Genomic DNA, 72,089 nt, shown 5'->3' with positions numbered 1-72,089 from the left:
GTAGGCTAGCTGGTCCCTACTGCTTCCAGCCCTTGTGCTAAGCTAGGCTAGTTGCTCCCTACTGCTTCCAGTCCTTGTGCTCAGCTAGGCTAGCTGGTCCCTACTGCTTCCAGCCCTTGTGCTAAGCTAGGCTAGCTGCTCCCTACTGCTTCCAGTCCTTGTGCTAAGCTAGGCTAGTTGCTCCCCACTGCTTCCAGTCCTTGTGCTAAGCTTGGCGAACATTCTAGAACATTTGTGATGTCACAGTATGATGTCATAATGGAACATTCTAGACCATTCGTGATGTCACAGTATGATGTCATAATCAAACATTCTAGAACATTTGTGTATCTATTCAACAATTCTCTCTGAAGAGCTCATTGTGCATCTTGAAACAGTGCTGAGCAGTACTGAACAGATAGACTAAACAACATAGATTGAAGCCTGCATCTCTCAACCAAGGTGCCTTGCCGACCATTTCGCTGTAGAAAGAGCCGGTAAGTTGATTTACGGCTTTCAGGTGAGGAGGAATTTTCATGTGTCGAGTCGGCGGTGATTTTGGAGACGGGGAAAACACAGTTTTCTTACCTTGTAGTGACGTGAATATTTAGGAAAATAGCTTTAGGATCACTTCTGTAAAGAAAGACTTCGCTGTGGAAGAGAAATAAACCATTTGGATAGCTTTGTTTTACACCAGAGCGGCTGTGGACATTATTTTTCTTTATCAACAAAATGTACTACTCACGAGTAAGCAACTTTAACCAGTAGAGTGGAACGTCCGCCCTGATACGTATATTGTGCGTGTGAACGTTGACATGAAAAGAAAAAAGGTTAAAAAAAAGTGCAAACTATTAATTTTTTCTTTCTTTTACGGTATCTCACGTGAATCGATACTCGGTAGTACCGATGTGTTTCGGTAAGTACCTTTAAAAGTACCGAATTCGGTACCCATCCCTAATAAGCAATGACGTTATAGTTTAAAGCTTTAAACTATACGTTTTTCTCTCTTGTTAGAAGAGGGATAACTTCTTCAGTTAGATTTGATTTGATCTTTCTTTATCTCGAACATTTTCAACCATAAACACACATTTCTAATAACAAAAAATATATAAAAATTAAATAAAATACAAATACATTTAAATATAACTTCCTATGGAGGGAATAATCAACATAGCTCAAGACAAATGGTTTTGTTCGAGAAGGGACAGAAAGAAGCAAAGCTTATCTGGTCCTGCCCCTTACAATATCATATTAATATGTAATAAGTTATCTATCAATACATAGTTAACTAACGGAATAGATAGTTAACTAATCAAAGTATCAGAATGTTTATAGAAATTCCTGCTGCCTGCGGGCCATCCTCTGTCACGACTCACAAGAGCACTCGCAAATTATGCTGCATGCATGCATATCATTGTCAAACGGTGCACGTCTCGAGTCGTGCCACTGTCGGTCGCTTGGTTGACAGTGGCACGCACGAGACCACTGCACAAGACCTGCGAAAATATCAGAATGTTTCATAAAAATTCCCGCGGTGGCCATACTCTCAGTGCACGTCTCATGACAGCTGTCGGTGGCTATACCGGTCATCAACACCGTAATGACCAAACTACCAGGATATTCTTCATAGCATTAACACATTTATTGTCCCAGAAAATGTGTAGTTTGACATAGGGGTGGACGGTATAAATGGTATACGGTATAAACGGTATAAATTTGCACTATATGGATTTTGACTATACCTTGTAACCGGTAGAGCAGCTCTAAAATAGCAATGACGTCATGTAACCACAGCCAGGGCGTGACTATTTCACTCGTATTTGCCCCTAAAAATAGATAGAATTAGTCATAATAGATGTGCGAACTGGAAAAAGTTATTTAGGAGCACAGAGGCTTCACGCAGTGAGCGTGTCAACACGCAATTGTCATTTCATAATACACAGAAGCAAACTATAGCTCTTCCACCCTGCGTTTGAAGGCTGTGTGACAACTTCTCTCGCAAGTCGCGCAGTTTTTATGTGTAATGTAAACTGCGACGAGTCCAATGGTCTAACATACTTTGCATCCTCGCCATTCTGGAATGCCCATGTCGCGCTAAAACCTTATGTAATGTTAACTGTCGATGTACTAGCCTCAGCAAGCTAACGTTAGCTGGCTCCACTATAGCAGCCTGTCGATGTACTAGCCTCAGCAAGCTAACGTTAGCTGGCTCCACTAGCAGCCTGTCGATGTACTAGCCTCAGCAAGCTAACGTTAGCTGGCTCCACTAGCAGCCTGTAGATGTACTAGCCTCAGCAAGCTAACGGTAGCTCCACTCTAGCAGCCTCCTCCCTCCCTCTCTCTCTCTCTGGTAACAATCCTGAAGGGGGTTTTAATAGGCAATGATTCAAAATTATGTTACATTTTCGCCTAGAAAAAACTGCCATGCTCATCTTCCAAAAGGTCCCTTGGCTGTTCACATGAATATATCAGAGTGCACATTGGTTTTATAGGTACCCAGAAGCCTCTTCTTTCCAGACATACCCACTTTGTCCAACTTGCATGCTATTTGGGGCAATAATCAAGCAGGTTTGTGCATGTGGTACAAATGTGTCGAACATTCTAACAACTGCCAAAAATTTGAATGTTGGGTTAGGGTTTGTTGTTAGAATGTTTAACATAGAAGATCAATTTGGGTGTCAAACTGTACATTTTCTGGGTCAATAAATGTGTTAATGCTATGAAGAATGTCACCAGATGAATATTTGTACCATTCTAACAACATATTTACATAATCTTTTACTTGTTTAACAGTCAGACATGCATGAATCGAATAGACATTTTATTAGGATCACTCGTTACATTTATTATTATTATCATAACTCTTTAGCCCGTATAGGCATATTTAACTGTTATGGAGATATTTTCGCGGGTCTTGTGCAGTGGTCTCGTGCCCGCGAAAATATCAGAATGTTTCATAAAAAGTCCTGCGGTATACTGGCCAGCTCTCAGTGCGCGTCTCGTGACAGCTGTCGTGGCTTAAGCGCAGCCAGAGGACAGCGTGATAAGGGACATGTTTAAAAAGGCAAAACATAATATAACAGGTAAGTCAAGTGTCATTACTTTAGTTATCAATGGTGGAATCTCTGGACATAAGCATTATAGGGATGGGTACCGTTCACATTTGAACCGATACGGTTTAATCGACCTACCTCAGTCGTAAAAAAGAAATCCAACTTCAAATAACTACACTTTTGACCGTTTTCGGCTTGCCATTGCCCCGACTGCTTTGTTGTTGAATCAAGTCAAATCCTAGGTAAGTGTATTGTAGAGGAGCCAAAGCTATATATTTAGGTTATTGTATTATATGAATGTTTATATGTTTATTTTTATAACCTTACATTGAAACGGCATTAGGAATATTGATTGGATTTAGATAGTCATTGAACCGTATTATTTGTCATAATAGCACCTTCTAGAACATTCGTGATGTCACAGTATGATGTCATAGTCAAACATTCTAGAACATTTGTGATGTCACAGTATGATGTCATAATGGAACATTCTAGACCATTCGTGATGTCACAGTATGATGTCATAATCAAACATTCTAGAACATTTGTGTATCTATATATATATTCAACAATTCAAGAGCTCATTGTGCATCTTGAAACAGTGCTGAGCAGTACTGAACAGATAGACTAAACAACATAGATTGAAGCCTGCATCTCTCAACCAAGGTGCCTTGCCGACCGTTTCGCTGTGGAAAGAGCCGGCAAGTTGATTTACGGCTTTCAGGTGAGGAGGAATTTTCATGTGTCGAGTCGGCTGTGATTTTGGAGACGGGGAAAATACAGTTTTCTTACCTTGTAGTGACGTGAATATTTAGGAAAATAGCTTTAGGATCACTTCTGTAAAGAAAGACTTCGCTATGGAAGAGAAATAAACCATTTGGATAGCTTTGTTTTACACCAGAGCGGCTGTGGACCTTATTTTTCTCTATCAACAAAATGTACTACTCACGAGTAAGCAACTTTAACCAGTAGAGTGGAACGTCGGCCCTGATACGTATATTGTGCGTGTGAACGTTGACATGAAAAGAAAAAAGGTTAAAAAAAAATGCAAACTATTAATTTTTTCTTTCTTTTACGGTATCTCACGTGAATCGATACTCGGTAGTACCTTTAAAAGTACCGAATTCGGTACCCATCCCTAATAAGCAATGACGTTATAGTTTAAAGCTAAACTATACGTTTTTCTCTCTTGTTAGAAGAGGGTTAACTTCTTCAGTTAGATTTGATTTGATCTTTATTTATCTCGAACATTTTCAACCATAAACACACATTTATAATAACATGCAAAATAATTATACAATTTTATGGTATGACAGAGGATTTGGTTGTATTCCTTATATGCAGCTTATATTATTAAATATATTAAATAAAATAATCTACTGTAAGACAATTTATATAAAAACACACATATACACACTACTGTGAGACAATAATAATCACACACAAAGGGATAATGGCTTATAGCAGACTTAATGATTTTATAATATTTCAGATAATGAAATTAAATGTTTATCATCAACTATCCAGTTAGTATTTATATTGTAACGTTTGGCCACTTTAAATCATTGAACGTAGAGAGAGAGAGAGCGAGAGAGAGAGAGCGAGAGAGAGAGAGAGAGAGAGAGCGAGAGAGAGCGAGAGAGAGAGAGTGCAAGAGCGTGTTTGAGCGTTCTGATGCTCCGTAGCTAACCACACCATGATGGCATTTTGTCAACAACACAGTTTGAACGGAGGAAGCGATATAAAGAAACTAATTGCCAATAAATGTGAAGTTATCTTTGAACCTGTTGTCAAGCGTCGTCAATATACCCCCCCCCATTTCCTCACTAATGGAACTGGTGTTGCAAAGTCACGTTAGTTACTTAGATACTGTAGTTTAGCGTTAGCTGAACGGCTAACTGACTAACGTTAGCCAGTGGCTACTAGCGTTAGCCAGTTGATCAATTAAATCCATGTCTCCTCGACTTCCACTGTTTGTTGATAACTGACGCAGCTCTCGCCTTCTGTAGTAGCGAAGCAAAGATAGTATCTGCTGTGTGCTGTGCACTGCTGACAGAAGTGGATGAGAGGAAATTATATAAATGAATCGGTTTTGACCGATGCAACAGATGCTACAACAGATGCATCACGAGTTCAACCTGAATTCTAGCCGATGTGCACTTATTCCACCGGTGCACTCGCATCGTGAAAGTTTATTGCCGGTGCACCAATACGAATCGGTGAATCTTAACATCACTAATTCATACACATGAATTTACATACAGAAACGCCCTGCCAGCTCCTTATAGGGATATAGGGAGAGGCTAAACATTGCATCTGTGTTGTGCTGACCCATGAGGACCGTGTGCACAGGACAGAGTCGACAGGCAACGCAAAAGCAATTTGCGACTGATCAAAATTAGATTACATTAGATTCAAATGTATTGTCATCATACTATGGGGCGCCAGGGTGGCGCACCACGTACAGCGCTGCGGTAAAACGTGGCCGTCCCGGGTTCGACTCGGTAGGTTTGAGATCAGGCGGGCCACTGCGTTCTGAATGAGTTGAAGAGGCTTGGTGGCAGTGGTCGGAAGGCCAGCAAGCAGTGCATTGCAGTAGTCGAGGCGGGAGATGACTGTTGATTGGACGAGGAGTTGTGTGGCTTCTTTTGTCAGGAAGGGGCCGATCCTTCTGACGTTGCTCAGGAGGAATCTGCAGGTTCTGGTTGTCGCTGCGATGTGAGCAGAGAAGTTCAACTGGTCGTCGAGGACAACACCAAGGTTCTTGGCGGTCGGGGACGCGGTCACAGCTGCATTCTCGACTGTGATGGAAAGTTCGGTCAGGGGGGAGGATTTGGCCGGCAGGTGGAGCAATTCTGTTTTGCTTAGGTTCAGTTTGAGGTGGTTGGTCATCATCCAGGCGGAGATGTCGGACAGACAGGCCGAGATCCGCTCAGAGACGTGGATATCTGGGGGAGGGAAGGAGAGGAAGAGTTGAGTATCATCAGCATAACAATGATACGAGAAGCCATGAGACGTGATAATGTTACCCAGTGATTTAGTGTAGAGGGAGAAGAGAAGGGGTCCTAGGACCGAGCCCTGGGGGACACCTGTCCGCAGGGGGCGGGTCGCCGACAGGGTCCCTCTCCATGACACTTGGTAGGAGCGGTCATTGAGGTATGATGTCAGCCATGTCAGCGCAGAGCCAGCCACTCCCCTTCCTGTGAGGGCCGCGAGGAGGATCTGATGGTTGACTGTGTCGAAGGCTGCAGATAGATCTAGGAGAATCAGGACAGAGGAGAGGCCCTTCGCTTTTGTTAAGTGAAGTGCCTCTGTGACTGCAATGAGGGCCGTTTCTGTGGAGTGGCCAGTCCGGAAGCCAGACTGATTAGGGTCTAGGAGGTCATTCTGTATGAGATAAGCAGTAAGTTGGTTGGATACAGCACGTTCAAGTGTTTTAGAAAGGAAGGAGAGAAGAGAGACAGGACGATAGTTGCCTATGACGGTGGGGTTCAGGGTTGGCTTTTTTTATGAGCGGCGTGACTCTGGCTTGTTTTAGGGAGGTGGGGACCACCCCCGAGTTGAGTGAGGAGTTGATGGTTGCAGTTAGAAATGGGAGGATATCGGCGGTCAGGTGGCGTAGCGGAGATTGCGTTCGTCACCAACCCCGGAGACGCCTGTTCGAATCCAGCTCCCAGCTCCGGGGTTGTCACCAGCTTGGCTGGCCGTTCACACTAATACAATTGGCAGTATTAGAGGGTGGGAAAGCTGGCGGGGTGGGTCCGGGTCGTTGTAAACAGCGACTCCTACAGTTCGGTCGGGGCGCCTGCTCAGTGCGGATAGGATCTAAGGGGGGGGGTAGTGTGATCCTTCCACACGTTACACCCTCTCAGTGAGAGTCCGCGCTGCCAGGTGAAAAGAAGCGGTTGATTGGCTAGACGTGTGTCAGAGGAAGCTCTCTCCCAGACCGACTGTGGGGGGTAAGTGCGCAGCGACCAGGAAGGGGATTGGGAATTGGCATAACGACTAACATTGGAATGGGAGAAAATCGGAGGAAAAAGGAGGGGAAAAAGATCAATACAAATTTAAATAAAAAATAAATGGGAGGATATCCGGTGCTATGGTCTGGAGGAGTGGGGAGGGTAGCTGGTCCAGCTGGCATGTAGTTAGACGGTTCGACGTTACCAGTGTCAGGGTCTCGGCTTCTGTAATGGGAGAGAAAGAAAGTTGAAAGGAGTTGAATCGAGTTGATAACATGCAGTGGAAAAGCGGCAACAGTCCCGGTTGGAGTTAGTAAACACAGTTGTATGTTAGCCTTCTTGGATGTTGAATAAACGCCTATCATTGTCTTTCAACACCCCGCCTCTCAGACTTCCATTTTCTCCTTTGCTAGCTAGTAGCTACTAGCTATGGTAACATTTCATTGGCTATATTAGAGCTGGTGGGCTACCATAGTTAAAGTGTATTGTGTTGTACAAACTGTGCTAACGTTATGGCAAGATGTCACATGTGTGTAGGCCTATGTAATGTTAACTTGTTTTTAAAGTCGTAATGAAGATTGATTTATATTGCGCTTGCCATTTCCACAAACTGAGTAGCACCTGCTGCTGCCAGCAGCCGGCGCGTCACCTCTCCCTGCCAAATTAATTATTTTTTGTTTTTTTCGCATCCCCTGAACCGTACAATACACACACGCCCCGAACGGTGTATGGTTCGAATGCATACCGTTCCACCCCTAGTGGGTGATACTGCCACCTAGCAGGATGCGGCCGGTATTGCACTCTCGGAATCTCAGAATGATTTCCTATGGTAACACCCAGGGCACGAAATTAGAGCCCGCCACCCGCCGCTGGCGGGCAGATTTTACGTTTGGCGAGTGAGACTGAGAGGTCTGTCCGCCATGTGGCGGGCGCCGGGCAACCAAATAGTCATGTGAAAACCGATAGAAAAACATGATCCAATTCTTAGCGGAGTTCTCACTCGCTGTCTCAAGCACACAGACATGCAGCGCACTGCTCCTCCTCCTCCTCCTGCCCCTCCCAAACCTGTGTAAACACAAGTGTGCACTAACTTAGGACCTTGTAATATATCATAATGCAAATAAAGATGGAAGTATGGTATATGAAACAATAATGATGTGTGGTGTCATTATTTGATTTGTGTATGGGTATTATGGATGTTAACAATGCATAAGGACAAAATGAAAAGAAAGGGAGTGTAGTGAGGGAGTGTAGTGGTTACCGACATTAGTGCTGATGTGCGGCAAAGTGTGTGGCCGTCACACCAAGCATACGCTCACACAAGGACCAATCAGCATGGGTATGGGCGGGTTAATTTTCCATTGATGGGGATTTGATTGGCTGTTTTTAAATTAAGTGCAGCGGCAGAATTAATAAGTTAATAACGTTAACAATTAAAATGGTTGAACCTGCGAGTTTTGTACTTTGTGGTCTGCATTTTAAATGTAAGGAGTAAAAAGTATGTATTTTTTTCTCTGAAATGTAATTGAGTAAAAGTACAAATATACAAACCTAATAATACTTGAGTAAAGTACAAATCCCCCCAAACAGTATTGTAACGAAGTACAATTACTCAAGTACTTTACACCCCCTTCAAGTACTTTACACCCCTGCATACCAGACATGCCCAGGTCTAGATCAGCACTTCTCCTCCGAGACACGTCATGCCCTAGCTGGTCTGATGGTGCCACATACTGTACAAGACGAGCAATAATAGCATGTGCAGTAGATGAATAAGATCCTATAGAGGGTATGGCTATTTAATGCATTGAATGGCATCATCATCACGATCAACCAAATTAGCCACATAGGACTCCGTAACGGCTGCAATATAATCGTACTAATTTAACCTTTATTTAACCAGGCGATTCCCATTGAGATTACAAGATCTCCTTTTTGAGCTAGCCATGGCTAGGATAGCAGCAATACAGTGTTGCAAACAACATAAAAGCAAACATTAAAAACATATAGGAAATTATGTAGTAACAACTCACAAAATCATACGCCCAAAAAGACAGACAAGGGGAAATGGAATCTGGCTATTGGCTAAAGGAAGCAAATTACGGAAACCTCGTGGTTTAGCGCATGAACTGCAGTTGTCGGCAACAGGAAGTGAGAACTTGCTGCGTCATAGGGGCGCTGTTCAGATGTGGATTTGACTCTTCACGCCACATAAAAGAAGTAGCCTTTGACTAAACGGTTGTCTTACTTTTTACAGCTCAGCCATGGAAGACGAAATCGCCGGACTGGTTCTTGACAATGGATCCGGTATGTGCAAAGCCGGATTCGCCGGAGACGACGCGCCTCGTGCTGTCTTCCCCTCCATTGTCGGCCGCCCCAGACATCAGGTGAGAAAACCCGGGCTGTTACCGATGTTAGCTTAAACAAAAGGTTGTATTGGCACTAGCTACATTTTAAAATCATGGTATTATGCTAATTCTCACATTACTCGACATAATGCTTTCCACCACTGTCGAGCTAATTGTTATTTGGGACATAATGACATACAGTACTGGATTTCACTTTTCAGTGACTTTAAATTATCTCTAATCTTGGCTCAATGGTGGTATACGGCTATATAAACATAAAATCTAACCATATCACTCTTTTCTTTGCCCAGGGAGTGATGGTCGGTATGGGTCAGAAGGACAGCTATGTCGGTGACGAGGCCCAGAGCAAGAGGGGTATCCTCACCCTCAAGTACCCCATTGAGCACGGTATTGTCTCCAACTGGGACGACATGGAGAAGATCTGGCATCACACCTTCTACAACGAGCTGAGAGTCGCCCCCGAGGAGCATCCCGTCCTGCTCACAGAGGCCCCCCTTAACCCCAAAGCCAACAGGGAGAAGATGACCCAGGTATAAACCCACCACACGCATGTTCATTATGGCTGACGTTTAAAGTTTCATACTATCTTTTGTTAGATGTTAGTTCAGAACTATAGGCCATTTCCTTCTTGGTTTTCCTCTTCCTCCTTCTATTCTTCCTTCTCCCCCCTCTTCTCCAGGAGCCCCTCCTATAAGATGATCTATCAGTCTTTCTCTGGAAACTACAGGTCTTCTATTGACTGTGTGCTGCTTTTCTCTGCACTTGTGGCCATAAAGAATGATGCTAGTTCAACCTGTAGACCAGCACCATAGTATTAGAGCTCATTAGCCCCTTTCGGTACTAGGGGTTTGAAATCTTGCTGTTGCTAATAAACATTTTAAATAATTTTAATAAACTTGTCAACTTCAGCTAAAAACTGCTTTCTTTCAAAATGGCTGCCTTCCTCCTTCTGCATTTTTTTGCATTGCTTGGCACACCACTCATGTCACAATGCAGAAAGGCAGCCATTTTGAAAAGCAGTTTTAGCTTAAGTTGACTTTTATTAAAATTATTTAAAATGTTTAGCAAACCCTCGTGCAACTAGCCCCTGTGTTCACCGCCATATTTAATCGATCCCTGGCGGAGTCAGTGGTCCCTGCCTGCTTCAAGATGTCTACCATCATCCCGGTACCAAAGAAACCCTCCCCAACATGTCTCAACGATTACAGACCGGTGGCACTCACCTCTGTGGCCATGAAATGTGTCGAGAGGCTGGTCAAGGATCACATTTGTGCCTCCCTCCCCAGTGATATGGACCCTATGCAATTTGCATACAGGCCAAACAGGTCCACTGACGATGCGGTCTCCCAAGTACTACACAGTACCCCCTCTCACCTTGACCGCCAGAAGGGGGGCTATGTTAGACTGTTGTTCATTGACTACAGCTCAGCGTTCAACACCATAGTCCCCACCAGACTGGTGGACAAGCTGATCGAGCTGGGTCTGAGCTCCGCTCTGAGCGCCTGGATACTGGACTTTCTGAGTGAAAGGCCCCAGGCGGTCAGGGTGGGGGGTCAGACCTCCAACACCATCACCCTGAGCATCGGGTCCCCCCAGGGCTGTGTTCTGAGCCCCCTGCTGTACTCACTATACACACACGACTGTGTGGCCAAGTTCAGCTCCAACTCCATAGTGAAGTTTGCGGACGACACAGTGGTGGTGGTGGGGCTGATCTCGGACAACGACAAGAAGGCCTACCGGGAGGAGGTTGAGGTACTGGAACGCTGGTGCCAGGACAACAGCCTGCTCCTGAACATTGGTAAAACCAAGGAGCTGATTGTGGATTTTAGGAGGAGACAGCAGGAGACACACACACCACTAAGGATAAACGGGGCTACCGTGGACAGGGTGAGCAGCTTCAAGTACCTGGGGGTCCACATCTCAGAGGACCTGACATGGACAACACACACATAGACTCAGTCGTAAAAAAAAGCGAAGCAGCGCCTCTACCACCTGAGACAGTTAAGGAAGTTCAGAGTATCTGGGAAGATACTCCAGTCCTTCTACTCCGGAGCTGTAGAGAGCATCTTGACTGGAAACATCACTGCCTGGTATGGCAACAGCACGGCACAGGACAAGAAGGCCCTACAGAGAGTGGTGCGCTCAGCCGAGCGTACCACGTGTATTGCACTACCAACCCTGCAGGTCCTATACAACAAGAGGTGCAAATCCAGAGCCTGCAGGATAATGAAAGACCCTCACCACCCCAACAACAGCCTGTTCATGGTGCTGCTGTCAGGCAAACGCCTGCAAGCACCAGTAACGAGGACAGAGAGACTTAGGCTCAGCTTCTTCCACCAGGCCATCAGAGCCTTGAACACTGAACTCTCCACGCACAAGCACACATGAGCACACACACAACACACACACTACACTGTACACGCTCACACACTAGCAGCCACTTTAACATGAGCACACTCACTCATGCTGCACACGCTCACACTATGGACACTTTACAGAAGGCACTCATGCTGCACACGCTCACACTATGGACACTTTACAGAAGGAAAGATCACTTTAAGAATAGTATAGCTTGAGATCGTATAATATAGCATTGTATAGCAGTGTACATAAAGACCCAATGCCTCATCCGTAGCTAACAGTGTACTGCACTGCCACAGGACCTAGCATGACCTACCATGCTCTGTAAATAGCTCATGTACAGATACCGATATGCCTACTTTGTTTACTTGTTTATTGCACTATGTCGCTCTATTGGTTGGACTCTTATTATTATTACTTGTACTATTGCACATCGTTGCGGGCGAGACCCCCCGCATTTCACTGTATACCTGTATGCCGTGACAAATAAAACTCTTGTATCTTGTACTGTGAGTACCGTTGAAATGTATCTGCAACACTTGTACGACAAGTTTTGTTGCCGCCCAGAGCGACAGACTTAATTGTGGGATTTTTCAATGATCTTAGAAGGGACTGTAGATTCATGAGAGCTTTAGCTCGTCCAACGATGTTGGCGTGACCTACAGTACCGAAAGGGGCTAGAGAGCTCATGTTACTTGAGAATCTTAACATGCACAACTTATGTGTGAGGAATGTATTGCTGCACCTTTTCTCAAACTAACATCCTAGGATGCATGCACACTACTGCATGTATTGAGTGCAGTGCCCACAGCTAAAGCCTTGCTTATTGCCACACCCAATATTCACTTTTCTCATGTCTTTCCAACAGATCATGTTCGAGACCTTCAACACCCCCGCCATGTATGTTGCCATCCAGGCCGTGCTCTCCCTGTACGCCTCCGGTCGTACCACCGGTATCGTCATGGACTCCGGTGATGGTGTGAGCCACACAGTGCCCATCTATGAGGGTTATGCCCTGCCCCACGCCATCCTGCGTCTGGACTTGGCCGGCCGTGACCTCACAGACTACCTCATGAAGATCCTCACAGAGCGTGGCTACTCCTTCACCACCACAGCCGAGAGGGAAATCGTGCGTGACATCAAGGAGAAGCTGTGCTATGTCGCCCTGGACTTCGAGCAGGAGATGTGCACCGCTGCCGCCTCTTCCTCCGTGGAGAAGAGCTACGAGCTGCCCGACGGACAGGTCATCACCATCGGCAATGAGAGGTTCCGTTGCCCAGAGGCTATCTTCCAGCCTTCCTTCCTCGGTGAGTAGTCGATCACTGCTTTCCCAAAAACGACCCAGATGAGACCTCTTGCCTATAGTGCTAGCATCTGTTATTGCCACTTCACTGACGGCCGTTGTGCCTCTTCTCTCCAGGTATGGAGTCCTGCGGTATCCATGAGGCCACCTACAACGGCATCATGAAGTGCGACGTTGACATCCGTAAGGACCTGTATGCCAACACCGTGATGTCTGGGGGTAGCACCATGTACCCCGGCATTGCTGACAGGATGCAGAAGGAGATCGTATCCCTGGCCCCCTCCACCATGAAGATCAAGGTGAGATGATTAGGCCAAATGCACTACTATAGCCTCGGATCATTCTGCTCAAGTAGGCAATTGTTTCATAGGATTTCCCTATGCTGCCTTGTTGGAAGACTAGTAGCACTGAGATGTACAAACTAGCTGGTACCCTCATCTAATGGATTCTCTCCTGTCTTCTCTACAGATCATTGCCCCACCAGAGCGTAAGTACTCTGTCTGGATCGGAGGCTCCATCCTGGCCTCCCTGTCCACCTTCCAGCAAATGTGGATCAGCAAGCAGGAGTATGATGAGTCTGGCCCCTCCATCGTCCACCGCAAATGTTTCTAAACAGACCGTTTCCCCCCCTTTTCCATCCCCCGATCAAACGCCCAACAACAACTTCAGCTCTGCGCAAAACAACCACACACGCCACACATTCTCATACACACTCAGGCACAGAGCCTAGACGACCAACTCATTGTCATGGCTTCAGTTATTTTTGGCGCTTGACTCAGGATTTAAAAACTGGAACGGTGAAGGTGATGGTAATGTTTTTTTTGGCTAAGTAAAAAACACCCAAAGGTTCTACAGTCTCATCTGAGGACTTATGTCTGGGTTTTTTGTACTTTCAGCCTTAAAAATATGTTGGTCCTGTTAAATTTCTTTGTTTTTGTTATGCAAAACACAATAGTGACTCCTCCTCCCCTGTTGGTGGTTCCATCCGTGGGGTGAGGGGACAAGGGGTCTTGAGGTGATGGGGTGCCAGACCGGTGGGGCCAACCTGTACACTTGACTAAATAATCCCAATAAAGTTCACATGTGTTCCGACATGACTTGATGACTCTTGTCTCCTTCATAATCTTAACATGGTGTTCTGCGTATTCATAGTAATAATTTAATGTACCTGAAAGATGGTAGCTGTTTTCAAATGTGAATCTAGCTTTATAAGTTAGATTTGGCTATGAGCAACACTGAGATGGTCTAGGTCTACATTAATAAATCTGTAATTCTTTTTTTACCATGTTTTTCTTTCTTCAGGATTGTCTTACTTTTTTTTGTGAAGGGATCTTAACAATGCTACATGTGTGAAAACAAAAGAGCAAAATATTCCATTTACACAAATTTCAATGCAGAAATTAGCTACCAGGGTAAAGGCCCCTGCAAACCTTTCCACTCCCAAGTCTTACTTGTACACCTGTTACAAAATGGCTTCACTTGTAGCCCTGAATCATGAGTCCAACAGTCCAAGCATCCTGCAGAGAAGACACTTGACATCACTGACACCTCCAGGACCCTGCTCCGCAATCTCACCTGAGTCTGGGGAGTTTGGCGATGCGAGAGCAAACAGGGCAGAGCGCTTTCTGCTCCGGGGCGCAGCTCTACTTCCATGGCCGAGCCGTGAGCTGGAGAGGGCCATCCTGGCAGCTTCGCTTGGAGCCTGGCTAGTAGCTAGCATCGGATAGTCATTGAGCAAAGCTACAGCACTAGCAGCAGGAGACTGAAGAGAGAGAGAGCCCAGGAGGCCGGGATCATTACACAGAGGATTGAATCGGTTGGATAGTCGAGGTGAATCAAAGGGATCATATAGAGGAAGGGAGAGTTCACCACTTTCACCCCCAGGAGGGACTACTGGAGCAGCCTGCGTCCGCTTGCTCCATGCCAGCCTGGACATGAGCTCTGTTTGACGCTTGAGAAGATCCATTACTAGTATCTCAATGGACTTCAGTTCCGTTCGCATTTCTGCGACATCTGACGTCGGAGCCATTTCCTCGGGAGAGTTAAACACTGTGAGTACTGTAGCGTGTAGCTGTAGCTATGGCAACAACAAGCTTCGATAGCTTAGGTCACGTCCAGTAAAAAGTCACATAAGACCAATAAATCCAACAGCATAAACGATAAAAGATAAAAACGATAAAAGTCACAGTGATCAGTTAAGATCAATGGTTAAAAATGATAGAAAGAAAGAAACTAACGTAAAAAGAAAACAGTCTAAAGTTTGAATGTTTGGGAGGTCCACAAAAACACGTCCGTTCAGCAGGAAGGCGATGTGGTACTAGTGAAAGAACACATGTTGCCAAGACAACTCTGGAGAATGGGTAGGATACATGGAAGTATTCCCAGGTCGTGATGGCAAAACTAGAAGTTGCTCAATACAGTTGCCAGGAAGAAAAATAATCAGACGGCCAATACAGTTATTGCATAACCTTGAGATTAATTGATGAACAGTGTTCATCGGGCCGGAGTTTGTTGCAACTATTATATAGATAATATACACTTTCATTACAGACTCATAAAGTAAAATATAATACACACACATAGTTTAATTGGTGATAACGTTTTTGTTTTATTTGTTTTTATTTGCTTTAATGACATTGAAAGTGCACTGCGTGTTTGCCACAAAATAACACATTTGTCTTTCAGCACCACTCAAGAGTGGACAGCTCCTGCCAACGCAGTGTCTAACACTGCAGCCGTGCTTGAATTGCATGTGACCGAATTGATTGCTGTATTGGAAACAGCCGTGATATGTTTGGTGCGGCTCGTCAAGCACACATAATGTAAAAGGATTTTTAACTGAACTGAACGAAAAGAACTGAACTGAACTAGAAATTGTAACTAATAGAAAATAAAAGAAATTAAGATTTTATTCAAAAGAAAAACAACGACTGGACATTCCTGTTTTCATCTTTGTAACAATTGCAACCATTATTTTGGATATGCAGCAGCCATCATAAAGCGTCGTCAATAATACAATATTTACCTTTGCTTTAAAAGAAATTCAATCAAAGCATGTTGTGCATCGACAACAACAAATTAATATGATGTCACTTTAAACAACACAGAAAGAAGGTGCACAGTGGTGTCGGACAGAAGAGAATCAGCCCAAACACTTTGCTTTCTAAAACGCCTGCTATTTATTCCTTACACAACTTTACCTCATATTACTTCATATTAATACATGGCGTTTTAACATTCGCCAAAATGCTTGATTGTGATTGGTCAATAGCGCTCGGTTGCCCCTGACAGCGGTCAGTTATTTCTCGATAACGGACCGCTGCTATGGGCAATGCGCAATAATGACCGCTGATACGGGTAACACAGCGCTATTGACCAATCACAATCAAGCATTTTGGTCGCAGACAGTCACGAAAGCTAAGCTCAGCATATGCACAGCTGCACTCATCAGGTAATCAAACCACACACCTGCCGGCTGCCGGCGATGACAGAGGAGCCACAGAACAACTGCGTCTGCATTTGATCTCGTCTTGTCCATGGTGTAAAATGAATTAGGTATATTGTTAGTAAGTTAGCCATGTAATAAGCGGGATAATGTATACCTATACTCGGTCATTGTCGCAAAATAATTGACCTTCACTGCGTTTAGAACACCTTGGCGAGGCGCCTCGGTGTTCTAAACTCTGTGTCGGTCAATAATTTTTCGACAATGACCTCGTAGCTATACATTATCCCTTACTTAATACCATCATAGCAGATCTTGGAGGAGGTGTATATTATATGCCAAAACATTGATGTGTAGTGTAGTGTGTAAATCCTGCTTATTTGACAACACAATGAACAGGCTTTTCTTGCTTTTTTTGCTCAATAAGACACGGTAGGTGAAATCGCTGCAATGAATGAATGAATGAATGAATGAATGAATGAATGAATGAATGAATGAATGAATGAATGAATGAATGAATGAAAACTTTATTTAACAGATTGCAGAATGGGTACAATACAGAACGGCTCAATACACACAATTGTTAAGGGGATGCAGACTGACGTTTGTCTTGTTTACATCAGGGTCCCCCATTTTCAATTCATAGTGGATCTGGTTGGACCTGACTTTCTGACTTTAACAAACACCTGGATGATATATCACCTTGTACACTACATGTACCTCAGGAGGAGTTGGCCATGTGATGAATGTACAAGTGAATGACTTAAGCCAATGAGAATATAGTATTCTGCTTTCTCCCAGTCTACTTCATCAGACCTGAGGCCTTTAAGAGGTGGCCATTTTATTCAATTCAAGAAACTGTTCAACCTTATTTTTCCCGACTGAACAATCATGCACACACACTCATGAACACACACGCTCATGCACACACACACACACACACACACACGCTCATGTCCACACACTCTCATGCACACACACGCTCATGCACACACGCTCTCTCATGCACACACACGCTCTTGCACACACGCTCATGCACACACACGCTCATGCACACACACGCTCATGCACACACGCTCTCATGCACACACACGCTCATGCACACACACGCTCATGCACACACGCTCATGCACACACGCTCATGCCAGGTATGGACTTCAGGGTCATGTTGAGGGATCTTCATTTTTTTTTTTTTTTTTTACATATTATGAAAGTACAGATTCATACCTTCAAAATAAGCCATCACTTGAACATTTTGGTGGGATACTTTGCAAGCTACTTCCTATGATTCATGGTGATTATCACAAAACGTATTCAGAGATAATAGCCTTCAAGAGACGAGCAGGCTATTCGGTGACAATAGTGAAACAACTACAACACTACCCAGAAGTCATTGTAATCCATGGCCCCCCTCTCTCTAGGGCAATTAACACCTGGCAGCTTTCCAGTCTGAGGCTCTTTGTTATTACAATGAGTCTGGTGACTGGTAGTGGTAGTGAAAGGGACCCTGATAATAAACAAGAGACAAATCAACTTTCAAGATTTTATTAGCATTTAAAATAACACAAGATAAAAATAGACATGCTAAAGTCAATGTTCAATGTTCTGATGGCCTCTCCAGAAGCATTTAGATGTAAATACATGTAGTGTGGTAGTGAAAGACACAACAACTAGGTTAACCTTCTGTAGTGTGGTAGTGAAAGGTTAACCTTCTGTAGTGTGGTAGTGAAAGGGTTAACCTTCTGTAGTGTGGTAGTGAAAGGTTAACCTTCTGTAGTGTGGTAGTGAAAGGTTAACCTGTAGTGTGGTAGTGAAAGGTTAACCTTCTGTAGTGTGGTAGTGAAAGGTTAACCTTCTGTGGTGTGGTAGTGAAAGGGTTAACCTTCTGTAGTGTGGTAGTGAAAGGTTAACCTTCTGTAGTGTGGTAGTGAAAGGTTAACCTTCTGTAGTGTGGTAGTGAAAGGTTAACCTTCTGTGGTGTGGTAGTGAAAGGGTTAACCTTCTGTAGTGTGGTAGTGAAAGGTTAACCTTCTGTAGTGTGGTAGTGAAAGGTTAACCTTCTGTAGTGTGGTAGTGAAAGGTTAACCTTCTGTAGTGTGGTAGTGAAAGGTTAACCTTCTGTAGTGTGGTAGTGAAAGGGACCCTGATAATAAACAAGAGACAAATCAAGTTTCAAGATTTTATTAGCATTTAAAATAACACGAGATAAAAATAGACATGCTAAAGTCAATGTTCAATGTTCTGATGGCCTCTCCAGATGATCACCGTGGTCTTTTTGAACCGCCGCTGGATATTTTGGCTGGTGGTGCTGGGCATGTTATGTCCTGGGCTTCCTCATCACAGAACTCTCTGATCTTGTGGAACAGATAGTGTTGTCTTGCAGAGTCCAGTCCCGGTGGTGGCAGCACAGGAAGTCCATCTATAGGCGGCAGGACACGGACGTCACGGAGCAGCTGGAATCTGGTTTCAGCGCCATCAATAGACATCTTTGCCACAACCACACCAGGTTCCTTGGAATCAAAGCTGCAATAATAAAGTGAAACGTTAGTACAGGGCACATAACAATATCAATGCATTTGTATCATTTGCCAATGACATTCTTTGCACTAAAGTGTGAATAATTAATTACAGTAAATACACAACACACAGTGACCACACCCACCTAAAGTGCTGGTACTGATTGATCTGTGGCAGTGGCTTGAAGTAAGGCCCCAGATGTTCCTGCCAGTTGTAGGACTGCACGATTACAGTGCCATCTTCCTTTCCCACTAGCTGTGGTATGTTGATTCCAGCCACTGAGCTGTCCCTTACGACTGCTGCAATCTCATCAAGAGTGTTCACCTTGGTCTTTCTGAAACGCTGCTTGAGAAGCCCAAAGAAACAGTCCGGGGAAAACTTTGTGTGGCCTACAATCAGCAGGTGGAGATTGACACGATGGTGAAGACCATGTAGCGCTCGCCACGCTAAGTACCACAACATGTACTTGTTCTTGTTTTGGCCACTGCAGTTGTCACAGTGAAGGTCAACATCTGTCTCCCCAAGACCATGGTCTTTGAAGAAGTGGTGCAGGTAGCTTATGACGGCGTTGCTACCTTTGCTGGACTCCATCCCCTCATCCACCAAATAGTTGACTTGCCGTGGAATCGCCTCACAGCAAACACCGAATATGCTGCACTTGCGTGGAGCCAAGAAGTACATGGGCCCTGGCTGAAGGGGGTCTGATGGGTAGTGCACCTGCAATAAATGAATAAGGATTTTAGAAAGAAAAAGAAGGGAGCAATGCAGTAGTTATAACAATTATAACATGATGTTGTGAAAGAGGGCTTGGTATGTAATCACCTTTTGAGCGTAGTCGAAACTGTAATGCATTGTCAAGGGCTTGCTTGCCGGTGGCACATGACCACCCAGAGAAAGACCATCACCGATCTCCTTGGCGGCTTTAAGCATGGCGTTGTAGGCAGCCCGCTCGGAGGTTACATGCTCCAGATGTTGTTCCTGCTGCTTCAGCTTTGCAGACTTCTCAGCCTCTGGCAGATTGGCACTTTCATCACGGTCCAATTTTGTGATACATGACCGCCGATTAAGAATGTCATTTTCTTTATCACCCTGGACGCATTTACAAGTAAATCGCAAAAGTCTTTCCATTTCGCGTTCGTGGCTCTCGTCAGATTCAACTTCCACAAAGCACATTACGTGTTCTACCTTGTCTCCAAATCCGTTAGGTGTGTTGTCACCATCATCTGGCTCTGCCTCGTCTTCAAATCCGTTAGTGTTGTCACCATCACCACCATCACCATCATCTGGCTCTGCCTCGTCTTCAAATCCGTTAGTGTTGTCACCATCACCACCATCACCATCATCTGCCTCTAACTCGTCACCATTGTCTTCTTCTTCTGAACCAAAATCGGAGTTTCTTTTTGGATTTTTCTTCTGCACAAAGAAATCCGTGATGAATGTTCCTAAAGCGCGTTCATCTTCAACACAGTGTGCTCCGAAGTGAGCAAACCGGTTTAATGCCTCGGCAACTGCCCTCGCTGTGGGTTCCATGGTGACTGGCAAACATGCACTGCCTGCTCTCTGTTTAATACTCATCCATCAATGGCATCAACTTAATGACGTCACCGCCTGACCAATAAGCATTTAGATGTAAATACATGTAGTGTGGTAGTGAAAGACACACCAACTAGGTTAACCTTCTGTAGTGTGGTAGTGAAAGGTTAACCTTCTGTAGTGTGGTAGTGACGGATAAAAAAACGGATAAATAGTTTTTTTTACCATATTTCTACACATTTCGCTGCCACATTACAAATTATGAAATCGCGACGAAATACCTCTGAATAAGAATAAAAAAAATAAAATAAAGATTCGATGACTAATTCGGACAGAAACGGCTTTGAGGCGAAGCGTTATGCGCTTCTGTAGTGTGGCAGTGAAAGGGTTAACGCGCCTCGTCTCCCCTGCCTCGCGCTGCACACCAAGCACCAAGCACCAAGCAGCAGCAGCAGCAGCAGCATCAAGCCACGCGATTGTAACATTTGTAACGTCGACACAGCCAAGCTTTCAACAGTGTTATTTAGATGTATTTACCCATTAGGTTGGAAAAAATGCACCCTAACGAAATTCGTTTGCTCATAAAATTCTAACTGTGTTTTAATGGTTTTTAATTAAGTTAAAACATGCGTTTTATAACGGGTGAAGGCCTCTTTTTTTTTAATCTTTTTTTTAGACACTGCGTTACGTTGCTTATAACTTATAACATTGAGATAGTGTATTAATAGTGTGTTATTCTCTCTCTGAGAAAGGAGAGCTAAATAATGACGTCTGTGTGTTAACACCTATTAAGTACATGTACTTGCCCCCTGGCCGGCCTGCCCGCCCGCTCGTGTAGTTTTTTATTCTCAATTGAAAGAAAATTTGTGGAACTATTATAGCAATAATTACCTCATTTACAAGTTGTATTTAAGTTTGCAACTAAGGGCAAATAATGGAACAGATTAATGACAATTCAAATATGTAAAAAAAATCAAGATTTCGATTTTTGGGATTTTCTGGACAGCAAGACATTTGTTCATTTCAGAGCACCTCCCCCTTTGCGGATCAAATCGGGTTTGGTCACGGCGAGTCACATCTATCAATACATAGTTAACTAACGGAATAGATAGTTAACTAATCAAAGTATCAGAATGTTTATAGAAATTCCTGCTGCCTGCGGGCCATCCTCTGTCACAACTCACGAGAGCACTCGCAAATTATGCTGCATGCATGCATATCATTGTCAAACGGTGCACGTCTCGAGTCGTGCCACTGTCGGTCGCTTGGTTGACAGTGGCACGCACGAGACCACTGCACAAGACCTGCGAAAATATCAGAATGTTTCATAAAAATTCCCGGGGTGGCCATACTCTCAGTGCACGTCTCATGACAGCTGTCGGTGGCTATACCGGTCATCAACACCGTAATGACCAAACTACCAGGATATTCTTCATAGCATTAACACATTTATTGTCCCAGAAAATGTGTAGTTTGACATAAGGGTGGACGGTATAAATGGTATACGGTATAAACGGTATAAATTTGCACTATATGGATTTTGACTATACCTTGTAACCGGTAGAGCAGCTCTAAAATAGCAATGACGTCATGTAACCACAGCCAGGGCGCGACTATTTCACTCGTATTTGCCCCTAAAAATAGATAGAATTAGTCATAATAGATGTGCGAACTGGAAAAAGTTATTTAGGAGCACAGAGGCTTCACGCAGTGGGCTGTGTCAACACGCAATTGTCATTTCATAATACACAGAAGCAAACTAGCTATTCCACCATGCGTTTGAAGGCTGTGTGACAACTTCTCTCGCAAGTCGCGCAGTTTTTATGTGTAATGTAAACTGCGACGAGTCCAATGGTCTAACATACTTTGCATCCTCGCCATTCTGGAATGCCCATGTCGCGCTAAAACCTTATGTAATGTTAACTGTCGATGTACTAGCCTCAGCAAGCTAACATTAGCTGGCTCCACTATAGCAGCCTGTCGATGTACTAGCCTCAGCAAGCTAACGTTAGCTGGCTCCACTAGCAGCCTGTCGATGTACTAGCCTCAGCAAGCTAACGTTAGCTGGCTCCACTAGCAGCCTGTAGATGTACTAGCCTCAGCAAGCTAACGGTAGCTCCACTCTAGCAGCCTCCTCCCTCCCTCTCTCTCTCTCTGGTAACTGTTGTGTATGGACGTACCACGCTGTTACGTGGTGACGTCATTGGAGCTGACGCTGCGCGTGCACTCCAGAGTTTGCAGACTGAGAGCAAGCGGCGTGCTGGAGCACGAGAACAGAAGATACAATAAAAGACTATTGTTTAAATACTGAGTCGTTCTTAAATGAAGGGATACTATATATCTAACAATGGCGACGAGGATAAACTCCGAAGAGTAGAGTTATCACGGCGTTGAGAAGAGAACATGGACAACGTGCCGAAGTTTGAATGCTACAACGAGCCTGCTACACTGGGACCGAGGTGGACCAGGTGGCTAATGGCGTTTGAGCTGTACGCTGACGGAAAAGGGATGATTCTATCTGTCGGTGTGGACGCCACAGTGAGACAGAGAAGAAGGGCCATGCTCTTACATCATGCAGGTACAGACGTACAAGATATATTCGCTACATTGCCCGACGGGGGAGGACCGACGGACTATGCTAAGTGTAACTGAGGGGTACAATTCCCTGACTGTATTGATAAGTATGGTATTATTAAACCACTACCGCTTGTACTTTAACTTCTGGCCATCCAGTACATGATATAGATATGATGAACACTTTCCCACCTGATGAAACGAAGTCCACACAAATGTATAAATCGAATATTTTATATAGCAAAGGGTATATACAACGTTCACTTAATGACATTTATGATTTGAAATGCACTTGTATGGCAAATGAGTATTCGTAGGTAAATCAACATTGAATGTCCAATCTCTGGTTACGCAGGGAGTAAATATACAACCTGGTTCGTTAGGGAACTATAGCGATGGTACTTAAATGATTATAGCTGGATACACTAAGGGGGGGGGGGGTCCCGCTGGTTGTAAGACAGTAGGGGGGGGTTAGAAGAGCCGCTGGCGGTATCCCATCTGGCCGACGATTTCTTGGGAGAATTCAGAGTCCTGAACACGATGCCCACAGAACCTCGGTCCGCAGATGAATACAGCTGGACCCTCTGGTGGACGGTAGCTGCCGGTCCACAACGAAGAGACGTGAGGCGACCTCACTCGGGGTAGAGCGCCGTCTCACCTGGACTCCTCTCCGGGGGGTAGTTCCAACACTCAGCAGTGTTGGCCGTTATCCATGGAATAATCAAAGCACCCAAAGCATGTAGATAATCCAAGCCGTGGAAGGCTCGCCGTCGTCCGGGTAAAGTAATCCAATGTACAGGTCCACTCGTCCTGGCCCGGAGCTCCTCGGATGCAAGCACCACACGTGGTCTGCCCAGCCTGGTTAAGACTCCAGATAACGTCAGGAACGATGGGGGTACTGCTCACTTTATAACTCTAACCGAACGATGCACCATACATAATAGACTATTATTAACTTAATAGAAATACGTCCAACTCGACGGTATAGTGCCAAACTATGACAATTCAACTATTAATCCACACGATATCTCAATGCCTATTCTGAGGCCAAGTAGGCCTTACTGCACCACACGTGCGTCGTGGGTGAGGCTTTGCGTCTGTTACTCGGTTGGAGGGTAAAGGACTAATGGACTAAAAGAAAGTTCTACTTTACTTGCGCCATATATATATGCGCTGTGAACAAATAGTACCATTCGTATTTCGCCAGACGTATTCCTACGCGGAACCGGGCTTGCCACGACATGTTGGTCGCCACGATTGAACTTGAACCAAGGGGCATGGCTGCTGGCGCCAGGTTCTCGTCCAATGGTAGAATGAAACTATTATGGGCTGTTAGTAGACTAAAGGGATATTCAGTGCATATTGTACAAGGAATATACAGGGGATATCAAACGATATACAAATACTATTAAATATATATATCCATAAATAAATATATATATTCGGTTTAATCTGATCCTTCACAACAGCCGCCCCCTAATTAGTCCCACCTAATTAGCTAAGCAGAGACAGATTAACCGCACTGTCTACCACTCAAGGTCCGCTGTAAGGGTCAGTCAACTCACAAAGTCATGGGGTCATGGTCATCATCGATAGTGTCTGGGAGTCGGGGCAGTTCTATTAGCCTCGCCACGGGTCGTGTGTAAGTTCGCCCTTGGACGAGCACTTCAGCTGCTCGGACCTTGCCATCGGCACCGGTGATCACTTTGCTTACGCGGCCAGCCGGCCACATAGCTCTGGGTAGTGACTGGTCGACAATCATGACGACTGTTCCTTCTGTCAAATTGTCTCTCTCTTTTACCCACTTCTGGCGGGTCTGTAGAGACGGTAGGTAGTGGAGTAGGAAGCTGCTCCAAAACTTGTCAGCTAGCACTTGACTGTACCTCCACATTCTTCGGCCGTTCGCTTCTTCAGGCCTGTACATTGTCTGGGGTAGCGCGGGGTCCAGCCGCTCCATTAAGAGTGTGTTGGGGGTGACTGGGTCGACATCTGCTATATCACTGGAGACGTAACCGAGGGGTTTTGAGTTCAATACTCCCTCGATCTCCGTGAGGACTGTCATTAGGACTTCCTCCGCCACAGTCTGGGCCCCAAGCACGGCGTACAGGGCTGTCTTTATAGAACGTACTTCTCGTTCCCAGGTTCCACCGAAGTGGGGTGCGTTCGGGGGATTAAACTGGAAGTCAATCTGGGATGGAGCGAGGTGGGTCTTAAGTTCTGGGCCCATAGCTTGGAAGCTCTCTCTCAGCTCTCTTTCTCCGCCTTTGAAGTTTGTCCCGTGATCAGACAACAATGTAGACGGTTTTCCTTTCCGTGATGTGAATCTTCGGAAGGCCATAAGGAATGAGTCTGTGCTCATGGTCGGAAGGAGTTCGATATGGATCGCTCTGGTGGTCATGCATTTGAATACAATACCCCACCGCTTCTCGGTTCCTCTTCCTCTCTTTATATACAACGGGCCAAAACAGTCCATGCCTGTGGAGTGGAATGGCTTGTCGCCGAGTCGGAGGCGACAGGGGGGTAGGTCAGCCATCCGTGGTATGCTGGGCTGCGCGCGCCACTTTCGGCAGTCTAGACAGGTTCGCTGGAAGCGTCGCACCGCTTCTCTTCCTTGAAGTATCCAATAGCGACGTCTGATCTCCGCGAAGACTCTCTCTGCTCCTGCGTGGTGTACATCCTCGTCGTATTTCTTTATGATCAGCTCTGTGACCTTGTGTCGGCTGTTCAAGACTATCGGGTACTTAATGTCATCCGGTAGACCGGGGCTCTCCGCAGGCGACCACCCACTCTGATGAGATTATGGGCGTCACTCTCGGGTGCCAGGTGGAGCAGTCTGCTGTCTGATGGGACGGGCTTTCCTCCCTGTAGACAGTCTAGCTCATCGGGGAACGAGTCTCTCTGGGCTCGTTGTAGTAGAAGAAGTTCTGCTTCTTCGTAGTCAGCTGCTGAAATGTCAGTGGTAGACTGAATCTCTGGGTGGTGCCACAGGAATGTCTTTAGCTGCGCACTCTGTAGGGTAATGCAGTCATCTATGTTGGGGTCTGTGGAGGCGACTGTGCTCAGTCCACAGAACATAGGTTTCTTGTTCTCAGCCTCCTCTTTACTTGCTTCCCGTGGGGTGGGCGTAGGCCACTCTTCTTCCGGGAGCTTGAGGAATTCTGGTCCGTCACTGTAGATGTTGCGACGGGTGAGGTCATCCAGGGACATTCCCCGGGTGATGACGTCAGCTGGGTTGTGTTTGGTGTCCACATACCGCCAGCTCGCTGCTTCTGTTAACTCTTGGATCTCGGTGACTCTGACTCCCACGAAGACTTTGTATCTGCATGAATCAGACTTGATCCATATGAGTACTGTCGTGGAATCTGACCACAAGATTGTTCTGTGCACCGGAATGGTGAGTTCACGTTGGATTAACGTGGCTAGATGCGCTCCTGCTAGGGCTGCGCAGAGCTCTAGACGCGGGATAGATTGTTGCTTTCGTGGGGCTATTCTTGAGCGAGCCAGAATGAAAGCGGTGTGTATCTCTCCTCCCTTCTCTTGGGCACGCAAGTAGGCCACCGATCCATAGGCTACTTCGGAGGCGTCGCTGAAGACGTGTAGATCCATCTTGCATGTCTCTGGCCTCACCGTGGGTGGGAAGTAGCTGCGGCGTATATTGACGCCTGGGAGTGAGCGGAGTTCCGTCTCCCACTCTCTCCATGTGGAGGCAAGGTGTGCGGGTATTGCGTCGTCCCAGCCCTGGTCCTTGTCCCATAGTGCTCGTACAATCATCTTTGCCCTGGTGGTGTAAGGTAGAATACATCCCAACGGGTCATATTGTCTGGCGAGTGTTCTGTACACACTCCGTCTGGTGGTCGGTGTCGCCGTCGATCTTCCCTGCTCTGGAGTCAGGGGTTTGTGTCTATAGTGGAGCGAGTCTGTTTTGAAGCGCCAGACTAGTCCTAGTGTCATTTCTTGGGCTTCTCCTGGGATGGTCGCCATCCAGGTCTCGCTGCTGGCAGCCTTGTCCGCGGGGGAGAGGCTGCGCAATACGTGCGGGTCACTGCTGGCCCACTGCCTGAGATCAAAGCCGCCTTTGATCAGGGAGGCGCGTAGCTTGATTAGGAGAGCCTCGGCTTCTTCTTGAGTCGAAACGCTTTGTAAACAGTTGTCCACGTAGAAACTGTTCTTCACACTGTGTCGGACCTCTTCATCTGCTGCTGGGTCCTCTGCGACGTGTTTCTGTAGTGCAAATGTAGCACAGCACGGGCTGCATGTGGTTCCGAAGGGGAGTACTTCCCACTGGTAGATGGCTGGGTTCTCATCTCCGATCCTCTCTCTCCATAGGAACCGCAGCAGGGGCTTGTCCTCCTCCACTAGTCTCACCTGCAGGAACATCCCTTTGATATCCCCGCTGATAGCCACCTTGTCCTGGCGGAAGCGCAGTAGCACGCCCAGTAGGGAGGGGCCGAGTGTGGGGCCGGGCAAGAGCTCTTTATTCAGATTCTGGGATCCGATCTGGTAGCTGCAGTTAAACACAATGCGATCCTTGCCGTTGTGGTGGACCTTGTGATGCGGCACGTACCATGATTCGGTCGTCTGATCGGCCTCTTTAATGTCAATCTTTGTCACATGTCCCGCTGTGATTAGCTTCTCAATCTCAGCGCGGTACACACTCTCTTGAGCGGGGTCTTTGGCTAGGCGCCGCTCTGTGTTCAATAGATAGCGCTCCGTGGCGTCTTTCTTTGCGTGAAAGGTGGGCATTCCCTCTCGCCTCAGGAGTGGAGTTGCATATCTCATCACTCCGCCGACTGTGACTCTCTTTGTCCCTTGCTCGAGTAGGTTGATGGCGTAAATGTCTTCTTTAGAACGAATATCTTTCTTTTCGTTCTTAAAGGGCATTGTCTCTAGTGTCCATAGCCTCTCGACATGCTGCAGGAGAGTGGTGTCTTCTTCTGTCGTTCTGGAGTGGAGGCAGCTAGTGGCTGCTGTTCGGTTGAGAGATTTAGCGAGGGGGCCTTGTAGTGTCCACCCTAGGCGGGTCTCGACTGCTGCAGGACAGCCTCGGGGTCCTGTATGGACCCGGTCAATCGGGACTATGAGTTCTGCATGGTCGGAGCCTATCAGCAGGGTCGGGGTGGCGCCGTCTATGAGCGGGATAGGTAGTTGACGCAGGTGCACATATTTATCCATCAGCTTGGCGATGGGGTAGGTGTACTGCGATAGTCCTATTTCTTGGCTGGTGAAAGCATTTGTAATCCTATACCGTCGCTCTGGCTGCCCGCTTGCTGCGATAGTGAAGGAGACATTCTCGCCCTTTATCGTCTTTAAATCTCTTCTTATTGTCCGAATCGTCATTTGGTTCTCGCTCCCCCGCAGTCCCAGCTGGGCCGCAGCGGACGCGAGCAGAAGGGTCTTCTCTGACCCGTCATCAAGAACGGCGTAAGTGTCCATGACTTTATCTTGGTAGCTCAATGTCACACGGACTACCTTTAAGAGCACTTGGGGCGCCGCTGCTGCTGGCGGGGTCAATGTACATGACACTTGCCTTGGTGCCGCTCGATGGTGCAGGTGAAGGCCGTCTTCTGTTACTGTCGTGTAGTATATCTAGATGGGCTCCGTCACACCGACTGCACCTTTTCTTTAGGCGGCATTCGGCTGCCATGTGACTGCGCGCACATCGGTAACAGCGCCTGTTGGACTTTATCCATTGACTCACTTCTTCTGCATTCATCTTTGTGAACAGGTCACATTGTGACAGCCAGTGTTCTTTCTCACAGTAGGGGCACACCATCTTCCACTTCTCTTTTCTCGAGGGGGTACTGTGGCTCTTACTGCTCGGTACTGACTCTGATTGGTGCATGACAGTCACCGATCTTCTTCCATCGTTTATTCTCCTGGGTCCCTCTCTGGAGCTTGGCGTGCTCCGCACGAACGTATCCAGTCGTAAGCTGCTGACTTCTCTCGCCAGGAAGTCGGCTAGATCAAGGAGGGATGGTTCGGGACCGTTAGGATCACGGTGGTCTCTCTGCCGCCTAAAACGCTCTTGTCTTGCGGGTGGCAGCTTCTCTAGAATCCTCTCGACGTTAGAGTTGGCGTATAGCTCATGCATGCCCTTTTCCCGTTGCGCTCCCATCATCCCTACCAGGGACTGCACTTTGATTGACAGGTCGTCTAATGAGCGATTGTCTGTTGCTGGGGGTAGGCGATCAATATGCCTTATCTCTTGGATTACGTAATCCCATATACGTCCATATCTCTGGTCCAGCGCTGCTAGAGCCGCGGTGTATGGGGTCGTAGAGGTGGCATAGGCTAGCGCTATATTGTGCGCTCGCGGTACTTTCAGGTGCTTCAGTAATATTGCATACTTGTGGCGTTCATCAGCGACATCCACCATCATTGTCTCTAAGCACATCCGGAGCTCCGTGTACTGTGCTCGATTCTCATAGGTGAAGTCTGGAAACGACGGCGTGGCAATGTATGACGCCGTGGATGGCTGATACATCGGAGAGCGTTGGAGGAGAGACCTCCTAGGCGAGTCTCCTCTTGCGCCTCTCTGTGGGCTGGTACCGACAGGGTACCATGGCCCGCTGGTCCAGGTGCTATTCCTCGGGGCTGGTCGTGCGTCGTGCTCACCCGTGAATAGAGTCGGGGGTCTGTAGCGCAGCGCCGCGGGGGTATAGCCTGGGCTGTACTGGACCTCCTGGTCCGGTGGAGTACTGTGCTGTCGTCGGGCTTGGTTCTCCTCCTCTCCCTCTTCTTCTTCTATCAGGTCCTCTAGATCCTGTAGTCGTTTATTTAGCTTCTCCGCAGTGTATGCCGCTCCTTCTTGTAGCTGGGTCTCGCTTGGACCGGTCTGGGAAGGGGGTCTGCGGGGGGTATAGGCTTGGTCTGTTGGTCAAGTTCAGGGTCGCTTGCTCGATTAGGAGACGCTGCCCTTGACTGTTGTCTCGACGAGTTCCTTGAACCCCTGCCGGAGGGAGAGGGTGTTGCCTTGAGGATCAGCTGCTCCATTAGCTGCGCTTGTAACTTGTCACGCTCGGCTTCGCGCTTGGTGAGATCTGCTTCTTTTTGGGCACCGGCAGCGGCGCGCTGTGCGTCGGCCCGGTCTCTTGCCATATTCTCTTCCGTCTGAAGGCGTCTCAGCTCCAGACGTATGCGCTCTTCTTCGCTCCGTTGCTGCGCTTGGAGGCGTTCTCTTTCAAGGGTAGAATGTTCGCGCTCGCTAAGCGTCTGTGCTTGGAGTCGATCGCGTTCACCCTGAAGTCGATCGCGTTCACCCTGAAGTCGATCGCGTTCGGTAGAGGCTGTCAGGCTGACGAGGAACGCCTGTTGTAGCATCCTCTCCGCTTCGCTGGGGGAAGACGGTTGTAGAGGTGAGCCGCTCCTGGGTGAGCCGCTCGTGGGGGAGTCCTGGAGCTCTATTTCCTCGGCGCTCTCCTCCTCTTCTTCCGTGCAGAGTTCTCTCTCTGTAGGGTTGTCTTCCTCCCGGGGCTGGTCGGGGACTACTTCTTCGGTATTGGCGGGGGGTAAAGGCATGTCAGCTCCCTCCTGGTCCCCACCGTGAGCTTGGTCAGTTACATTAGAACCCACTAGGGCCTCTGTGGTCGGGGAAACCTGGTCGTTAAGGTCAGACATAATTTTACTTTCTACTTTTACCGCGTTTACCGTTTGTCGAAGGCTAGGTAGTTGACTGACAGCGTAGTCCTCTAAGTACTGAGGTGGCTGTCGTCTGCGCTGCGGGCGTTCTACGTTAGGAGGACCGTTTCGTGGAGTGTTCATCATAGGCCATTTTAATATTAATAACACTATATTAATATTACACTAGTTACCCTCCGGCTCGAAGGACCAATTGTAACTGAGGGGTACAATTCCCTGACTGTATTGATAAGTATGGTATTATTAAACCACTACCGCTTGTACTTTAACTTCTGGCCATCCAGTACATGATATAGATATGATGAACACTTTCCCACCTGATGAAACGAAGTCCACACAAATGTATAAATCGAATATTTTATATAGCAAAGGGTATATACAACGTTCACTTAATGACATTTATGATTTGAAATGCACTTGTATGGCAAATGAGTATTCGTAGGTAAATCAACATTGAATGTCCAATCTCTGGTTACGCAGGGAGTAAATATACAACCTGGTTCGTTAGGGAACTATAGCGATGGTACTTAAATGATTATAGCTGGATACACTAAGGGGGGGGGGGGGTCCCGCTGGTTGTAAGACAGTAGGGGGGGGTTAGAAGAGCCGCTGGCGGTATCCCATCTGGCCGACGATTTCTTGGGAGAATTCAGAGTCCTGAACACGATGCCCACAGAACCTCGGTCCGCAGATGAATACAGCTGGACCCTCTGGTGGACGGTAGCTGCCGGTCCACAACGAAGAGACGTGAGGCGACCTCACTCGGGGTAGAGCGCCGTCTCACCTGGACTCCTCGCCGGGGGGTAGTTCCAACACTCAGCAGTGTTGGCCGTTATCCATGGAATAATCAAAGCACCCAAAGCATGTAGATAATCCAAGCCGTGGAAGGCTCGCCGTCGTCCGGGTAAAGTAATCCAATGTACAGGTCCACTCGTCCTGGCCCGGAGCTCCTCGGATGCAAGCACCACACGTGGTCTGCCCAGCCTGGTTAAGACTCCAGATAACGTCAGGAACGATGGGGGTACTGCTCACTTTATAACTCTAACCGAACGATGCACCATACATAATAGACTATTATTAACTTAATAGAAATACGTCCAACTCGACGGTATAGTGCCAAACTATGACAATTCAACTATTAATCCACACGATATCTCAATGCCTATTCTGAGGCCAAGTAGGCCTTACTGCACCACACGTGTGTCGTGGGTGAGGCTTTGCGTCTGTTACTCGGTTGGAGGGTAAAGGACTAATGGACTAAAAGAAAGTTCTACTTTACTTGCGCCATATATATATGCGCTGTGAACAAATAGTACCATTCGTATTTCGCCAGACGTATTCCTACGTGGAACCGGGCTTGCCACGACATGTTGGTCGCCACGATTGAACTTGAACCAAGGGGCATGGCTGCTGGCGCCAGGTTCTCGTCCAATGGTAGAATGAAACTATTATGGGCTGTTAGTAGACTAAAGGGATATTCAGTGCATATTGTACAAGGAATATACAGGGGATATCAAACGATATACAAATACTATTAAATATATATATCCATAAATAAATATATATATTCGGTTTAATCTGATCCTTCACAACACTAAGGCTGTTAAGGCGCTAAATGACTACTTTGTGCCGCAGGTAAATACTGCGTTTGCGCGCCAGGCTTTCTACCAAGTATCACAGAAACCAGGTGAAACTGTACAGCAGTTTGTGACGAGGCTTCGTCAGGCTGCTAGAGACTGTGCATTTGCTGCGGACATTAGCAACCAAATAAGGGATGCGGTGCTGAGCAGGGGCACGTCGGACTATGTACGGAGAAAGTTACTGGAGGAACCACAACTTTTGCTGCCACGTGCGTTGGAAATAGCGTCGCAGTGTGAAAGAGTGGAGCTGCAAATGGCGGCGATGAAGATGAGTGACGGCGCTGAGGGGAGAGAGACGGTGAACCGTGTCTTCAAGAAAGAAGGCCAAGTCCAAAAGTGGAGACCATCGCCTCGTGGAGATCGTGGAGATCGTGGAGATCGTGGAAAAGGAAAAGAGAAATCCAAATCGGATAAAGTGTGCTACAGATGTGGACACGGGGATCATCTGGCCAACGATTCTGCATGCCCTGCAAGAGGACAGACATGCAGAAAGTGTAATGGAAAAGGACATTATGCCAAAGTCTGTAAATCCAAAGGTAAAGAAAGACAGACTGTGAGATGTGTTGAAACTGAGGATCAGAACACTGGGAACAGAGACTATGCATTTGTGGTTGAAGATGATTCAAATACTGAAAGGGTCACATTTGACGTTGGGGGAGTAGATTTACTTATGTTAATTGATTCAGGTGCATCAAGTAACATTGTAGATGAGAACACATGGAAAATGCTTAAGAGTAAAAATATTAAGTGTGTTTCTACCAAGGCAGCTAACAAAGCGCTGTACACATACTCTTCCAAGGTGCCTCTTCCAGTATTGGGTATAGTCAAATGTCATGTTAAGGTGGGAAAGTGTGACACTGAAGCAGAGTTCACTGTAATACAGGGACGGGGGGAGCCGCTGCTAGGCAGGAAGACTGCTATTGAGTTAGGTGTACTAAGGGTGGGCACAAACATAGCAGCAGTGACAGAAGCTAAGTCTGAAATACAGAGGCAATACCCCAAACTGTTTAAAGGTGTGGGTAAACTGAACACAAAGCAAATCAGTTTGCATATTGATGAGAGTGTAACACCAGTGGTACAACCCCTGAGGAGGGTGCCATTTCACCTGAGGGAAGCAGTAGAGAAGAAAGTAAATCAGCTGCTAGACATGGACATTATTGAGAAGGTTGAGGGACCTACACCGTGGGTTAACCCTGTTGTAATTGCACCAAAAGCTAATGAGGACGACATCAGGATGTGTCTAGACATGAGAAGAGCTAATGCAGCTATCATCAGAGGGAGATATCCAATACCCACAGTGGATGAGCTATTACAGGGAATGAACGGGTCTGTCATTTTCAGTAAACTGGATTTGAAATGGGGATACCACCAATTAGAGCTCACACCAGAGTCCCGGGGTATCACTACGTTTGCAGTACACACAGGTACCTACAGGTACAAGAGACTCATATTTGGAGTGTCATCAGCTAGTGAACAGTATCAACATGAGATAGCCACTGCTACAGCGGGCATTGAGGGGGTAGAAAATATATCCGATGACATAATTGTTCATGCCCCAGATCAGGAGACTCATGAAAAACGACTCCATGCAGTTCTGAAGAGACTAGAGGACTGTGGGCTGACTCTAAACAAAGAAAAGTGTCAGTTTAACATGGACAAGTTGATTTTCATGGGCATGTTACTCTCACAGAAGGGCATAGGCCCCACCACAGAGAGGGTGAGAGCAATAGCAGAGGCACGAGAGCCTGAGAACGCCTCTGAGACCCGTAGTTTTCTGGGCCTAGCAGGGTATAGTAGCCGTTTTATACCACAGTTTGCTAGCATATCAGAGCCACTGCGGAGGCTTACCAAGAAAGACACAGCTTTCATATTCGAGCCAGAGCAAAAGCAGGCATTTAGAATGCTGAAAGAAAAGCTAGCTGAGGCCGGCACTCTAGCATATTTTGACAAAGATGCGCCTACTAGAGTCATAGCAGACGCAGGACCAGTAGGAATAGGAGCAGTCTTAGTACAGCAACAGCAACAGGAAATGGTGCCAATATGTTATGTGAGTAGGAGCCTGACTGATTGTGAAACAAGATATTCACAAACTGAAAAAGAAGCTCTCGCCTTAGTTTGGGCGTGCGAGAGGCTGCACCCATACATATATGGTAAAAAGTTTGACCTAGTAACAGACCACAAGGCGCTGGAGGCCATATACAGTCCGACCTCTAAGCCATGTGCCCGTATTGAGAGGTGGGTGCTGCGGCTCCAACCATATGAGTTCAGAGTAATCCACATACCTGGAAAGGACAACATTGCAGATCCACTGTCGCGACTACTGGGAGAAAGCACGACAGACGGGAACCACAAGCACGGAGCGGAGGAATACGTTCGGTTCGTAGCCACACACGCTACGCCACGAGCACTGACTACCAGGGAGGTAGAGGAAGCCTCTGCAACCGATGAGGAACTCAGTGACCTGAGAAGTGCAATACAAAGTGGATGTTTTGACAAATGCCAAGTGTATGCACGCATTGCATATGAATTGTGTATAATTGGACAGTTGGTGTTGAGAGGGACACGCATTGTACTGCCACACACACTCAGAGACAGAGCCCTGGAGTTGGCTCATGAGGGACACTTGGGGATTGTTGGTACGAAGCAGCACCTCAGGAGTAAAGTGTGGTGGCCAGGTATAGATAAGGCAGCTGAGAAGTATGTGAGGTCATGTCACGGATGCCAAATAGTGTCGAGGCCTGATGTGCCTGAACCCTTGAGACCTACAACACTTCCAGATGGGCCGTGGCAGGACTTAGCCACTGACCTACTTGGTCCATTACCGACAGGACACTCGATATTAGTTGTAATAGACTACTACAGCCGGTACTACGAGTATGATATCCTGCAGTCGACCACTGCTGAAAAGGTCATTAACAGCCTGGAGAATATCTTCAGCAGACATGGACTACCGATTTCCATACGGTCAGACTGTGGACCACAGTATATGTCTGCCCAGTTTCAAGCATTCTGCCAGGAGAATGGAATTGAGCATGTGAAAACCACACCCAAGTGGGCACAAGCCAATGGGGAGGTGGAGAGACAAAACGCTTCACTGATGAAGAGGATTCGCATCGCACAGTCTGAGGGGCTGGACTGGAAGAAGGAGCTACGCAAGTATGTGACCATCTACCGGTCTATTGATCACTCCACAACAGGGAAAAGTCCTGCAGAGCTCCTATTCAAGAGAAAGATCAGAGGAAAGCTCCCGGACATCATGACACCACAAAGAGACCTGGAGGTCAGAGACACTGACGCCGAGAGAAAAGGAAAGTCAAAACTGTACACTGACAACAAGAACAGAGCAAAATACTCTGATGTATCAGTGGGAGACCAAGTCTTACTCAAACAAGACAAAACAGACAAGTTTACAACAGCCTTTGACAAGACACCACACAAGGTCATCAGTAGAGATGGGAACAATGTGGTTGTCCAATCACCAAGTGGAGCGACCTATTCCAGGAACACTACGTTCGTCAAGAGGTACTACACAGAGGATCCTGCTCCACAATCGTCCAGCAAGACTCGATTAACATGGACTGAGGGTGAGGAGAAGGAAAACACACCTGACACAGAGTCCGAAGCAGAGACTCACACTAGGGTGTCCACACCCAAAGCCACACCGCCTATGGCTAGGTATGAGAGACCCCACAGACAGACCAAAATGCCTCAGAGATTGATGGATTTTGTCATTAAGTGAAATGAGCCTGTCTGGCACACACACAAAAAAAAAGAAAAAAAAAAGAGTGGGTGCCAGATATTGTTATGTATTATGTATTATTATTCATGCTCAATGGTACTTACATGCATTCACTAATTGAAAGGTGGAGTTTTGTTCATGGTGAACCTTTGTTTATTTTTGATAACAGGTAACAGAATTGAAGGGTATCCTGTAAGTGAAAAAAAGAAAGTAATTGAATTCACACACATTTCTGTATGGGACCTTGGAGTTTATGTCCTAGTAAGGAGGGGATGTTGTGTATGGACGTACCACGCTGTTACGTGGTGACGTCATTGGAGCTGACGCTGCGCGTGCACTCCAGAGTTTGCAGACTGAGAGCAAGCGGCGTGCTGGAGCACGAGAACAGAAGATACAATAAAAGACTATTGTTTAAATACTGAGTCGTTCTTAAATGAAGGGATACTAAATATCTAACAGTAACAATCCTGAAGGGGGTTTTAATAGGCAATGATTCAAAATTATGTTACATTTTCGCCTAGAAAAAACTGCCATGCTCATCTTCCAAAAGGTCCCTTGGCTGTTCACATGAATATATCAGAGTGCACATTGGTTTTATAGGTACCCAGAAGCCTCTTCTTTCCAGACATACCCACTTTGTCCAACTTGCATGCTATTTGGGGCAATAATCAAGCAGGTTTGTGCATGTGGTACAAATGTGTCGAACATTCTAACAACTGCCAAAAATTTGAATGTTGGGTTAGGGTTTGTTGTTAGAATGTTGAACATAGAAGATCAATTTGGGTGTCAAACTATACATTTTCTGGGTCAATAAATGTGTTAATGCTATGAAGAATGTCACCAGATGAATATTTGTACCATTCTAACAACATATTTACATAATCTTTTACTTGTTTAACAGTCAGACATGCATGAATCGAATAGACATTTTATTAGGATCACTCGTTACATTTATTATTATTATCATAACTCTTTAGCCCGTATAGGCATATTTAACTGTTATGGAGATATTTTCGCGGGTCTTGTGCAGTGGTCTCGTGCCCGCGAAAATATCAGAATGTTTCATAAAAAGTCCTGCGGTATACTGGCCAGCTCTCAGTGCGTGTCTCGTGACAGCTGTCGTGGCTTAAGCGCAGCCAGAGGACAGCGTGATAAGGGACATGTTTAAAAAGGCAAAACATAATATAACAGGTAAGTCAAGTGTCATTACTTTAGTTATCAATGGTGGAATCTCTGGACATAAGCATTATAGGGATGGGTACCGTTCACATTTGAACCGATACGGTTTAATCGACCTACCTCAGTCGTAAAAAAGAAATCCAAACTTCAAATAACTACACTTTCGACCGTTTTCGGCTTGCCATTGCCCCGACTGCTTTGTTGTTGAATCAAGTCAAATCCTAAGTAAGTGTATTGTAGAGGAGCCAAAGCTATATATTTAGGTTATTGTATTATATGAATGTTGATGATGACTGTTGATTGGACGAGGAGTTGGGTGGCTTCTTTTGTCAGGAAGGGGCCGATCCTTCTGACGTTGCTCAGGAGGAATCTGCAGGTTCTGGTTGTCGCTGCGATGTGAGCAGAGAAGTGGTCGTCGAGGACAACACCAAGGTTCTTGGCGGTCGGGGACGCGGTCACAGCTGCATTCTCGACTGTGATGGAAAGTTCGGTCAGGGGGGAGGATTTGGCCGGCAGGTGGAGCAATTCTGTTTTGCTTAGGTTCAGTTTGAGGTGGTTGGTCGTCATCCAGGCGGAGATGTCGGACAGACAGGCCGAGATCCGCTCAGAGACGTGGATATCTGGGGGAGGGAAGGAGAGGAAGAGTTGAGTATCATCAGCATAACAATGATACGAGAAGCCATGAGACGTGATAATGTTACCCAGTGATTTAGTGTAGAGGGAGAAGAGAAGGGGTCCTAGGACCGAGCCCTGGGGGACACCTGTCCGCAGGGGGCGGGTCGCCGACAGGGTCCCTCTCCATGACACTTGGTAGGAGCGGTCATTGAGGTATGATGTCAGCCATGTCAGCGCAGAGCCAGCCACTCCCCTTCCTGTGAGGGCCGCGAGGAGGATCTGATGGTTGACTGTGTCGAAGGCTGCAGATAGATCTAGGAGAATCAGGACAGAGGAGAGGCCCTTCGCTTTTGTTAAGTGAAGTGCCTCTGTGACTGCAATGAGGGCCGTTTCTGTGGAGTGGCCAGTCCGGAAGCCAGACTGATTAGGGTCTAGGAGGTCATTCTGTATGAGATAAGCAGTAAGTTGGTTGGATACAGCACGTTCAAGTGTTTTAGAAAGGAAGGAGAGAAGAGAGACAGGACGATAGTTGCCTATGACGGTGGGGTTCAGGGTTGGCTTTTTTTATGAGCGGCGTGACTCTGGCTTGTTTTAGGGAGGTGGGGACCACCCCCGAGTTGAGTGAGGAGTTGATGGTTGCAGTTAGAAATGGGAGGATATCGGCGGTCAGGTGGCGTAGCGGAGATTGCGTTCGTCACCAACCCCGGAGACGCCTGTTCGAATCCAGCTCCCAGCTCCGGGGTTGTCACCAGCTTGGCTGGCCGTTCACACTAATACAATTGGCAGTATTAGAGGGTGGGAAAGCTGGCGGGGTGGGTCCGGGTCGTTGTAAACAGCGACTCCTACAGTTCGGTCGGGGCGCCTGCTCAGTGCGGATAGGATCTAAGGGGGGGGGTAGTGTGATCCTTCCACACGTTACACCCTCTCAGTGAGAGTCCGCGCTGCCAGGTGAAAAGAAGCGGTTGATTGGCTAGACGTGTGTCAGAGGAAGCTCTCTCCCAGACCGACTGTGGGGGGTAAGTGCGCAGCGACCAGGAAGGGGATTGGGAATTGGCATAACGACTAACATTGGAATGGGAGAAAATCGGAGGAAAAAGGAGGGGAAAAAGATCAATAAAAATTTAAATAAAAAATAAATGGGAGGATATCCGGTGCTATGGTCTGGAGGAGTGGGGAGGGTAGCTGGTCCAGCTGGCATGTAGTTAGACGGTTCGACGTTACCAGTGTCAGGGTCTCGGCTTCTGTAATGGGAGAGAAAGAAAGTTGAAAAGAGTTGAATCGAGTTGATAACATGCAGTGGAAAAGCGGCAACAGTCCCGGTTGGAGTTAGTAAACACAGTTGTATGTTAGCCTTCTTGGATGTTGAATAAACGCCTATCATTGTCTTTCAACACCCCGCCTCTCAGACTTCCATTTTCTCCTTTGCTAGCTAGTAGCTACTAGCTATGGTAACATTTCATTGGCTATATTAGAGCTGGTGGGCTACCATAGTTAAAGTGTATTGTGTTGTACAAACTGTGCTAACGTTATGGCAAGATGTCACATGTGTGTAGGCCTATGTAATGTTAACTTGTTTTTAAAGTCGTAATGAAGATTGATTTATATTGCGCTTGCCATTTCCACAAACTGAGTAGCACCTGCTGCTGCCATTAGCCGGCGCGTCACCTCTCCCTGCCAAATTAATTATTTTTTGTTTTTTTCGCATCCCCTGAACCGTACAATACACACACCCCCCGAACGGTGTATGGTTCGAATGCATACCGTTCCACCCCTAGTGGGTGATACTGCCACCTAGCAGGATGCGGCCGGTATTGCACTCTCGGAATCTCAGAATGATTTCCTATGGTAACACCCAGGGCACGAAATTAGAGCCCGCCAGCTGGCGGGCAGATTTTACGTTTGGCGAGTGAGACTGAGAGGTCTGTCCGCCATGTGGCGGGCGCCGGGCAACCAAATAGTCATGTGAAAACCGATAGAAAAACATGATCCAATTCTTAGCGGAGTTCTCACTCGCTGTCTCAAGCACACAGACATGCAGCGCACTGCTCCTCCTCCTCCTGCCCCTCCCAAACCTGTGTAAACACAAGTGTGCACTAACTTAGGACCTTGTAATATATCATAATGCAAATAAAGATGGAAGTATGGTATATGAAACAATAATGATGTGTGGTGTCATTATTTGATTTGTGTATGGGTATTATGGATGTTAACAATGCATAAGGACAAAATGAAAAGAAAGGGAGTGTAGTGAGGGAGTGTAGTGGTTACCGACATTAGTGCTGATGTGCGGCAAAGTGTGTGGCCGTCACACCAAGCATACGCTCACACAAGGACCAATCAGCATGGGTATGGGCGGGTTAATTTTCCATTGATGGGGATTTGATTGGCTGTTTTTAAATTAAGTGCAGCGGCAGAATTAATAAGTTAATAACGTTAACAATTAAAATGGTTGAACCTGCGAGTTTTGTACTTTGTGGTCTGCATTTTAAATGTAAGGAGTAAAAAGTATGTATTTTTTTCTCTGAAATGTAATTGAGTAAAAGTAAAAATATACAAACCTAATAATACTTGAGTAAAGTACAAATCCCCCCAAACAGTATTGTAACGAAGTACAATTACTCAAGTACTTTACACCCCCTTCATGTACTTTACACCCCTGCATACCAGACATGCCCAGGTCTAGATCAGCACTTCTCCTCCGAGACACGTCATGCCCTAGCTGGTCTGATGGTGCCACATACTGTACAAGACGAGCAATAATAGCATGTGCAGTAGATGAATAAGATCCTATAGAGGGTATGGCTATTTAATGCATTGAATGGCATCATCATCACGATCAACCAAATTAGCCACATAGGACTCCGTAACGGCTGCAATATAATCGTACTAATTTAACCTTTATTTAACCAGGCGATTCCCATTGAGATTACAAGATCTCCTTTTTGAGCTAGCCATGGCTAGGATAGCAGCAATACAGTGTTGCAAACAACATAAAAGCAAACATTAAAAACATATAGGAAATTATGTAGTAACAACTCACAAAATCATACGCCCAAAAAGACAGACAAGGGGAAATGGAATCTGGCTATTGGCTAAAGGAAGCAAATTACGGAAACCTCGTGGTTTAGCGCATGAACTGCAGTTGTCGGCAACAGCAAGTGAGAACTTGCTGCGTCATAGGGGCGCTGTTCGGATGTGGATTTGACTCTTCACGCCACATAAAAGAAGTAGCCTTTGACTAAACGGTTGTCTTACTTTTTACAGCTCAGCCATGGAAGACGAAATCGCCGGACTGGTTCTTGACAATGGATCCGGTATGTGCAAAGCCGGATTCGCCGGAGACGACGCGCCTCGTGCTGTCTTCCCCTCCATTGTCGGCCGCCCCAGACATCAGGTGAGAAAACCCGGGCTGTTACCGATGTTAGCTTAAACAAAAGGTTGTATTGGCACTAGCTACATTTTAAAATCGTGGTATTATGCTAATTCTCACATTACTCGACATAATGCTTTCCACCACTGTCGAGCTAATTGTTATTTGGGACATAATGACATACAGTACTGGATTTCACTTTTCAGTGACTTTAAATTATCTCTAATCTTGGCTCAATGGTGGTATACGGCTATATAAACATAAAATCTAACCATATCACTCTTTTCTTTGCCCAGGGAGTGATGGTCGGTATGGGTCAGAAGGACAGCTATGTCGGTGACGAGGCCCAGAGCAAGAGGGGTATCCTCACCCTCAAGTACCCCATTGAGCACGGTATTGTCTCCAACTGGGACGACATGGAGAAGATCTGGCATCACACCTTCTACAACGAGCTGAGAGTCGCCCCCGAGGAGCATCCCGTCCTGCTCACAGAGGCCCCCCTTAACCCCAAAGCCAACAGGGAGAAGATGACCCAGGTATAAACCCACCACACGCATGTTCATTATGGCTGACGTTTAAAGTTTCATACTATCTTTTGTTAGATGTTAGTTCAGAACTATAGGCCATTTCCTTCTTGGTTTTCCTCTTCCTCCTTCTATTCTTCCTTCTCCCCCCTCTTCTCCAGGAGCCCCTCCTATAAGATGATCTATCAGTCTTTCTCTGGAAACTACAGGTCTTCTATTGACTGTGTGCTGCTTTTCTCTGCACTTGTGGCCATAAAGAATGATGCTAGTTCAACCTGTAGACCAGCACCATAGTATTAGAGCTCATTAGCCCCTTTCGGTACTAGGGGTTTGAAATCTTGCTGTTGCTAATAAACATTTTAAATAATTTTAATAAACTTGTCAACTTCAGCTAAAAACTGCTTTCCTTCAAAATGGCTGCCTTCCTCCTTCTGCATTTTTTTGCATTGCTTGGCACACCACTCATGTCACAATGCAGAAAGGCAGCCATTTTGAAAAGCAGTTTTAGCTTAAGTTGACTTTTATTAAAATTATTTAAAATGTTTAGCAAACCCTCGTGCAACTAGCCCCTGTGTTCACCGCCATATTTAATCGATCCCTGGCGGAGTCAGTGGTCCCTGCCTGCTTCAAGATGTCTACCATCATCCCGGTACCAAAGAAACCCTCCCCAACATGTCTCAACGATTACAGACCGGTGGCACTCACCTCTGTGGCCATGAAATGTTTCGAGAGGCTGGTCAAGGATCACATTTGTGCCTCCCTCCCCAGTGATATGGACCCTATGCAATTTGCATACAGGCCAAACAGGTCCACTGACGATGCGGTCTCCCAAGTACTACACAGTACCCTCTCTCACCTTGACCGCCAGAAGGGGGGCTATGTTAGACTGTTGTTCATTGACTACAGCTCAGCGTTCAACACCATAGTCCCCACCAGACTGGTGGACAAGCTGATCGAGCTGGGTCTGAGCTCCGCTCTGAGCGCCTGGATACTGGACTTTCTGAGTGAAAGGCCCCAGGCGGTCAGGGTGGGGGGTCAGACCTCCAACACCATCACCCTGAGCATCGGGTCCCCCCAGGGCTGTGTTCTGAGCCCCCTGCTGTACTCACTATACACACACGACTGTGTGGCCAAGTTCAGCTCCAACTCCATAGTGAAGTTTGCGGACGACACAGTGGTGGTGGTGGGGCTGATCTCGGACAACGACAAGAAGGCCTACCGGGAGGAGGTTGAGGTACTGGAACGCTGGTGCCAGGACAACAGCCTGCTCCTGAACATTGGTAAAACCAAGGAGCTGATCGTGGATTTTAGGAGGAGACAGCAGGAGACACACACACCACTAAGGATAAACGGGGCTACCGTGGACAGGGTGAGCAGCTTCAAGTACCTGGGGGTCCACATCTCAGAGGACCTGACATGGACAACACACACATAGACTCAGTCGTAAAAAAAAGCGAAGCAGCGCCTCTACCACCTGAGAGAGTTAAGGAAGTTCAGAGTATCTGGGAAGATACTCCAGTCCTTCTACTCCGGAGCTGTAGAGAGCATCTTGACTGGAAACATCACTGCCTGGTATGGCAACAGCACGGCACAGGACAAGAAGGCCCTACAGAGAGTGGTGCGCTCAGCCGAGCGTACCACATGTATTGCACTACCAACCCTGCAGGTCCTATACAACAAGAGGTGCAAATCCAGAGCCTGCAGGATAATGAAAGACCCTCACCACCCCAACAACAGCCTGTTCATGGTGCTGCGGTCAGGCAAACGCCTGCAAGCACCAGTAACGAGGACAGAGAGACTTAGGCTCAGCTTCTTCCACCAGGCCATCAGAGCCTTGAACACTGAACTCTCCACGCACAAGCACACATGAGCACACACACAACACACACACTACACTGTACACGCTCACACACTAGCAGCCACTTTAACATGAGCACACACTCACTCATGCTGCACACGCTCACACTATGGACACTTTACAGAAGGAAAGATCACTTTAAGAATAGTATAGCTTGAGATCGTATAATATAGCATTGTATAGCAGTGTACATAAAGACCCAATGCCTCATCCGTAGCTAACAGTGTACTGCACTGCCACAGGACCTAGCATGACCTACCATGCTCTGTAAATAGCTCATGTACAGATACCGATATGCCTACTTTGTTTACTTGTTTATTGCACTATGTCGCTCTATTGGTTGGACTCTTATTATTATTACTTGTACTATTGCACATTGTTGCGGGCGAGACCCCCCGCATTTCACTGTATACCTGTATGCCGTGACAAATAAAACTCTTGTATCTTGTACTGTGAGTACCGTTGAAATGTATCTGCAACACTTGTACGACAAGTTTTGTTGCCGCCCAGAGCGACAGACTTAATTGTGGGATTTTTCAATGATCTTAGAAGGGACTGTAGATTCATGAGAGCTTTAGCTCGTCCAACGATGTTGGCGTGACCTACAGTACCGAAAGGGGCTAGAGAGCTCATGTTACTTGAGAATCTTAACATGCACAACTTATGTGTGAGGAATGTATTGCTGCACCTTTTCTCAAACTAACATCCTAGGATGCATGCACACTACTGCATGTATTGAGTGCAGTGCCCACAGCTAAAGCCTTGCTTATTGCCACACCCAATATTCACTTTTCTCATGTCTTTCCAACAGATCATGTTCGAGACCTTCAACACCCCCGCCATGTATGTTGCCATCCAGGCCGTGCTCTCCCTGTACGCCTCCGGTCGTACCACCGGTATCGTCATGGACTCCGGTGATGGTGTGAGCCACACAGTGCCCATCTATGAGGGTTATGCCCTGCCCCACGCCATCCTGCGTCTGGACTTGGCCGGCCGTGACCTCACAGACTACCTCATGAAGATCCTCACAGAGCGTGGCTACTCCTTCACCACCACAGCCGAGAGGGAAATCGTGCGTGACATCAAGGAGAAGCTGTGCTATGTCGCCCTGGACTTCGAGCAGGAGATGTGCACCGCTGCCGCCTCTTCCTCCGTGGAGAAGAGCTACGAGCTGCCCGACGGACAGGTCATCACCATCGGCAATGAGAGGTTCCGTTGCCCAGAGGCTATCTTCCAGCCTTCCTTCCTCGGTGAGTAGTCGATCACTGCTTTCCCAAAAACGGCCCAGATGAGACCTCTTGCCTATAGTGCTAGCATCTGTTATTGCCACTTCACTGACGGCCGTTGTGCCTCTTCTCTCCAGGTATGGAGTCCTGCGGTATCCATGAGGCCACCTACAACGGCATCATGAAGTGCGACGTTGACATCCGTAAGGACCTGTATGCCAACACCGTGATGTCTGGGGGTAGCACCATGTACCCCGGCATTGCTGACAGGATGCAGAAGGAGATCATATCCCTGGCCCCCTCCACCATGAAGATCAAGGTGAGATGATTAGGCCAAATGCACTACTATAGCCTCTGATCATTCTGCTCAAGTAGGCAATTGTTTCATAGGATTTCCCTATGCTGCCTTGTTGGAAGACTAGTAGCACTGAGATGTACAAACTAGCTGGTACCCTCATCTAATGGATTCTCTCCTGTCTTCTCTACAGATCATTGCCCCACCAGAGCGTAAGTACTCTGTCTGGATCGGAGGCTCCATCCTGGCCTCCCTGTCCACCTTCCAGCAAATGTGGATCAGCAAGCAGGAGTATGATGAGTCTGGCCCCTCCATCGTCCACCGCAAATGTTTCTTTTTTTTTGATCCACTTTTTCTCCCATTTTTCTATATTTTTCTCCCATCCCAATTTCGTATCATCCAATTCAACCCTCCCCTGTCACGAACGCTGTTTCTTGCCTCCCACAAGCCGGCTGCAATGTGGACTAAGTCATACATAGCACAAGTCCCCTCCGGTACTTGAGGTAACAGCAGTCGCATCTTTTCACCTGCGCAGCTCGACCTCTCAGTGTCGAGGAGTAACGCGTGGGAGGCTCACGCTGCCCCCGACACTTCCTGATTCTACTGCGCAGGCGCACCAACCGACTTGTAGGAGTCGCTTGTTCACAACGTTCGATCCCCACCCTTCAGTTTTCCCTCCCCGTAATACGGCCAATGTGTATTACTGCGGACGACCAGCCAAACTGAAAAACAATGTGGAGAGCTGGATTCGAACACGCGAATCCTAGCGTCTCCACACTGGTGGCGAGTGACTTGTCCACTACACCACCTAGCCGCCCTATCCACCGCAAATGTTTCTAAACAGACCGTTTCCCCCCCTTTTCCATCCCCCGATCAAACGCCCAACAACAACTTCAGCTCTCCGCAAAACAACCACACACGCCACACATTCTCATACACACTCAGGCACAGAGCCTAGACGACCAACTCATTGTCATGGCTTCAGTTATTTTTGGCGCTTGACTCAGGATTTAAAAACTGGAACGGTGAAGGTGACGGTAATGTTTTTTTGGCTAAGTAAAAAACACCCAAAGGTTCTACAGTCTCATCTGAGGACTTATGTCTGGGTTTTTTGTACTTTCAGCCTTAAAAATATGTTGGTCCTGTTAAATTTCTTTGTTTTTGTTATGCAAAACACAATAGTGACTCCTCCTCCCCTGTTGGTGGTTCCATCCGTGGGGTGAGGGGACAAGGGGTCTTGAGGTGATGGGGTGCCAGACCGGTGGGGCCAACCTGTACACTTGACTAAATAATCCCAATAAAGTTCACATGTGTTCCGACATGACTTGATGACTCTTGTCTCCTTCATAATCTTAACATGGTGTTCTGCGTATTCATAGTAATAATTTAATGTACCTGAAAGATGGTAGCTGTTTTCAAATGTGAATCTAGCTTTATAAGTTAGATTTGGCTATGAGCAACACTGAGATGGTCTAGGTCTCTACATTAATAAAACTGTAATTCTTTTTTTACCATGTTTTTCTTTCTTCAGGATTGTCTTACTTTTTTTTGTGAAGGGATCTTAACAATGCTACATGTGTGAAAACAAAAGAGCAAAATATTCCATTTACACAAATTTCAATGCAGAAATTAGCTACCAGGGTAAAGGCCCCTGCAAACTTTTCCACTCCCAAGTCTTACTTGTACACCTGTTACAAAATGGCTTCACTTGTAGCCCTGAATCATGAGTCCAACAGTCCAAGCATCCTGCAGAGAAGACACTTGACATCACTGACACCTCCAGGACCCTGCTCCGCAATCTCACCTGAGTCTGGGGAGTTTGGCGATGCGAGAGCAAAGAGGGCAGAGCGCTTTCTGCTCCGGGGCGCAGCTCTACTTCCATGGCCGAGCCGTGAGCTGGAGAGGGCCGTCCTGGCAGCTTCGCTTGGAGCCTGGCTAGTAGCTAGCATCGGATAGTCATTGAGCAAAGCTACAGCACTAGCAGCAGGAGACTGAAGAGAGGGAGAGCCCAGGAGGCCGGGATCATTACACAGAGGATTGAATCGGTTGGATAGTCGAGGTGAATCAAAGGGATCATATAGAGGAAGGGAGAGTTCACCACTTTCACCCCCAGGAGGGACTACTGGAGCAGCCTGCGTCCGCTTGCTCCATGCCAGCCTGGACATGAGCTCTGTTTGACGCTTGAGAAGATCCATTACTAGTATCTCAATGGACTTCAGTTCCGTTCGCATTTCTGCGACATCTGACGTCGGAGCCATTTCCTCTGGAGAGTTAAACACTGTGAGTACTGTAGCGTGTAGCTGTAGCTATGGCAACAACAAGCTTCGATAGCTTAGGTCACGTCCAGTAAAAAGTCACATAAGACCAATAAATCCAACAGCATAAACGATAAAAGATAAAAACGATAAAAGTCACAGTGATCAGTTAAGATCAATGGTTAAAAATGGTAGAAAGAAAGAAAACTAACGTAAAAAGAAAACAGTCTAAAGTTTGAATGTTTGGGAGGTCCACAAAAACACGTCCGTTCAGCAGGAAGGCGATGTGGTACTAGTGAAAGAACACATGTTGCCAAGACAACTCTGGAGAATGGGTAGGATACATGGAAGTATTCCCAGGTCGTGATGGCAAAACTAGAAGTTGCTCAATACAGTTGCCAGGAAGAAAAATAATCAGACGGCCAATACAGTTATTGCATAACCTTGAGATTAATTGATGAACAGTGTTCATCGGGCCGGAGTTTGTTGCAACTATTATATAGATAATATACACTTTCATTACAGACTCATAAAGTAAAATATAATACACACACATAGTTTAATTGGTGATAACGTTTTTGTTTTATTTGTTTTTATTTGCTTTAATGACATTGAAAGTGCACTGCGTGTTTGCCACAAAATAACACATTTGTCTTTCAGCACCACTCAAGAGTGGACAGCTCCTGCCAACGCAGTGTCTAACACTGCAGCCGTGCTTGAATTGCATGTGACCGAATTGATTGCTGTATTGGAAACAGCCGTGATATGTTTGGTGCGGCTCGTCAAGCACACATAATGTAAAAGGATTTTTAACTGAACTGAACGAAAATAACTGAACTGAACTAGAAATTGTAACTAATAGAAAATAAAAGAAATTAAGATTTTATTCAAAAGAAAAACAACGACTGGACATTCCTGTTTTCATCTTTGTAACAATTGCAACCATTATTTTGGATATGCAGCAGCCATCATAAAGCGTTGTCAATAATACAATATTTACCTTTGCTTTAAAAGAAATTCAATCAAAGCATGTTGTGCATCGACAACAACAAATTAATATGATGTCACTTTAAACAACACAGAAAGAAGGTGCACAGTGGTGTCGGACAGAAGAGAATCAGCCCAAACACTTTGCTTTCTAAAACGCCTGCTATTTATTCCTTACACAACTTTACCTCATATTACTTCATATTAATACATGGCGTTTTAACATTCGCCAAAATGCTTGATTGTGATTGGTCAATAGCGCTCGGTTGCCCCTGACAGCGGTCAGTTATTTCTCGATAACGGACCGCTGCTATGGGCAACGCGCAATAATGACCGCTGATACGGGTAACACAGCGCTATTGACCAATCACAATCAAGCATTTTGGTCGCAGACAGTCACGAAAGCTAAGCTCAGCATATGCACAGCTGCACTCATCAGGTAATCAAACCACACACCTGCCGGCTGCCGGCGATGACAGAGGAGCCACAGAACAACTGCGTCTGCATTTGATCTCGTCTTGTCCATGGTGTAAAATGAATTAGGTATATTGTTAGTAAGTTAGCCATGTAATAAGCGGGATAATGTATACCTATACTCGGTCATTGTCGCAAAATAATTGACCTTCACTGCGTTTAGAACACCTTGGCGAGGCGCCTCGGTGTTCTAAACTCTGTGTCGGTCAATAATTTTTCGACAATGACCTCGTAGCTATACATTATCCCTTACTTAATACCATCATAGCAGATCTTGGAGGAGGTGTATATTATATGCCAAAACATTGATGTGTAGTGTAGTGTGTAAATCCTGCTTATTTGACAACACAATGAACAGGCTTTTCTTGCTTTTTTTGCTCAATAAGACACGGTAGGTGAAATCGCTGCAATGAATGAATGAATGAATGAATGAATGAATGAATGAATGAATGAATGAATGAATGAATGAATGAATGAATGAATGAATGAATGAAAACTTTATTTAACAGATTGCAGAATGGGTACAATACAGAACGGCTCAATACACACAATTGTTAAGGGGATGCAGACTGACGTTTGTCTTGTTTACATCAGGGTCCCCCATTTTCAATTCATAGTGGATCTGGTTGGACCTGACTTTCTGACTTTAACAAACACCTGGATGATATATCACCTTGTACACTACATGTACCTCAGGAGGAGTTGGCCATGTGATGAATGTACAAGTGAATGACTTAAGCCAATGAGAATATAGTATTTCTATTTCTCCCAGTCTACTTCATCAGACCTGAGGCCTTTATACAGTGTCTACAAAGAGGTGGCCATTTTATTCAATTCAAGAAACTGTTCAACCTTATTTTTCCCGACTGAACAATCATGCACACACACTCATGAACACACACGCTCATGCACACACACACACACACACACACGCTCATGTCCACACACTCTCATGCACACACACGCTCATGCACACACGCTCTCTCATGCACACACACGCTCATGCACACACGCTCATGCACACACACGCTCATGCACACACACGCTCATGCACACACGCTCTCATGCACACACACGCTCATGCACACACACGCTCATGCACACACGCTCATGCACACACGCTCATGCCAGGTATGGACTTCAGGGTCATGTTGAGGGATCTTCATTTTTTTTTTTAGTACAGATTCATACCTTCAAAATAAGCCATCACTTGAACATTTTGGTGGGATACTTTGCAAGCTACTTCCTATGATTCATGGTGATTATCACAAAACGTATTCAGAGATAATAGCCTTCAAGAGACGAGCAGGCTATTCGGTGACAATAGTGAAACAACTACAACACTACCCAGAAGTCATTGTAATCCATGGCCCCCCTCTCTCTAGGGCAATTAACACCTGGCAGCTTTCCAGTCTGAGGCTCTTTGTTATTACAATGAGTCTGGTGACTGGTAGTGGTAGTGAAAGGGACCCTGATAATAAACAAGAGACAAATAAAGTTTCAAGATTTTATTAGCATTTAAAATAACACGAGATAAAAATAGACATGCTAAAGTCAATGTTCAATGTTCTGATGGCCTCTCCAGAAGCATTTAGATGTAAATACATGTAGTGTGGTAGTGAAAGACACAACAACTAGGTTAACCTTCTGTAGTGTGGTAGTGAAAGGTTAACCTTCTGTAGTGTGGTAGTGAAAGGGTTAACCTTCTGTAGTGTGGTAGTGAAAGGTTAACCTTCTGTAGTGTGGTAGTGAAAGGTTAACCTTCTGTAGTGTGGTAGTGAAAGGTTAACCTTCTGTGGTGTGGTAGTGAAAGGGTTAACCTTCTGTAGTGTGGTAGTGAAAGGTTAACCTTCTGTAGTGTGGTAGTGAAAGGTTAACCTTCTGTAGTGTGGTAGTGAAAGGTTAACCTTCTGTGGTGTGGTAGTGAAAGGGTTAACCTTCTGTAGTGTGGTAGTGAAAGGTTAACCTTCTGTAGTGTGGTAGTGAAAGGTTAACCTTCTGTAGTGTGGTAGTGAAAGGTTAACCTTCTGTAGTGTGGTAGTGAAAGGTTAACCTTCTGTAGTGTGGTAGTGAAAGGGACCCTGATAATAAACAAGAGACAAATCAAGTTTCAAGATTTTATTAGCATTTAAAATAACACGAGATAAAAATAGACATGCTAAAGTCAATGTTCAATGTTCTGATGGCCTCTCCAGATGATCACCGTGGTCTTTTTGAACCGCCGCTGGATATTTTGGCTGGTGGTGCTGGGCATGTTATGTCCTGGGCTTCCTCATCACAGAACTCTCTGATCTTGTGGAACAGATAGTGTTGTCTTGCAGAGTCCAGTCCTGGTGGTGGCAGCACAGGAAGTCCATCTATAGGCGGCAGGACACGGACATCACGGAGCAGCTGGAATCTGGTTTCAGCGCCATCAATAGACATCTTTGCCACAACCACACCAGGTTCCTTGGAATCAAAGCTGCAATAATAAAGTGAAACGTTAGTACAGGGCACATAACAATATCAATGCATTTGTATCATTTGCCAATGACATTCTTTGCACTAAAGTGTGAATAATTAATTACAGTAAATACACAACACACAGTGACCACACCCACCTAAAGTGCTGGTACTGATTGATCTGTGGCAGTGGCTTGAAGTAAGGCCCCAGATGTTCCTGCCAGTTGTAGGACTGCACGATTACAGTGCCATCTTCCTTTCCCACTAGCTGTGGTATGTTGATTCCAGCCACTGAGCTGTCCCTTACGACTGCTGCAATCTCATCAAGAGTGTTCACCTTGGTCTTTCTGAAACGCTGCTTGAGAAGCCCAAAGAAACAGTCCGGGGAAAACTTTGTGTGGCCTACAATCAGCAGGTGGAGATTGACACGATGGTGAAGACCATGTAGCGCTCGCCACGCTAAGTACCACAACATGTACTTGTTCTTGTTTTGGCCACTGCAGTTGTCACAGTGAAGGTCAACATCTGTCTCCCCATGACCATGGTCTTTGAAGAAGTGGTGCAGGTAGCTTATGACGGCGTTGCTACCTTTGCTGGACTCCATCCCCTCATCCACCAAATAGTTGACTTGCCGTGGAATCGCCTCACAGCAAACACCGAATATGCTGCACTTGCGTGGAGCCAAGAAGTACATGGGCCCTGGCTGAAGGGGGTCTGATGGGTAGTGCACCTGCAATAAATGAATACGGATTTTAGAAAGAAAAAAAAGGGAGCAATGCAGTAGTTATAACAATTATAACATGATGTTGTGAAAGAGGGCTTGGTATGTAGTCACCTTTTGAGCGTAGTCGAAACTGTAATGCATTGTCAAGGGCTTGCTTGCCGGTGGCACATGACCACCCAGAGAAAGACCATCACCGATCTCCTTGGCGGCTTTAAGCATGGCGTTGTAGGCAGCCCGCTCGGAGGTTACATGCTCCAGATGTTGTTCCTGCTGCTTCAGCTTTGCAGACTTCTCAGCCTCTGGCAGATTGGCACTTTCATCACGGTCCAATTTTGTGATACATGACCGCCGATTAAGAATGTCATTTTCTTTATCACCCTGGACGCATTTACAAGTAAATCGCAAAAGTCTTTCCATTTCGCGTTCGTGGCTCTCGTCAGATTCAACTTCCACAAAGCACATTACGTGTTCTACCTTGTCTCCAAATCCGTTAGGTGTGTTGTCACCATCATCTGGCTCTGCCTCGTCTTCAAATCCGTTAGTGTTGTCACCATCACCACCATCACCATCATCTGGCTCTGCCTCGTCTTCAAATCCGTTAGTGTTGTCACCATCACCACCATCACCATCATCTGCCTCTAACTCGTCACCATTGTCTTCTTCTTCTGAACCAGAATCGGAGTTTCTTTTTGGATTTTTCTTCTGCACAAAGAAATCCGTGATGAATGTTCCTAAAGCGCGTTCATCTTCAACACAGTGTGCTCCGAAGTGAGCAAACCGGTTTAATGCCTCGGCAACTGCCCTCGCTGTGGGTTCCATGGTGACTGGCAAACATGCACTGCCTGCTCTCTGTTTAATACTCATCCATCAATGGCATCAACTTAATGACGTCACCGCCTGACCAATAAGCATTTAGATGTAAATACATGTAGTGTGGTAGTGAAAGACACACCAACTAAGTTAACCTTCTGTAGTGTGGTAGTGAAAGGTTAACCTTCTGTAGTGTGGTAGTGACGGATAAAAAAACGGATAAATAGTTTTTTTTACCATATTTCTACACATTTCGCTGCCACATTACAAATTATGAAATCGCGACGAAATACCTCTGAATAAGAATAAAAAAAATAAAATAAAGATTCGATGACTAATTCGGCCAGAAACGGCTTTGAGGCGAAGCGTTATGCGCTTCTGTAGTGTGGCAGTGAAAGGGTTAACGCGCCTCGTCTCCCCTGCCTCGCGCTGCACACCAAGCACCAAGCACCAAGCAGCAGCAGCAGCAGCAGCATCAAGCCGCGCGATTGTAACATTTGTAACGTCGACACAGCCAAGCTTTCAACAGTGTTATTTAGATGTATTTACCCATTAGGTTGGAAAAAATGCACCCTAACGAAATTCGTTCGCTCATAAAATTCTAACTGTGTTTTAATGGTTTTTAATTAAGTTAAAACATGCGTTTTATAACGGGTGAAGGCCTCTTTTTTTTTATCTTTTTTTTAGACACTGCGTTACGTTGCTTATAACTTATAACATTAAGATAGTGTATTAATAGTGTGTTATTCTCTCTCTGAGAAAGGAGAGCTAAATAATGACGTCTGTGTGTTAACACCTATTAAGTACATGTACTTGCCCCCTGGCCGGCCTGCCCGCCCGCTCGTGTAGTTTTTTATCCTCAATTGAAAGAAAATTTGTGGAACTATTATAGCAATAATTACCTCATTTACAAGTTGTATTTAAGTTTGCAACTAAGGGCAAATAATGGAACAGATTAATGACAATTCAAATATGTAAAAAAAATCAAGATTTCGATTTTTGGGATTTTCTGGACAGCAAGACATTTGTTCATTTCAGAGCACCTCCCCCTTTGCGGATCAAATCGGGTTTGGTCACGGCGAGTCACATCTATCAATACATAGTTAACTAACGGAATAGATAGTTAACTAATCAAAGTATCAGAATGTTTATAGAAATTCCTGCTGCCTGCGGGCCATCCTCTGTCACGACTCACGAGAGCACTCGCAAATTATGCTGCATGCATGCATATCATTGTCAAACGGTGCACGTCTCGAGTCGTGCCACTGTCGGTCGCTTGGTTGACAGTGGCACGCACGAGACCACTGCACAAGACCTGCGAAAATATCAGAATGTTTCATAAAAATTCCCGGGGTGGCCATACTCTCAGTGCACGTCTCATGACAGCTGTCGGTGGCTATACCGGTCATCAACACCATAATGACCAAACTACCAGGATATTCTTCATAGCATTAACACATTTATTGTCCCAGAAAATGTGTAGTTTGACATAGGGGTGGACGGTATAAATGGTATACGGTATAAACGGTATAAATTTGCACTATATGGATTTTGACTATACCTTGTAACCGGTAGAGCAGCTCTAAAATAGCAATGACGTCATGTAACCACAGCCAGGGCGCGACTATTTCACTCGTATTTGCCCCTAAAAATAGATAGAATTAGTCATAATAGATGTGCGAACTGGAAAAAGTTATTTAGGAGCACAGAGGCTTCACGCAGTGGGCTGTGTCAACACGCAATTGTCATTTCATAATACACAGAAGCAAACTAGCTCTTCCACCATGCGTTTGAAGGCTGTGTGACAACTTCTCTCGCAAGTCGCGCAGTTTTTATGTGTAATGTAAACTGCGACGAGTCCAATGGTCTAACATACTTTGCATCCTCGCCATTCTGGAATGCCCATGTCGCGCTAAAACCTTATGTAATGTTAACTGTCGATGTACTAGCCTCAGCAAGCTAACATTAGCTGGCTCCACTATAGCAGCCTGTCGATGTACTAGCCTCAGCAAGCTAACGTTAGCTGGCTCCACTAGCAGCCTGTCGATGTACTAGCCTCAGCAAGCTAACGTTAGCTGGCTCCACTAGCAGCCTGTAGATGTACTAGCCTCAGCAAGCTAACGGTAGCTCCACTCTAGCAGCCTCCTCCCTCCCTCTCTCTCTCTCTGGTAACTGTTGTGTATGGACGTACCACGCTGTTACGTGGTGACGTCATTGGAGCTGACGCTGCGCGTGCACTCCAGAGTTTGCAGACTGAGAGCAAGCGGCGTGCTGGAGCACGAGAACAGAAGATACAATAAAAGACTATTGTTTAAATACTGAGTCGTTCTTAAATGAAGGGATACTAAATATCTAACAATGGCGACGAGGATAAACTCCGAAGAGTAGAGTTATCACGGCGTTGAGAAGAGAACATGGACAACGTGCCGAAGTTTGAATGCTACAACGAGCCTGCTACACTGGGACCGAGGTGGACCAGGTGGCTAATGGCGTTTGAGCTGTACGCTGACGGAAAAGGGATGATTCTATCTGTCGGTGTGGACGCCACAGTGAGACAGAGAAGAAGGGCCATGCTCTTACATCATGCAGGTACAGACGTACAAGATATATTCGCTACATTGCCCGACGGGGGAGGACCGACGGACTATGCTAAGTGTAACTGAGGGGTACAATTCCCTGACTGTATTGATAAGTATGGTATTATTAAACCACTACCGCTTGTACTTTAACTTCTGGCCATCCAGTACATGATATAGATATGATGAACACTTTCCCACCTGATGAAACGAAGTCCACACAAATGTATAAATCGAATATTTTATATAGCAAAGGGTATATACAACGTTCACTTAATGACATTTATGATTTGAAATGCACTTGTATGGCAAATGAGTATTCGTAGGTAAATCAACATTGAATGTCCAATCTCTGGTTACGCAGGGAGTAAATATACAACCTGGTTCGTTAGGGAACTATAGCGATGGTACTTAAATGATTATAGCTGGATACACTAAGGGGGGGGGGGGTCCCGCTGGTTGTAAGACAGTAGGGGGGGGTTAGAAGAGCCGCTGGCGGTATCCCATCTGGCCGACGATTTCTTGGGAGAATTCAGAGTCCTGAACACGATGCCCACAGAACCTCGGTCCGCAGATGAATACAGCTGGACCCTCTGGTGGACGGTAGCTGCCGGTCCACAACGAAGAGACGTGAGGCGACCTCACTCGGGGTAGAGCGCCGTCTCACCTGGACTCCTCTCCGGGGGGTAGTTCCAACACTCAGCAGTGTTGGCCGTTATCCATGGAATAATCAAAGCACCCAAAGCATGTAGATAATCCAAGCCGTGGAAGGCTCGCCGTCGTCCGGGTAAAGTAATCCAATGTACAGGTCCACTCGTCCTGGCCCGGAGCTCCTCGGATGCAAGCACCACACGTGGTCTGCCCAGCCTGGTTAAGACTCCAGATAACGTCAGGAACGATGGGGGTACTGCTCACTTTATAACTCTAACCGAACGATGCACCATACATAATAGACTATTATTAACTTAATAGAAATACGTCCAACTCGACGGTATAGTGCCAAACTATGACAATTCAACTATTAATCCACACGATATCTCAATGCCTATTCTGAGGCCAAGTAGGCCTTACTGCACCACACGTGCGTCGTGGGTGAGGCTTTGCGTCTGTTACTCGGTTGGAGGGTAAAGGACTAATGGACTAAAAGAAAGTTCTACTTTACTTGCACCATATATATATGCGCTGTGAACAAATAGTACCATTCGTATTTCGCCAGACGTATTCCTACGCGGAACCGGGCTTGCCACGACATGTTGGTCGCCACGATTGAACTTGAACCAAGGGGCATGGCTGCTGGTGCCAGGTTCTCGTCCAATGGTAGAATGAAACTATTATGGGCTGTTAGTAGACTAAAGGGATATTCAGTGCATATTGTACAAGGAATATACAGGGGATATCAAACGATATACAAATACTATTAAATATATATATCCATAAATAAATATATATATTCGGTTTAATCTGATCCTTCACAACAGCCGCCCCCTAATTAGTCCCACCTAATTAGCTAAGCAGAGACAGATTAACCGCACTGTCTACCACTCAAGGTCCGCTGTAAGGGTCAGTCAACTCACAAAGTCATGGGGTCATGGTCATCATCGATAGTGTCTGGGAGTCGGGGCAGTTCTATTAGCCTCGCCACGGGTCGTGTGTAAGTTCGCCCTTGGACGAGCACTTCAGCTGCTCGGACCTTGCCATCGGCACCGGTGATCACTTTGCTTACGCGGCCAGCCGGCCACATAGCTCTGGGTAGTGACTGGTCGACAATCATGACGACTGTTCCTTCTGTCAAATTGTCTCTCTCTTTTACCCACTTCTGGCGGGTCTGTAGAGACGGTAGGTAGTGGAGTAGGAAGCTGCTCCAAAACTTGTCAGCTAGCACTTGACTGTACCTCCACATTCTTCGGCCGTTCGCTTCTTCAGGCCTGTACATTGTCTGGGGTAGCGCGGGGTCCAGCCGCTCCATTAAGAGTGTGTTGGGGGTGACTGGGTCGACATCTGCTATATCACTGGAGACGTAACCGAGGGGTTTTGAGTTCAATACTCCCTCGATCTCCGTGAGGACTGTCATTAGGACTTCCTCCGCCACAGTCTGGGCCCCAAGCACGGCGTACAGGGCTGTCTTTATAGAACGTACTTCTCGTTCCCAGGTTCCACCGAAGTGGGGTGCGTTCGGGGGATTAAACTGGAAGTCAATCTGGGATGGAGCGAGGTGGGTCTTAAGTTCTGGGCCCATAGCTTGGAAGCTCTCTCTCAGCTCTCTTTCTCCGCCTTTGAAGTTTGTCCCGTGATCAGACAACAATGTAGACGGTTTTCCTTTCCGTGATGTGAATCTTCGGAAGGCCATAAGGAATGAGTCTGTGCTCATGGTCGGAAGGAGTTCGATATGGATCGCTCTGGTGGTCATGCATTTGAATACAATACCCCACCGCTTCTCGGTTCCTCTTCCTCTCTTTATATACAACGGGCCAAAACAGTCCATGCCTGTGGAGTGGAATGGCTTGTCGCCGAGTCGGAGGCGACAGGGGGGTAGGTCAGCCATCCGTGGTATGCTGGGCTGCGCGCGCCACTTTCGGCAGTCTAGACAGGTTCGCTGGAAGCGTCGCACCGCTTCTCTTCCTTGAAGTATCCAATAGCGACGTCTGATCTCCGCGAAGACTCTCTCTGCTCCTGCGTGGTGTACATCCTCGTCGTATTTCTTTATGATCAGCTCTGTGACCTTGTGTCGGCTGTTCAAGACTATCGGGTACTTAATGTCATCCGGTAGACCGGGGCTCTCCGCAGGCGACCACCCACTCTGATGAGATTATGGGCGTCACTCTCGGGTGCCAGGTGGAGCAGTCTGCTGTCTGATGGGACGGGCTTTCCTCCCTGTAGACAGTCTAGCTCATCGGGGAACGAGTCTCTCTGGGCTCGTTGTAGTAGAAGAAGTTCTGCTTCTTCGTAGTCAGCTGCTGAAATGTCAGTGGTAGACTGAATCTCTGGGTGGTGCCACAGGAATGTCTTTAGCTGCGCACTCTGTAGGGTAATGCAGTCATCTATGTTGGGGTCTGTGGAGGCGACTGTGCTCAGTCCACAGAACATAGGTTTCTTGTTCTCAGCCTCCTCTTTACTTGCTTCCCGTGGGGTGGGCGTAGGCCACTCTTCTTCCGGGAGCTTGAGGAATTCTGGTCCGTCACTGTAGATGTTGCGACGGGTGAGGTCATCCAGGGACATTCCCCGGGTGATGACGTCAGCTGGGTTGTGTTTGGTGTCCACATACCGCCAGCTCGCTGCTTCTGTTAACTCTTGGATCTCGGTGACTCTGACTCCCACGAAGACTTTGTATCTGCATGAATCAGACTTGATCCATATGAGTACTGTCGTGGAATCTGACCACAAGATTGTTCTGTGCACCGGAATGGTGAGTTCACGTTGGATTAACGTGGCTAGATGCGCTCCTGCTAGGGCTGCGCAGAGCTCTAGACGCGGGATAGATTGTTGCTTTCGTGGGGCTATTCTTGAGCGAGCCAGAATGAAAGCGGTGTGTATCTCTCCTCCCTTCTCTTGGGCACGCAAGTAGGCCACCGATCCATAGGCTACTTCGGAGGCGTCGCTGAAGACGTGTAGATCCATCTTGCATGTCTCTGGCCTCACCGTGGGTGGGAAGTAGCTGCGGCGTATATTGACGCCTGGGAGTGAGCGGAGTTCCGTCTCCCACTCTCTCCATGTGGAGGCAAGGTGTGCGGGTATTGGGTCGTCCCAGCCCTGGTCCTTGTCCCATAGTGCTCGTACAATCATCTTTGCCCTGGTGGTGTAAGGTAGAATACATCCCAACGGGTCATATTGTCTGGCGAGTGTTCTGTACACACTCCGTCTGGTGGTCGGTGTCGCCGTCGACCTTCCCTGCTCTGGAGTCAGGGGTTTGTGTCTATAGTGGAGCGAGTCTGTTTTGAAGCGCCAGACTAGTCCTAGTGTCATTTCTTGGGCTTCTCCTGGGATGGTCGCCATCCAGGTCTCGCTGCTGGCAGCCTTGTCCGCGGGGGAGAGGCTGCGCAATACGTGCAGGTCACTGCTGGCCCACTGCCTGAGATCAAAGCCGCCTTTGATCAGGGAGGCGCGTAGCTTGATTAGGAGAGCCTCGGCTTCTTCTTGAGTCGAAACGCTTTGTAAACAGTTGTCCACGTAGAAACTGTTCTTCACACTGTGTCGGACCTCTTCATCTGCTGCTGGGTCCTCTGCGACGTGTTTCTGTAGTGCAAATGTAGCACAGCACGGGCTGCATGTGGTTCCGAAGGGGAGTACTTCCCACTGGTAGATGGCTGGGTTCTCATCTCCGATCCTCTCTCTCCATAGGAACCGCAGCAGGGGCTTGTCCTCCTCCACTAGTCTCACCTGCAGGAACATCCCTTTGATATCCCCGCTGATAGCCACCTTGTCCTGGCGGAAGCGCAGTAGCACGCCCAGTAGGGAGGGGCCGAGTGTGGGGCCGGGCAAGAGCTCTTTATTCAGATTCTGGGATCCGATCTGGTAGCTGCAGTTAAACACAATGCGATCCTTGCCGTTGTGGTGGACCTTGTGATGCGGCACGTACCATGATTCGGTCGTCTGATCGGCCTCTTTAATGTCAATCTTTGTCACATGTCCCGCTGTGATTAGCTTCTCAATCTCAGCGCGGTACACACTCTCTTGAGCGGGGTCTTTGGCTAGGCGCCGCTCTGTGTTCAATAGATAGCGCTCCGTGGCGTCTTTCTTTGCGTGAAAGGTGGGCATTCCCTCTCGCCTCAGGAGTGGAGTTGCATATCTCATCACTCCGCCGACTGTGACTCTCTTTGTCCCTTGCTCGAGTAGGTTGATGGCGTAAATGTCTTCTTTAGAACGAATATCTTTCTTTTCGTTCTTAAAGGGCATTGTCTCTAGTGTCCATAGCCTCTCGACATGCTGCAGGAGAGTGGTGTCTTCTTCTGTCGTTCTGGAGTGGAGGCAGCTAGTGGCTGCTGTTCGGTTGAGAGATTTAGCGAGGGGGCCTTGTAGTGTCCACCCTAGGCGGGTCTCGACTGCTGCAGGACAGCCTCGGGGTCCTGTATGGACCCGGTCAATCGGGACTATGAGTTCTGCATGGTCGGAGCCTATCAGCAGGGTCGGGGTGGCGCCGTCTATGAGCGGGATAGGTAGTTGACGCAGGTGCACATATTTATCCATCAGCTTGGCGATGGGGTAGGTGTACTGCGATAGTCCTATTTCTTGGCTGGTGAAAGCATTTGTAATCCTATACCGTCGCTCTGGCTGCCCGCTTGCTGCGATAGTGAAGGAGACATTCTCGCCCTTTATCGTCTTTAAATCTCTTCTTATTGTCCGAATCGTCATTTGGTTCTCGCTCCCCCGCAGTCCCAGCTGGGCCGCAGCGGACGCGAGCAGAAGGGTCTTCTCTGACCCGTCATCAAGAACGGCGTAAGTGTCCATGACTTTATCTTGGTAGCTCAATGTCACACGGACTACCTTTAAGAGCACTTGGGGCGCCGCTGCTGCTGGCGGGGTCAATGTACATGACACTTGCCTTGGTGCCGCTCGATGGTGCAGGTGAAGGCCGTCTTCTGTTACTGTCGTGTAGTATATCTAGATGGGCTCCGTCACACCGACTGCACCTTTTCTTTAGGCGGCATTCGGCTGCCATGTGACTGCGCACACATCGGTAACAGCGCCTGTTGGACTTTATCCATTGACTCACTTCTTCTGCATTCATCTTTGTGAACAGGTCACATTGTGACAGCCAGTGTTCTTTCTCACAGTAGGGGCACACCATCTTCCACTTCTCTTTTCTCGAGGGGGTACTGTGGCTCTTACTGCTCGGTACTGACTCTGATTGGTGCATGACAGTCACCGATCTTCTTCCATCGTTTATTCTCCTGGGTCCCTCTCTGGAGCTTGGCGTGCTCCGCACGAACGTATCCAGTCGTAAGCTGCTGACTTCTCTCGCCAGGAAGTCGGCTAGATCAAGGAGGGATGGTTCGGGACCGTTAGGATCACGGTGGTCTCTCTGCCGCCTAAAACGCTCTTGTCTTGCGGGTGGCAGCTTCTCTAGAATCCTCTCGACGTTAGAGTTGGCGTATAGCTCATGCATGCCCTTTTCCCGTTGCGCTCCCATCATCCCTACCAGGGACTGCACTTTGATTGACAGGTCGTCTAATGAGCGATTGTCTGTTGCTGGGGGTAGGCGATCAATATGCCTTATCTCTTGGATTACGTAATCCCATATACGTCCATATCTCTGGTCCAGCGCTGCTAGAGCCGCGGTGTATGGGGTCGTAGAGGTGGCATAGGCTAGCGCTATATTGTGCGCTCGCGGTACTTTCAGGTGCTTCAGTAATATTGCATACTTGTGGCGTTCATCAGCGACATCCACCATCATTGTCTCTAAGCACATCCGGAGCTCCGTGTACTGTGCTCGATTCTCATAGGTGAAGTCTGGAAACGACGGCGTGGCAATGTATGACGCCGTGGATGGCTGATACATCGGAGAGCGTTGGAGGAGAGACCTCCTAGGCGAGTCTCCTCTTGCGCCTCTCTGTGGGCTGGTACCGACAGGGTACCATGGCCCGCTGGTCCAGGTGCTATTCCTCGGGGCTGGTCGTGCGTCGTGCTCACCCGTGAATAGAGTCGGGGGTCTGTAGCGCAGCGCCGCGGGGGTATAGCCTGGGCTGTACTGGACCTCCTGGTCCGGTGGAGTACTGTGCTGTCGTCGGGCTTGGTTCTCCTCCTCTCCCTCTTCTTCTTCTATCAGGTCCTCTAGATCCTGTAGTCGTTTATTTAGCTTCTCCGCAGTGTATGCCGCTCCTTCTTGTAGCTGGGTCTCGCTTGGACCGGTCTGGGAAGGGGGTCTGCGGGGGGTATAGGCTTGGTCTGTTGGTCAAGTTCAGGGTCGCTTGCTCGATTAGGAGACGCTGCCCTTGACTGTTGTCTCGACGAGTTCCTTGAACCCCTGGCGGAGGGAGAGGGTGTTGCCTTGAGGATCAGCTGCTCCATTAGCTGCGCTTGTAACTTGTCGCGCTCGGCTTCGCGCTTGGTGAGATCTGCTTCTTTTTGGGCACCGGCAGCGGCGCGCTGTGCGTCGGCCCGGTCTCTTGCCATATTCTCTTCCGTCTGAAGGCGTCTCAGCTCCAGACGTATGCGCTCTTCTTCGCTCCGTTGCTGCGCTTGGAGGCGTTCTCTTTCAAGGGTAGAATGTTCGCGCTCGCTAAGCGTCTGTGCTTGGAGACGATCGCGTTCACCCTGAAGTCGATCGCGTTCACCCTGAAGTCGATCGCGTTCGGTAGAGGCTGTCAGGCTGACGAGGAACGCCTGTTGTAGCATCCTCTCCGCTTCGCTGGGGGAAGACGGTTGTAGAGGTGAGCCGCTCCTGGGTGAGCCGCTCGTGGGGGAGTCCTGGAGCTCTATTTCCTCGGCGCTCTCCTCCTCTTCTTCCGTGCAGAGTTCTCTCTCTGTAGGGTTGTCTTCCTCCCGGGGCTGGTCGGGGACTACTTCTTCGGTATTGGCGGGGGGTAAAGGCATGTCAGCTCCCTCCTGGTCCCCACCGTGAGCTTGGTCAGTTACATTAGAACCCACTAGGGCCTCTGTGGTCGGGGAAACCTGGTCGTTAAGGTCAGACATAATTTTACTTTCTACTTTTACCGCGTTTACCGTTTGTCGAAGGCTAGGTAGTTGACTGACAGCGTAGTCCTCTAAGTACTGAGGTGGCTGTCGTCTGCGCTGCGGGCGTTCTACGTTAGGAGGACCGTTTCGTGGAGTGTTCATCATAGGCCATTTTAATATTAATAACACTATATTAATATTACACTAGTTACCCTCCGGCTCGAAGGACCAATTGTAACTGAGGGGTACAATTCCCTGACTGTATTGATAAGTATGGTATTATTAAACCACTACCGCTTGTACTTTAACTTCTGGCCATCCAGTACATGATATAGATATGATGAACACTTTCCCACCTGATGAAACGAAGTCCACACAAATGTATAAATCGAATATTTTATATAGCAAAGGGTATATACAACGTTCACTTAATGACATTTATGATTTGAAATGCACTTGTATGGCAAATGAGTATTCGTAGGTAAATCAACATTGAATGTCCAATCTCTGGTTACGCAGGGAGTAAATATACAACCTGGTTCGTTAGGGAACTATAGCGATGGTACTTAAATGATTATAGCTGGATACACTAAGGGGGGGGGGGGGTCCCGCTGGTTGTAAGACAGTAGGGGGGGGTTAGAAGAGCCGCTGGCGGTATCCCATCTGGCCGACGATTTCTTGGGAGAATTCAGAGTCCTGAACACGATGCCCACAGAACCTCGGTCCGCAGATGAATACAGCTGGACCCTCTGGTGGACGGTAGCTGCCGGTCCACAACGAAGAGACGTGAGGCGACCTCACTCGGGGTAGAGCGCCGTCTCACCTGGACTCCTCGCCGGGGGGTAGTTCCAACACTCAGCAGTGTTGGCCGTTATCCATGGAATAATCAAAGCACCCAAAGCATGTAGATAATCCAAGCCGTGGAAGGCTCGCCGTCGTCCGGGTAAAGTAATCCAATGTACAGGTCCACTCGTCCTGGCCCGGAGCTCCTCGGATGCAAGCACCACACGTGGTCTGCCCAGCCTGGTTAAGACTCCAGATAACGTCAGGAACGATGGGGGTACTGCTCACTTTATAACTCTAACCGAACGATGCACCATACATAATAGACTATTATTAACTTAATAGAAATACGTCCAACTCGACGGTATAGTGCCAAACTATGACAATTCAACTATTAATCCACACGATATCTCAATGCCTATTCTGAGGCCAAGTAGGCCTTACTGCACCACACGTGTGTCGTGGGTGAGGCTTTGCGTCTGTTACTCGGTTGGAGGGTAAAGGACTAATGGACTAAAAGAAAGTTCTACTTTACTTGCGCCATATATATATGCGCTGTGAACAAATAGTACCATTCGTATTTCGCCAGACGTATTCCTACGCGGAACCGGGCTTGCCACGACATGTTGGTCGCCACGATTGAACTTGAACCAAGGGGCATGGCTGCTGGCGCCAGGTTCTCGTCCAATGGTAGAATGAAACTATTATGGGCTGTTAGTAGACTAAAGGGATATTCAGTGCATATTGTACAAGGAATATACAGGGGATATCAAACGATATACAAATACTATTAAATATATATATCCATAAATAAATATATATATTCGGTTTAATCTGATCCTTCACAACACTAAGGCTGTTAAGGCGCTAAATGACTACTTTGTGCCGCAGGTAAATACTGCGTTTGCGCGCCAGGCTTTCTACCAAGTATCACAGAAACCAGGTGAAACTGTACAGCAGTTTGTGACGAGGCTTCGTCAGGCTGCTAGAGACTGTGCATTTGCTGCGGACATTAGCAACCAATTAAGGGATGCGGTGCTGAGCAGGGGCACGTCGGACTATGTACGGAGAAAGTTACTGGAGGAACCACAACTTTTGCTGCCACGTGCGTTGGAAATAGCGTCGCAGTGTGAAAGAGTGGAGCTGCAAATGGCGGCGATGAAGATGAGTGACGGCGCTGAGGGGAGAGAGACGGTGAACCGTGTCTTCAAGAAAGAAGGCCAAGTCCAAAAGTGGAGACCATCGCCTCGTGGAGATCGTGGAGATCGTGGAGATCGTGGAAAAGGAAAAGAGAAATCCAAATCGGATAAAGTGTGCTACAGATGTGGACACGGGGATCATCTGGCCAACGATTCTGCATGCCCTGCAAGAGGACAGACATGCAGAAAGTGTAATGGAAAAGGACATTATGCCAAAGTCTGTAAATCCAAAGGTAAAGAAAGACAGACTGTGAGATGTGTTGAAACTGAGGATCAGAACACTGGGAACAGAGACTATGCATTTGTGGTTGAAGATGATTCAAATACTGAAAGGGTCACATTTGACGTTGGGGGAGTAGATTTACTTATGTTAATTGATTCAGGTGCATCAAGTAACATTGTAGATGAGAACACATGGAAAATGCTTAAGAGTAAAAATATTAAGTGTGTTTCTACCAAGGCAGCTAACAAAGCGCTGTACACATACTCTTCCAAGGTGCCTCTTCCAGTATTGGGTATAGTCAAATGTCATGTTAAGGTGGGAAAGTGTGACACTGAAGCAGAGTTCACTGTAATACAGGGACGGGGGGAGCCGCTGCTAGGCAGGAAGACTGCTATTGAGTTAGGTGTACTAAGGGTGGGCACAAACATAGCAGCAGTGACAGAAGCTAAGTCTGAAATACAGAGGCAATACCCCAAACTGTTTAAAGGTGTGGGTAAACTGAACACAAAGCAAATCAGTTTGCATATTGATGAGAGTGTAACACCAGTGGTACAACCCCTGAGGAGGGTGCCATTTCACCTGAGGGAAGCAGTAGAGAAGAAAGTAAATCAGCTGCTAGACATGGACATTATTGAGAAGGTTGAGGGACCTACACCGTGGGTTAACCCTGTTGTAATTGCACCAAAAGCTAATGAGGACGACATCAGGATGTGTCTAGACATGAGAAGAGCTAATGCAGCTATCATCAGAGGGAGATATCCAATACCCACAGTGGATGAGCTATTACAGGGAATGAACGGGTCTGTCATTTTCAGTAAACTGGATTTGAAATGGGGATACCACCAATTAGAGCTCACACCAGAGTCCCGGGGTATCACTACGTTTGCAGTACACACAGGTACCTACAGGTACAAGAGACTCATATTTGGAGTGTCATCAGCTAGTGAACAGTATCAACATGAGATAGCCACTGCTACAGCGGGCATTGAGGGGGTAGAAAATATATCCGATGACATAATTGTTCATGCCCCAGATCAGGAGACTCATGAAAAACGACTCCATGCAGTTCTGAAGAGACTAGAGGACTGTGGGCTGACTCTAAACAAAGAAAAGTGTCAGTTTAACATGGACAAGTTGATTTTCATGGGCATGTTACTCTCACAGAAGGGCATAGGCCCCACCACAGAGAGGGTGAGAGCAATAGCAGAGGCACGAGAGCCTGAGAACGCCTCTGAGACCCGTAGTTTTCTGGGCCTAGCAGGGTATAGTAGCCGTTTTATACCACAGTTTGCTAGCATATCAGAGCCACTGCGGAGGCTTACCAAGAAAGACACAGCTTTCATATTCGAGCCAGAGCAAAAGCAGGCATTTAGAATGCTGAAAGAAAAGCTAGCTGAGGCCGGCACTCTAGCATATTTTGACAAAGATGCGCCTACTAGAGTCATAGCAGACGCAGGACCAGTAGGAATAGGAGCAGTCTTAGTACAGCAACAGCAACAGGAAATGGTGCCAATATGTTATGTGAGTAGGAGCCTGACTGATTGTGAAACAAGATATTCACAAACTGAAAAAGAAGCTCTCGCCTTAGTTTGGGCGTGCGAGAGGCTGCACCCATACATATATGGTAAAAAGTTTGACCTAGTAACAGACCACAAGGCGCTGGAGGCCATATACAGTCCGACCTCTAAGCCATGTGCCCGTATTGAGAGGTGGGTGCTGCGGCTCCAACCATATGAGTTCAGAGTAATCCACATACCTGGAAAGGACAACATTGCAGATCCACTGTCGCGACTACTGGGAGAAAGCACGACAGACGGGAACCACAAGCACGGAGCGGAGGAATACGTTCGGTTCGTAGCCACACACGCTACGCCACGAGCACTGACTACCAGGGAGGTAGAGGAAGCCTCTGCAACCGATGAGGAACTCAGTGACCTGAGAAGTGCAATACAAAGTGGATGTTTTGACAAATGCCAAGTGTATGCACGCATTGCATATGAATTGTGTATAATTGGACAGTTGGTGTTGAGAGGGACACGCATTGTACTGCCACACACACTCAGAGACAGAGCCCTGGAGTTGGCTCATGAGGGACACTTGGGGATTGTTGGTACGAAGCAGCACCTCAGGAGTAAAGTGTGGTGGCCAGGTATAGATAAGGCAGCTGAGAAGTATGTGAGGTCATGTCACGGATGCCAAATAGTGTCGAGGCCTGATGTGCCTGAACCCTTGAGACCTACAACACTTCCAGATGGGCCGTGGCAGGACTTAGCCACTGACCTACTTGGTCCATTACCGACAGGACACTCGATATTAGTTGTAATAGACTACTACAGCCGGTACTACGAGTATGATATCCTGCAGTCGACCACTGCTGAAAAGGTCATTAACAGCCTGGAGAATATCTTCAGCAGACATGGACTACCGATTTCCATACGGTCAGACTGTGGACCACAGTATATGTCTGCCCAGTTTCAAGCATTCTGCCAGGAGAATGGAATTGAGCATGTGAAAACCACACCCAAGTGGGCACAAGCCAATGGGGAGGTGGAGAGACAAAACGCTTCACTGATGAAGAGGATTCGCATCGCACAGTCTGAGGGGCTGGACTGGAAGAAGGAGCTACGCAAGTATGTGACCATCTACCGGTCTATTGATCACTCCACAACAGGGAAAAGTCCTGCAGAGCTCCTATTCAAGAGAAAGATCAGAGGAAAGCTCCCGGACATCATGACACCACAAAGAGACCTGGAGGTCAGAGACACTGACGCCGAGAGAAAAGGAAAGTCAAAACTGTACACTGACAACAAGAACAGAGCAAAATACTCTGATGTATCAGTGGGAGACCAAGTCTTACTCAAACAAGACAAAACAGACAAGTTTACAACAGCCTTTGACAAGACACCACACAAGGTCATCAGTAGAGATGGGAACAATGTGGTTGTCCAATCACCAAGTGGAGCGACCTATTCCAGGAACACTACGTTCGTCAAGAGGTACTACACAGAGGATCCTGCTCCACAATCGTCCAGCAAGACTCGATTAACATGGACTGAGGGTGAGGAGAAGGAAAACACACCTGACACAGAGTCCGAAGCAGAGACTCACACTAGGGTGTCCACACCCAAAGCCACACCGCCTATGGCTAGGTATGAGAGACCCCACAGACAGACCAAAATGCCTCAGAGATTGATGGATTTTGTCATTAAGTGAAATGAGCCTGTCTGGCACACACACAAAAAAAAAGAAAAAAAAAAGAGTGGGTGCCAGATATTGTTATGTATTATGTATTATTATTCATGCTCAATGGTACTTACATGCATTCACTAATTGAAAGGTGGAGTTTTGTTCATGGTGAACCTTTGTTTATTTTTGATAACAGGTAACAGAATTGAAGGGTATCCTGTAAGTGAAAAAAAGAAAGTAATTGAATTCACACACATTTCTGTATGGGACCTTGGAGTTTATGTCCTAGTAAGGAGGGGATGTTGTGTATGGACGTACCACGCTGTTACGTGGTGACGTCATTGGAGCTGACGCTGCGCGTGCACTCCAGAGTTTGCAGACTGAGAGCAAGCGGCGTGCTGGAGCACGAGAACAGAAGATACAATAAAAGACTATTGTTTAAATACTGAGTCGTTCTTAAATGAAGGGATACTAAATATCTAACAGTAACAATCCTGAAGGGGGTTTTAATAGGCAATGATTCAAAATTATGTTACATTTTCGCCTAGAAAAAACTGCCATGCTCATCTTCCAAAAGGTCCCTTGGCTGTTCACATGAATATATCAGAGTGCACATTGGTTTTATAGGTACCCAGAAGCCGCTTCTTTCCAGACATACCCACTTTGTCCAACTTGCATGCTATTTGGGGCAATAATCAAGCAGGTTTGTGCATGTGGTACAAATGTGTCGAACATTCTAACAACTGCCAAAAATTTGAATGTTGGGTTAGGGTTTGTTGTTAGAATGTTGAACATAGAAGATCAATTTGGGTGTCAAACTATACATTTTCTGGGTCAATAAATGTGTTAATGCTATGAAGAATGTCACCAGATGAATATTTGTACCATTCTAACAACATATTTACATAATCTTTTACTTGTTTAACAGTCAGACATGCATGAATCGAATAGAAATTTTATTAGGATCACTCGTTACATTTATTATTATTATCATAACTCTTTAGCCCGTATAGGCATATTTAACTGTTATGGAGATATTTTCGCGGGTCTTGTGCAGTGGTCTCGTGCCCGCGAAAATATCAGAATGTTTCATAAAAAGTCCTGCGGTATACTGGCCAGCTCTCAGTGCGCGTCTCGTGACAGCTGTCGTGGCTTAAGCGCAGCCAGAGGACAGCGTGATAAGGGACATGTTTAAAAAGGCTAAACATAATATAACAGGTAAGTCAAGTGTCATTACTTTAGTTATCAATGGTGGAATCTCTGGACATAAGCATTATAGGGATGGGTACCGTTCACATTTGAACCGATACGGTTTAATCGACCTACCTCAGTCGTAAAAAAAAAATCCAAACTTCAAATAACTACACTTTCGACCGTTTTCGGCTTGCCATTGCCCCGACTGCTTTGTTGTTGAATCAAGTCAAATCCTAGGTAAGTGTATTGTAGAGGAGCCAAAGCTATATATTTAGGTTATTGTATTATATGAATGTTTATATGTTTATTTTTATAACCTTACATTGAAACGGCATTAGGAATATTGATTGGATTTAGATAGTCATTGAACCGTATTATTTGTCATAATAGCACCTTCTAGAACATTCGTGATGTCACAGTATGATGTCATAGTCAAACATTCTAGAACATTTGTGATGTCACAGTATGATGTCATAATGGAACATTCTAGACCATTCGTGATGTCACAGTATGATGTCATAATCAAACATTCTAGAACATTTGTGTATCTATATATATATTCAACAATTCTCTCTGAAGAGCTCATTGTGCATCTTGAAACAGTGCTGAGCAGTACTGAACAGATAGACTAAACAACATAGATTGAAGCCTGCGTCTCTCAACCAAGGTGCCTTGCCGACCGTTTCGCTGTGGAAAGAGCCGGCAAGTTGATTTACGGCTTTCAGGTGAGGAGGAATTTTCATGTGTCGAGTCGGCTGTGATTTTGGAGACGGGGAAAATACAGTTTTCTTACCTTGTAGTGACGTGAATATTTAGGAAAATAGCTTTAGGATCACTTCTGTAAAGAAAGACTTCGCTACGGAAGAGAAATAAACCATTTGGATAGCTTTGTTTTACACCAGAGCGGCTGTGGACCTTATTTTTCTTTATCAACAAAATGTACTACTCACGAGTAAGCAACTTTAACCAGTAGAGTGGAACGTCGGCCCTGATACGTATATTGTGCGTGTGAACGTTGACATGAAAAGAAAAAAGGTTAAAAAAAAGTGCAAACTATTAATTTTTTCTTTCTTTTACGGTATATCACGTGAATCGATACTCTGTAGTACCTTTAAAAGTACAGAATTCGGTACCCATCCCTAATAAGCAATGACGTTATAGTTTAAAGCTAAACTATACGTTTTTCTCTCTTGTTAGAAGAGGGTTAACTTCTTCAGTTAGATTGTATTTGATCTTTATTTATCTCAAACATTTTCAACCATAAACACACATTTATAATAACATGCAAAATAATTATACAATTTTATGGTATGACAGAGGATTTGGTTGTATTCCTTATATGCAGCTTATATTATTAAATATATTAAATAAAATAATCTACTGTAAGACAATTTATATAAAAACACACATATACACACTACTGTGAGACAATAATAATCACACACAAAGGGATAATGGCTTATAGCAGACGTAATGATTTTATAATATTTCAGATAATGAAATTAAATGTTTATCATCAACTATCCAGTTAGTATTTATATTGTAACGTTTGGCCACTTTAAATCATTGAACGTAGAGAGAGAGAGAGCGAGAGAGAGAGAGTGAGAGAGAGAGAGAGAGAGAGAGAGAGAGAGAGAGAGAGAGAGAGAGAGAGAGAGAGAGAGAGAGAGCGAGAGAGAGAGAGAGAGTGCAAGAGCGCGTTTGAGCGTTCTGATGCTCCGTAGCTAACACACCATGATGGCATTTTGTCAACAACACAGTTTGAACGGAGGAAGCGATATAAAGAAACGAATTGCCAATAAATGTGAAGTTATCTTTGAACCTGTTGTCAAGCGTCGACAATATACCCCCCCCCCCCATTTCCTCACTAATGGAACTGGTGTTGCAAAGTCACGTTAGTTAGTTAGATACTGTAGTTTAGCGTTAGCTGAACGGCTAACTGACTAACGTTAGCCAGCGGCTACTAGCGTTAGCCAGTTGATCAATTAAATTCATGTCTCCTCGACTTCCACTGTTTGTTGATAACTGACGCAGCTCTCGCCTTCTGTAGTAGCGAAGCAAAGATAGTATCTGCTGTGTGCTGTGCACTGCTGACAGAAGTGGATGAGAGGAAATTATATAAATGAATCGGTTTTGACCGATGCAACAGATGCTACAACAGATGCATCACGAGTTCAACCTGAATTCTAGCCGATGTGCACTTATTCCACCGGTGCACTCGCATCGTGAAAGTTTATTGCCGGTGCACCAATACGAATCGGTGAATCTTAACATCACTAATTCATACACCTGAATTTACATACAGAAACGCCCTGCCAGCTCCTTATAGGGATATAGGGAGAGGCTAAACATTGCATCTGTGTTGTGCTGACCCATGAGGACCGTGTGCACAGGACAGAGTCGACAGGCAACGCAAAAGCAATTTGCGACTGATCAAAATTAGATTACATT

At 46.5% G+C, this 72,089-nt stretch overlaps 2 protein-coding genes across 2 annotated transcripts; both read left to right on the top strand.

Annotated features, from left to right (window-relative positions):
• Positions 1-9,255: 9,255 nt before the first annotated feature.
• Positions 9,256-13,748, top strand: LOC311241814 (actin, cytoplasmic 1-like; the record flags this gene model as incomplete). Its single annotated transcript, XM_084330732.1, has 5 exons — positions 9,256-9,378; positions 9,651-9,890; positions 12,590-13,028; positions 13,142-13,323; positions 13,493-13,748. 5 exons carry the CDS (start codon positions 9,256-9,258, stop codon positions 13,634-13,636), a joined length of 1,128 nt encoding a protein of 375 aa, XP_084186858.1. The 3' UTR covers positions 13,637-13,748.
• Positions 13,749-41,068: 27,320 nt separating this feature from the next.
• On the top strand, positions 41,069-68,471 carry LOC311242102 (actin, cytoplasmic 1-like; the record flags this gene model as incomplete). The annotated part of the gene is made up of 6 exons (XM_084331053.1): positions 41,069-41,298; positions 41,571-41,810; positions 44,468-44,906; positions 45,020-45,201; positions 45,371-45,506; positions 67,510-68,471. Exons 1-6 carry the CDS (start codon positions 41,176-41,178, stop codon positions 68,469-68,471), a joined length of 2,082 nt encoding a protein of 693 aa, XP_084187179.1. The 5' UTR covers positions 41,069-41,175.
• Between the last annotated feature and the right edge of the window lie 3,618 nt (positions 68,472-72,089).

This window comes from Notolepis coatsorum (genome assembly GCF_963971535.1).
Source record: "Notolepis coatsorum genome assembly, chromosome: 15".
Classification (NCBI taxonomy): domain Eukaryota; kingdom Metazoa; phylum Chordata; class Actinopteri; order Aulopiformes; family Paralepididae; genus Notolepis; species Notolepis coatsorum.
Note: the sequence above shows the minus strand (reverse complement) of the source record. Positions and strands in the feature narration are given on the sequence as shown.